The following is a 72,089-nucleotide window of genomic DNA, read 5'->3' as shown; positions in this document are numbered from 1 at the left end:
GACGGCCCCGTGCTCCCTCGCCTCGCGCCTCGCCCGCCGTCCCCATTCCCCACTGCGGCTGCTCGGGACCGCACCTGCTGCCCACCCCGTGGCCGCCCTCCCCGCCGCTCCCTGTGCCTCTGCGGCGCTTGCCGCGCCGCCCCACTCCGGCCGTCGCCACCCCGGCCTGGCCACGCCCCTTCCCGAACGGTGCCGTGGCCTCGCCGGCGCCCCTGTTGCCCCATGCCCTCGCACGGGAGCTCACCCGTTAACCCGATAGAGCCCATCGCCCGATTAACCCCCCTGGGCCACTGATGTTGGGGCCCCACGCCCCTGTTTTCAAAAAAAATGAATATATATATATATATATATTCATAAATTAATTAATTAAAGAATTAAGTAACTTAATTAATTAAACCTAATTAACCTAACCACCTAGTTTAGTTAACTAAACTGTTAGAGTAGACTAAAATAGTAAATGACAGGGGGCCACCCCTGTTGACCAGTCAAACATTGACTGGTCAACTAGGACCCCGTGGGCCCACATGTCACCCTCTGGTACACTGCTGTGTACACAGATCTGGGTGCACCTAGCATTTACTCATTATTTCTGAATTAAATTAAATTGCAGAATATCTTTAAAACTTTGGAAATTCATAGAAATTAAACCGTAGCTCGGATCGAAAAGCTTTGTACATGAAAGTTGCTCAGAACAACGACACGAATCTGAATTCGCGTTCCATTCATCTGTCACATGCCCCTATCATAGCAAACATGCAACCTTTCCCTTTCGTTCCATTTGTCCGTAAATGCCTAACTCCGGGAAAACTTCCCGGATGTTATCACACTTCGTTGGTATTGTGTAGCACCGCGATAGAACACGTCTAGCTGTGCCTATTATCCTGTTATGTTCTTGCTTGCTATGTATTTACTGTCCCCCCCTCTTCTCTTCGCTAGACCTCGTGACGGCTGCCGATGCCGATGTGATCAACTACATCGACGATGACCCCTCCTTCTTGCCTGAGCAACCAGGCAAGCCCCCCTTTGATCATCCCGATATTGCCCATTCTATTCTCTCATGCTTGCATTAGATTTTTCTACTGTTATTGTTTGCCCCTATTGTGATGCATAGCCTGCTTTTGTACCTGCTGTTGTACCTTACCTGCTTATCCTAAACCGCTTAGTATAGGTTGGTTAGTGATCCATCAGTGACCCCCCACCTTGTCCTTGTTGCCACTGCTTCATCATTGACGACTCGATCAATGTGATCGATGACCAGAGCCCGACACCTCATATCACATCACGCCCCCTTTTGTTGCTCGACTCTGCAGAGCTACTATCGAGTGCCGAGGGTGATCCCTCATAACACACTCCTGATGATAATTCTGTAGTGTAGCTATTCGGTCATGGTTATTGAGGGTGATTTCCTCTTTCACCATTCCCGATACGGCTCTATCGTTCAACACCTCAAGTGTGAACCTCAAGGGTGGTCCCTCTTACATTCACCTTGATGGTTACGTCGAGTGGAATCCTCTGGGGGTGATTCCTCGGGTTTTCCCCTTGATGTCTGGACACACAGTTACCTTGACTTTACTTGAGACCTTGGTGAAAGTTGGGCGGGCCCGGAGAGCACCCGCAAGATGGTTATGTGGCACGGCCGGGCATTCTAGGCCCTTGTCGTAAGTCCACGAGACGGGGCAACGGGGTCACTTTCGATCGCGAGTCTCTGCTCGTCTCCCCTAATAATACACTATGGTTTGGGTATTTGTTCTGAGTTGGCATTTGGCCTTTATGCACCAACCACCACGTGAGAATAGTTATGGGCCTCGGCGTCGTGGTATCAGCCGAAGCTTTGTCAGACGTCTAGTTCAGCATTGCAGCACGGCCTGGTCGGCGCCCCAGTGGAGGTGGCCTGGATCGCCCTGCGCACAACAATCCGGAGTGCAACGGGCGATGGGCCCAGACCCCGGAGTGCTTAGGATGTAGACCGGCGGGGACCTCTTTGCTGAGCCTAGGTAGGGCTATGACGTGTTGATCTTCCGAGGTCGGGCATTGACCCCAAAAAGGTGTGTCCGGCCAACGTATGGAGTGTGTTGGAAAACGTGGTGCACCCCTGCAGGGAAGATTATCTATTAATAGCCGTGTCCACGATAACGAACGTTCAGACTTATATCCTGATCTTATACAACTACAGATTGATACTTGAGGTGACTCCAGGATTTCTTTCTCGCGGGGAGTCGAGGAAGTATCTCTGGGCATTAATGTTACAACACGTTTGTTAATTAAAATGATATTCTTTACTCTTCTACATGCTGCAAGATGCTTGGAGCTGCTTCAAGATGCTAGTCTTTGATAGGCTAGGCCTTCCCTCTATCCCGACTTTCTGCAGTTGAGTCCAGAGATACAACCCTTCCATTTGATACCAATGCATACTTAGTATAGATCTGATGCTTGCGAGTAATGTGAATAAGTACTCACGGTTGCTATGCTACCTTTTCCCCCTTCCTTCTTCTTTCCAGTTGATGCAACCAGATGGTGGACCCTTGGAGCCAGATGCCTCCGCTGATGGATGCTACTACATGGAGGCCGTCGATGACCAGGAGTAGTTAGGAGGTCCCAGGCAGGAGGCCTTGCCTCTTCGATTGTTGTTGCTTTTGTGTTAGCCTTCTTAAGGCATCCTTGTTTAACTTATGTCTGTACTCAGATATTGTTGCTTCCGCTGACTCTCTTGTGTATCGAGATTGTATTCGAACCCTCGAGGCCCCTGGCTTGTAATATAAAGCTTGTATTATTTTATTTGTGTCTAGAGTTGTGTTGTGATATCTTCCCGTGAGTCCCTGATCTTGATCGTACACATTTGCGTGTATGATTTGTGTACGGTCGAATCGGGGGTGTCACAACATCGCCGGTGCCTGGAAATGGGGCTTTTCTAGAAGATAACACCCCTAGTCCTACTCTAGGGGTCTCCGCATGATCACTAGATCAACAAGAAGCTACAAGCTTGCTCCTTGAGCTATTTTGCTAGAGAAGGAAGAAGGGCTAGGCTAGCTCTACTCCTCTCTCTCTGTATGTGTGTGTTTTCTAAGAGGCTGACCCCTTTGCATGGGTGCCTTGGTGGTTTATATAGGCCTACCCCCCAGGGGTACAATGGTAATCTAGTCGGGTGTAGGCCCGGGCGTCAGTGTCAATGGTTGTCGGCTTCTCTGCCGGCTGCTGGGGCCCGTCGTCTGGTGATTCCCGCCGGCTACCGGGCTCTCGGCTGACAGGTAGGGCCCGCCGCTTGTGGGTCCAACCGACTGCTCATCATTGTAGCCCTGCCTCTGATGACGAGGGCTTGGTCGGGGAGAGAGTGTCTACAGTACCGCTGCCTGGTGGGCGCTCACTGTAGCCACACCCGTCTTATCTGGTTAATGGCGCACAAATTTCAAGGGAAGGGGAGGGTCGGCTGCCGGGAGTCGGCCTCCCCCTATGCCGACTGGTCAAGGCTCGCCGCCTTTTGGCATCTCACAGACAGGTAGGGCCCGCCTCTTGCGGTACATACTGACAAACCGTCGTTGGAGCATGGCTTCCTCTGCCATGGATGATGTCATGGGAAGCGTGACAGTAGTGCTACGCTGGGCTAGGGATGGCCACCCGGTATGCTACACTGTGGCCATGTTTGTTCCTGGATTCGGGGGTGGCAGGTCGTTCTGTAGCCACACCCCATCTCATCGTTGTTATGTGGGTGCAAACTTTGAGGGCGCGAGGGTGGGCCACCTACTAGGAGTCGGCTGCTCTGGTGGCCGCCTGCAAAGAGTCGTCCCACGCTAGAGCCGCTCTTTGGGCCTCACAACATTCTAGCAGCCGGCCGTTCGGACCAGCCAGCCACAAGAAGGCGGTCCCTTGTCTTTGATGCTTGAGGGGCGCGTCCGGCCCCGATGTCTTGAAATATCATGGGGAGCAGATAGGGCTACCCGGGGTCATTTACTTCGACAGTAGTCCCTGAAGCCGGTGGGGCATCGCGGCTGAAAGGGCGAGAACCCTCAGCAGCTTCGTATTCTGAGGAGCCGACAACTAGGAGTCGGCCGTGATCAAGCATGCCGCCTGGTGATTTCGAAATGCAGAGGCGGGAGCTAGGTGGCGCGTTTGCCGGGCGCCAGGCCAGCCACCCGCTGACCGCGCGCCACACGGCGCCAGCCAGCCGGACCAGCCTGCCAGCCCACGCGCGCGACATGACATCGCCGCAGGCTGGGGCCCGCCACTATCGTGCCATGGCACGCGCACGGATCTGTTGTGGCCGAGGCAAGTGGTTGGGATTCTGGGGCGCATTTATTGCGCGCTGTTACTGCATGGTAAACGCGGGGTCATGGGGTCGTGGGGGCAGTTAATCCCACGACCCCCACGTCCCGCCCCCTCGGCTCCGCCGCTAGGGGCTATAAGTACACTACAAGAAATATGTCAACTAGTGACCTTCTGTTAGTGACCCTGGAAGAATTGGTCATAGATCTATGACCATTTCAGACCAATTGGTCAAAATCTGTTCGGGGGGCTCCAATCCCTGAACCATTGCGACCATTTTGGTCAGAAAGGTCGTAATTTCCTTACACGAAATGGTCACAAAGCAAACAGTGCTAGTCCGCTGCCTTATTTCTAGTTGTTAATGACCAATATAGATGGTCATAGCCTTGTAGATTATGGTGGGTTGTGATGACTAGGCGCCATCTCATCACTTTTGCCGATGTGTCATGTCCATGTGGCAGTTTTTGCCCTATGTTGTGAAGCAACCTATATTTCTATTATTCCAAAAATTCCAAAAAAATTCTCATAAATGTTTTGGATCATATCTTCATCAAATATGTCAAAAACATTCCTTGCCTAGTTCAAAAATAATTCGAAAATATTCATTTTCCTATTCTGTTCAGAGCAGCACTTTGTGAAGGAAGTACCACTTTGGCATGTCCAAATGGTATCCATTTTCTATAGTGCTTTCTGTGCCCAAATAACCATCCTCCACCAAATGCCATCTCAATCCATTCATTATTTGAGCCCAGCTTCAACATTCGTATTTATGTCCAGTGTGGTACTTTGTAAAGCAAGTACCACCTAGGCTCCTCCTTTTGAGGTGAAAATTTGTGAAGACGGTCTTCTTAGTAACTGATCATCCTCAGCCAAAACTCACGCCCATTAGCCATGTGCATTTCCCGTACCGCAAATCAAACACTTGGCTGCTTATTCATGTTTGCGCATCGATCGGTCTCCTCATGAGAATCTTATGTTGTGATTTTCTTCCTAGCACCTACCTGGGGAGTGCCCAACCCACTAGATATGCATAAGCCGCCCAGAACACATGGCAACGCCATGGTCACGCGGTGACCACGCGGCGGGCATGCGAGCTTACGCGCTCTAGAGTTGGGGCCCTCGGCCACCGTCCAAACCTCGATGTCTCGCCATCAAACCATGTATTTATAATTAAATAGATACTTATTTACCTAGAAATGATTTTTGGAAAAAAAATAAAGAGAAAACTATGAGGCAGCAGCAGTTCAAATTTGACCCGCTTCCATCTGAACCGACGGGAATTTGTCTTTTTCACCAGAGGTGGATCAAAATTTTTGACACCCAACCATTTTGTCAATTGTGCATTAAATATTCCCTAGTATTTTATAAAATTGATTAGGTCCAATTTTGCAATAAATATATGGTAGATCCTTCACAAAAAAACTCATTTCAGGCACTCAAAAAATGGAAAATGGTTTTTTCGTCCAAAGAAAATGAAAACTTCCTTAGGCAACATTGTTTGCCATTCCAATATGCACCCTTGTGCACAATATGAGATCATTTGAACAAACTATGCCATGAATGTGGCCATAAGATTGATCATTTGGCTTGAAAGCCATGAATCTTCACACTTGATAGCTCATTTCTAAGAACACTTTTTTAAAATAATTACCGTATTACAAGTTTATTCTTTTTCCTGGAAACTTGGTCACATATAATGACACAATGCGAAGGTTTTCCAATTTTTTGATTTTTTTTGAATTTTTTATGCCCGTTTCAAAATGCGGTCAAAACAGCGGGCTTGACCGTTCCTAGCTAGTGGTTGAATCTTGGAAATTTTTTGGTGTTTCTATGATTAAATAGATACTTATTTACCTAGAAATGATTTTTGGAAAAAAAATAAATAGCAAACTATGAGGCAGCCGTAGTTCAAATTTGACCCGCTTCCAGCTGAAACGGCGGAAATTTGTCTTTTTCACCACAGGTGTATCAAAACTTTTGACACCCAACCATTTGGTCAATTCTACATTAAATATGGCCTAGTATTTTAGAAAATTGATTTGGTCCAATTTTACAACAAATATTTGGTAGGTTCTTCAAAAAAAACCATTTTTACCACAAGAAAATGATTAAAAATATCTAGAAAGATAAAAAATGCATGCAAATCGGTGATCATCCATAAAAAGGGGGTCTAACTTGAGTGAAAAATTTAGTTGTGCCATTTTGCAAAATATTTTGATAGTTGCTTCACAAAATTCCCCTATTTTTAGTACTTAGAAACTATTTCAAATCACTTATCTTCCGAACCAATCAGGGCTCTTCCCACGGATCGATGACATGGCGTCCATCCATCCATCCATCAATCTCTCCATCCCACATCCATCCATCCATCCATCTATCTACAGAAAAAAAGAAACAAAAAGGAAAAAGAGACACCCCATGCACCCCCAACCCTAGGTCAAACCCCTCCCCCATCACACCCCTCCTCCCTCCTCCCAATCTCCTCGCCGCTGCCGCCACCTCCTCCTTGCCATCCCCGGCCCCTCCCGATCCACCTCCTCCCCGTCCTCTCCCACCCACTGCCGACCTCGTCGTCCTCCTCACAGACGCCGACCTCGTCCCTTCCTCCCCTACCCTAGCGCCACCCCCTCTGCAATCACACCAACCCCATACGCACGGATCCGGCGTCTCCGACCTCGATTTCACTTCTCACCCCCCTTCCGCACGCTCCTCAAGAGCTCCATATCCCCGGCCGCGACGACCCCTTCCTCAGCTTCCTCCGGGAACCCTATCCCCTCAGATCCGCCCGCCGCCATGTCATGGTCGAGTTCTACGCGCCCTGGTGCGGCCACTGCCGCGCGCTCACGCCTCACTGCAGGGGATCGACGTCGCGTTGGCCAAGGTGGACGCCATCGAGGACCATGACCTGGCGCAGGCGCATGACGTGCAGGGCTACCCCACCCTCCTCTTCTTCATCGACGGCGTGCCCAGGGACTACTCCGGCGAGAGGACCAAGTGAGGATCTCTGCAGATCCCCAATTCCCTCCTTGCTCCGGCTCCACGGCTGTTAAGAATGGATTTTTGCTTTGCTGCAGGGACGACGAAGACGGCAACGGCGCCGGATCCGCACCCACCGGAGCGTCCTTCCTGATGCGGCGGCCTTCTCTCTCTCGACGACGCCGACCAATTAAGGCCGGTTCTTCCTCGACCTCCACGATGCGCATCTCCTCTCTGGCCGGCCATGGTAGGTGAGCGTGAATCCCTCCCTTGTCTTTGTCTATTTCTTCATCTGATTCCTCGTGCGTGTGATTTGTTTTGTGTCCGATCTGATCTGTAGAAGCTGCTCTGCTCAAGGTGGTGCACAAGGAAGCCCTCATGGTGGCTGCTGTAGCTGGACGTCCTCCTCCAACCCACCCCCTATCTGACGGACTTGGTGAGCTCTACCCAGCCCCCCTGATTGATTTGATTTGATTTGCACATGAACGCTAGCGATTCTTCTTCTTCCGGACACAAATTGGTTATGTTATGGTGCTGAAGGAGGACGCCGGGCCATGGAGCAGCCCTTCCTTGTGTCAACTTGTTGTTTGCATATTTCCCTTCTCTTTTTCTGAATGATTGATTCATTGATGCAGAAAATTATCCATCTTCTCACCGTGTGTGTTGATTCACACTAGTCATGTAAACGGCATAGGTTTTTAAGTCCCTGAATGAATGAGACTAGTCATTTCGTTAATTCTACCATGCTCGTGAATGGAACCCTCTCCAGTACTGTGATTGAGTGCCCGACAGAGCTGCAGTGACAATCGTTTTTCTCTTTTCTCCACTACCACTACCAGTACCAGTAGCAAACACCTGCTCTCTTGACATTGTGTGTTGTGTTGGGAATAAAATATCCCACTAATCGTTGCCATGTTTTGATAAACTCTCGGTGAATCACCTGACAAACACCTACTTGAGCAAAACTAGACAAAACTACTAGTTCAGTTAACCTTGATATAATTAAATCTGGCTGCTTGTTTACATTCAGTTAACCTGCTTGATATAATTAAACCTAGACAAAACACCTGCCATGTTTTGATAAACTCTCTGTGCTTGTTTTTATAGTTTGGTGCTACAGTTTAAACCATCATCTAATCTATGCCTTATCTAGAAATTTTGGCATGAAATTAAATCTGGCTGCTTGTTTACATTCAAAGTCCATATATATCATGCTGAAATCAATGAACACCATATATAGAGAACTAGTACTAATTTATGTTCTGAACATGCATGGTTTGAATAGGTGAAGTGCTAAATCAAAGTCATCTTGTATTGTTTCTGGTTGATTTTGCTCTGCTGACTGCTCACAAAAAATATATATCTTTCAGACTCTATATATAACTTTTTGTGAAATGTCTAAATCAAAGTCATCTTATATGTTCATTCTTGTTTTTTGCACAGGTGAAGTGTGAATCCAAGTTCGAAGATGTGAAGCATATCAACAAAGACTAGCATATTATGTGTTGTAAATGTAGGCAGTAGTAGGCTTATCTGGGCTGTAGTATACTGTGGCATTTGTAATAGACTAGTGCCGTGTTGTTTTGGACGAATTTCATTTGCTATTTGGATTGTTTGAAATAATGATTGTGTATGTGATTTGAATACCCGTCAAATGGAAACCTGACAAGGGGTCCAAGTTATAATGGTTGTTTGATAGATTTTGAAATTTTTGATGTGTGGGATCAATTTTGTGATAAGCATGACAAGTGGGACCAATCTAATTGGTGGAACCAGTGGCAAAAAAAGGACGAAAATAAAAAATTAGTAGACTGTAAAAGGCTGCATCTTAGAAAAAAAGGCCGAATTAATGGCCCAAGCCCATGTAGCTAGTGAAAATTAACAAGAAAAAATACATTAAAAAGGCCGAATTGTTGGGCTAGGCCCATGTAGAAAACTGAATTGGACCGAGCTGAATCTTGTGCCACATCAGATTGCCACACTAGATGCCTACGTGGCCCGCAGAGGTTGCTAGTGACCAAAACGCCACAATAGACATATTTTGGTCATAAACGTCTTTGACCATTCCAGAAGAAAGGTCGCTATAGTCAGTTTACGACCGCCAGCTTTTGACCTTCTCTTTTTGGTCACAAAAAGGTCGCAAATGAAAAACCATGACCTTTCAGTGACCAATAGTGGTGGTCACAAGTTGACATATTTCTTGTAGTGGTAGTAGGAGGAGGGGAGTGGCAGATGCATGCACGCCCTCCTCTCCCGTCGCCATTTCCCTCTTCTCCTCTCTGCTGCTGTCGCAGCTCACCAGCGCCGAGCCCATCCACCCTGCAGCGTTGCTGCTCCGCCGTGGGCTTGCATGTTTGTTGTCGCGCCGTGCCTCCGTCGGGCTTCAAGCTCTCATGGTGAGCGAGTGGGCAAGTGCCGACGCCTGGGATGGCTCCAACATCCACGAGGACCACCTTGATTTCCTCCACCAAACACGGCGGCTACCCGGCGAGGGCTATGCACAGGTACGCACTCCGCCTAAGAGGTAGATCTCGTCGGCGCCGGAGGACAGCGAATGCGTCGTCTTTCGGTCGCATTTCCTTCACGGCTTCGGCCTACTAGTGAGCGGCTTCCTCCGCTCTTTCCTTTCAGTTCTACCGACTCCAGCCGCACCAACTCATGCCGAACACGGTGGTGTTGCTATCCGCCTTCGTTACTCTCTGCAAGGGTCACCTTGGCATTCTCCCCACCCTCGAGCTCTGGAGAGAGTTCTTCTACACCAAGCTCGGCACTGCCACCAAGGGGAAGGCGGCTTAGTGCGGAGCCTTTGTCCCGGTGCGACGTCCAGGCGCGGAGAACTGCTTCTGGGCCATCATCTTGACACAGTTGGTCCAGCTGTGGCAAAAATCTTATTTCTACATCAAGAACACCCACCCGACGGCAGACTTCGTCAACCTGCCGGCTTATGTAGTCGGCCCGCCTGTTGAGCCCCGCACTAACTAGGCATTTCGACCGAAGACGATGTTGGCCGCCTCCTCCGCCGCCATTGCTCGACTTAAGGTGATGATGGAGGCAGAGGGCCTCAAGGGGTCGGACCTGTTGACTGCCATCGTGGTGCACCGAGTGCTCCCTCTTCAAGGTCGGCCTCGCATGATCAGCCAGATGAGCGGGCATCGAGCCTCGTGCCGGATGTGCACCAGGGAGATGCCGGGTGTGGAGGTGGCCCATCTGGTGAACTATATCTTGAACTGCAAACTCCCGGAGGCGGAGTGGCAGTTCAGCAAGTAGTTGTACTCCCGCGCACACCCGCCGCCCACGGTGAGTCCCCAACTCTTTTTCTCTTCATTTGCCGGGTTCTTCTTTGCCGCCTGATCAGTCGGTCATGATGCAGATCTTCACAACCCAGTCAGCAGCTGACGCCCTGGTGCAAGGCCACGAGTACATGCTCGACCGGTCGGTGAGTGACGCGGACGACCCCGACCTGGGGCGGCTGCCCTGCAAGAAGACGACACCACAGGTGGCGGTGGCAGAGCAGGCGGCAGCATAGGTGGAGGCGACCTCGACTATTGGCCAGGCTATGAGGAGGAGGAGGACGAGCCCCGCCGCCTGCATGTCGCCGAAAAGGCAGGCGACGGCTCATCAGCTGCACCGACTGCCCCAGGCGGCGCACCGAAGCGCCGAGCCGGCTCGTTGCTATTTGGCAGTCGGCCAAAGAAACCCAAGAGCACGACAGTAGGGACCAAGCGGGAGGAGGCCACCGCGAGGGTGTCCCAGTTTCATAAGACCGTGAAGCAGCCCCTGATGGTGTCTGTGTAAGTGTTTGATTCCTCTCGCGTTCTCTCTCCTTTTTCTTGCAACTTCTTTCTGAATTCCCTTTTTATTTTGCTTGAACAAGGCCCCACTCTCTCTTGAGCGGTCCGACTCCGCCTCTGTGATCGGGACGGTGGAGGGCTCCGCCAACATCCGCTGTGTGGACCCGCGCATCGAGCTCCAGGCGGGGACGGAGCAGAACATGCAGGAGGCGCGCGAAGATTGGGAGGAGGCGGAGCGACAGAGGGCGGAGGAGGCCGAAGCGGCGCAGGAGGAGGCGGATGCGGCCGCTAAGGCCCAGGACGATGCCGCGACCAAGGCCCAACCGGACGCCGCGGCCAAGATCCAGGCGGACGCGACCGCCGAGGCGCAAGCGGAAGAGGCTGCACGCGGCCGGTCTCCACGACTCGTCATCCCCCTGCGCACCGCGCCACCCGCACACGAGGTCCCGGCGCTGACTGGAGGAGCTGGCAACGACCATCCGGTCATGGAGATGGGAGGGGGCGATGTTGCCATCCTGGGGGCGGGGATTCCCCCGTCGGCGCCAACTGCCAAGGCCCAAAGCAACCGGCCTAACGCGCCACTGGTGCCGCCGGTTAGAGGTGAGCTGGTGGTGGGGATGACCCCCATGGTCCGCACTCTGGCACACCGATGAGCGGCAAATGCGGCTTCGGCGCCAAGGCAACAGGAGGTCGGGGCCGCAAGCTCATCGACCCTAGATGTGGAGGCCACTAGTGCTGCTTCGCCGGAGTGGACGCCCGGGGGCAGAATGGCTGTTCTGAACATGGCCGCGTAGGACGTTCGGGTCCGGCTCCAGGCTCAAGCCGCCGCTCTCCAGCATTATACGTAGGAGTTCCTGGCAACGCCGGACGGCCGTCCGGGTATGTTTCTTGTTTTGGATTCTTGTAATGTTCCGTGGGGGCGCGTCAGCGCACCTACTGGGTGTAGTCCCCGAGTTCCAGGCCGGCTGCTGAGCAGGCGGCCTGGAACTTTCAAGTAGGCTCGAGTGCTGACTTGTTTTCTCTTCTGTTGTCTTCGTTGCAGGACTATCACAACATCCGCGCGGCCGCCTTCAACTCCAGGTCCAGGAGCTGGCCCAGCGGACCGCTGATTTGACCGAGAGCCGGAGTAAGCACTCCGCCTTCTCTCTCTCGCGGGGGTGCGTCAGCGCACCCATCGGGTGTAGTCCCCGAGATTCGGGCCGACTGCTGAGCAGTCGGGACGGATCTTCCCGGCAACTTCTTGCCTTCTTTATTGATTGTTGACCGTCTTTTCTTTCTTGTCTTTGCAGAAGCCAACGAAACCTTGCAGCAGCAGTTGGGCGAAGCCCAAACTGCGCTGCACGCCAAGGAGGAGGAATGCAGCAAGGTGGTCCGGGAGCGCGACCGTCTGGTCAAGGAGCTAGCTGACCAGGCGGATCATCACAAGGCGGCCCTCCAGAAGGCGAAGGACAGTGAGCCCAGTCTTTAGGCCGAGTTCGAGACTCAGTGCTTGAACTGGGCCGATACAGAGAGGGCGCTGAACGACGGCTACCGCCGTATCGAGGACATGGTTGATGGTGAGTTGTCTTCTTCTTTCTTTCATCTGCTGATTGTTATATGATCTGGCTTCCGGCTTCATACTTATTTTTCCTTCTTGCGCAGAGTACTTCCTTGGTTACGCCATTGTCGTCAGCCAAGCCATCGAAGCTCGTGGCGAAGAGTGAAGGCAGGCTGGTACGGAGATCGTGCCCAACGCCCGTCGGTCGCTCGACGAGCAACTTCTTGCCATCCAGGCTCGTCTCCAGCCGGCTCATCGGATGCTCCGTCGGCTGCAGCGTGTTGAAGCCCAGGTGATCTCCGCCCTCTGGCTAGACGTCCAAGCTCCGCGCACCCCCAGTCGGACTACCGATTGATACGTCTCCAATGTATCTATAATTTATGAAGCATTCATGCTATAATATTATCTGTTTTAGTTGTTTATGGGCTTTATTATACACTTTTATATTATTTTTGGGACTAACCTATTAATCGGATGCCCAGCCCATATTGCTGTTTTCTTGCCTATTTCAGTGTTTCGAAGAAAAGGAATATCAAATGGAGTCCAAACAGAATGAAACCTTCGAGAAACTTATTTTTGGAACAGAAGCAATCCAGGGAAGCTTCGAGGAGGCCATGAGATAGGGGGCGCACCCAGGGGGTGGGCGCGCCCTCCACTCTCATGGGCCCCTCGTGGCTCCCCCGACCGACTTCTTTCGCATAAAAACATCGAAGAACACAATAGATCGAGAATTCCGCCGCCGCAAGCCTCTATAGCCACCAAAAACCTCTCAGGAGCCCGTTCCGGTACCCTGTCGGAGGGGGAATCCCTCACCGGTGGCCATCTTCATCATCCCGGCCCTCTCCATCACGAGGAGGGAGTAGTTCACCCTCGGGGCTGAGGGTATGTACCAGTAGCTATGTGTTTGATCTCTCTCTCGTTTTCTCTCTATGGCACGGTCTTGATGTATCGCGAGCTTTGCTATTATAGTTGGATCTTATGATGTTTCTCCCCCTCTACTCTCTTGTGATGAATTGAGTTTTCCTCTTGAAGTTATCTTATCGGATTGAGTCTTTAAGGATTTGAGAACACTTGATGTATGTCTTGCCGTGTTTATCTGTGGTGACAATGGGATATCACGTGATCCACTTGATGTATGTTTTGGTGATCAACTTGCGGGTTCCGCCCATGAACCTATGCATAAGGGTTGGCACACGTTTTCGTCTTGACTCTTCGGTAGAAACTTATGGAGCACTCTTTGAAGTACTTTTGTGTTGGTTGAATAGATGAATCTGAGATTGTGTGATGCATATCGTATAATCATGCCCACGGATACTTGAGGTGACAATGGAGTATCTAGGTGACATTGGGGTTTTGGTTGATTTGTGCCTTAAGGTGTTATTCTAGTATGAACTCTATGATAGATTGAACGGAAAGAATAGCTTCATGTTATTTTACTACGGACTCTTGAATAGATAGAACAGAAAGGATAATGTTGAGGTGGTTTCATACCCTACCATAATCTCTTCGTTTGTTCTCCGCTATTAGTGGCTTTGGAGTGACTCTTTGTTGCATGTTGAGGGATTGTTATATGATCTATCTATGTTATTATTTTTTAGAGAACTTGCACTAGTGAAAGTATGAACCCTATGCCTTGTTTCCTAGCATTGCAATACCGTTTACGCTCGCTTTTATCATTAGTTACCTTGCTGTTTTTTATATTTTCAGATTACAAAAACCTATATCTACCATCCATATTGCACTTGTATCACCATATCTTCGCCGAACTAGTGCACCTATACAATTTACCATTGTATTGGGTGTGTTGGGGACACAAGAGACTTTTTGTTATTTGGTTGCAGGGTTGCTTGAGAGAGACCATCTTCATCCTACGCCTCCCACGGATTGATAAACCTTAGGTCATCCACTTGAGGGAAATTTGCTACTATCCTACATACCTCTGCACTTGGAGGCCCAACAATGTCTACAATAAGAAGGTTGTGTAGTAGACATCAAGCTCTTTTCTGGCGCCGTTGCCGGGGAGGCTAGGTAAGTGGCACTCACACCCCGTCAATCAAGCTCTTTTCTGACGCTGTTGCTGGGGAGGTGAGTGCTTGAAGGTATATCTTTAGATCTTGCAATCGAATCTTTTTGTTTCTTGTTTTATCACTAGTTTAGTTTATAAAAGAAAAACTACAAAAAAATGGATTTGAGTTTGTCCCATACGCTTCATATTTTTAATATCTTTTGTGAGTATGATGAAAAGGAAATTTGTGCTCAAGTGCTAGAAGAAGAAGTCTATAAAATGTTTGGTATTACATTTTTGAATGATGAGCATGATTGCAATGTCATTAGTATGAATTCCTTGAATATCCACGATGCTAATGATATGAAAAGCCACAAGCTTGGGGAAGCTATGTTTGATGAAGATAATATTTTTAGTCCCCCAAGTTTTGATGTGCAAATTTATTATGATAATAGCATGCCTCCTATTTATGATGATTATATTGATGAAAGTGGGTTTGGAAGACTGTTAACTTTAGGAAGTAATGATCCCACTATTTTGGAGGTTGTTGAATCTTATTGTGATGAATATGAAAGTGGATTTGTAAGAGTGTCAACTTTATTTAGTGATGATTCCACTATCTTGGAAGAGGTTTCAATCGATTATGATGAGAGCAAAGTTGCTACTTATGATGATTATTGTGATAAAACTTATGCTATAAAAAGTAGTGATGATTATATTTATAAAACTTGTCATGATTATGATTATCCTTTTTCTGAACATTACTCTTTTAATGTGGAAACAATTTATAGTATTCAAGTCTTTTATGATACTCCCACTATTCCGAATAAGAATAATTTTGCTTATGTGGAGAGTAGTAAATTTTCTATGCTTGTAGATCATGAAAAGAATGCTTTAGGTGCTGGTTCTATTGTTGAATTCATTCATGATGCTACTGAAAATTATTATGAGGGAGGAACATATGCTTGTAGGAATTGCAATAATATCAAGTTTCCTCTCTATGTGTTGAAAATCTTGAAGCTATGCTTGTTTTACCGTCCTATGCTAGTTGATTATTGTTCCCATAAGTTGTTTGCTCACAAAATCCCTATGCATAGGAAGTGGTTTAGATTTAAATGTGCTAGTCATATGCTTCATGATGCTCCCGTTATGTTTCAATCCTTATCTTTTATGTGAGCATCATTGTCATCATCATGCCTAGCTAGAAAGGCATTAAAGAAAAGCGCTTGTTGGGAGAAAACCCAATATTTATCCTTACTGTTATTGTGTGTTTACAGGGTTATGCTACTGTAGTAATCATGTTTTATAGCTTTTGTTTCAATAAAGTGCCAATTAAGACCTTTAGGATAGCTTACGGTGATAGTTGTGTTGATCCTGCTGGAAATCAGAAACTTTTGCACCCAGTAAATTAGTTTTGATAATTCACAGAAACGTGATTTTGATCTGATTCGTTTTGCTCTAGATTGGTACACCAATTTATTAGGTCTTCCTAATTTGGTAGGATTTTTGGAGTTCCAGAAGTATACGTTTGATACAGATTACTACACACTGTTCTGTTTTTGACAGATTCTGTTTTCTATATGTTGTTTGCTTATTTTGATGAATCTATGAGTAGTATCAGAGAGTATGAACCATATAGAAGTTGGAATATAGTAGATATTACACCAATATGAATTTATAATGAGTTCACAATAGTACCTAAGTGGTTGTTTTATTTTCTTATACTAATGGAGCTTACGAGTTTTCTGTTGAGTTTTGTGTTGTGAAGTTTTCAAGTTTTGGGTAAAGATTCGATGGACTATGGAATAAGGAGTGGCAAGATCCTAAGCTTGGGGATGCCCAAGTCACCCCAAGGTAATATTCAAGGACAACCAAGCATCTAAGCTTGGGGATGCCCCGGAGGGCATCCCCTCTTTCGCCTTCAATCCGTCGGTAAATTTACTTGGAGCTATATTTTTATTCACCACATGATATGTGTTTTGCTTGGAGCGTCATTTTCTCTTGTTAGTATTTGCTTGCTGTTATTTAGAATAATGTTTTTCATCTACATTTTCAATAAAAATGTCAAGGATAGCCTTTACCATGCTTATTTTGCTTGTATACATGTTACTGTTTGAAAACAGAAAGTTTACCGCTGTTGCGAAAATTCCCTAGAAAAGTCAGAGAATGGTATAATGTTGAAACGTTTTGCGTATTGAGCTTTGATAAATCTTCTACAGTGTAATAATTTTCTAATAATTTTTGGAGTTAGGGAAGTATGATGAATCTTGCATTCTTTACAGACTGTACTGTTTTGGCATATTGCTGTTATGTTTGCATTGTTTGCATATGTTTGCTTGTTTAATGATTCTATTTGAGGATAGGAGTAATAAATATGCAGAGGCATTTAGTATGCAATGTTGAATAATAATTTTAGTGATTTGTTACAGTAGAAAATGACAAGGTTTTGCATTGGTTTATACTAACCTATCTCACGAGTTCTTGTTGAGTTTGGTGTGGATGAAGCTTTTGATAAAAAGAGAAACTATGATATGAGAGGAATTAAGGAGACACAAAAGCTCAAGCTTGGGGATGCCCAAGGCACCCCAAGATAATATTTCAAGAAGTCTCAAGCATCTAAGCTTGGGGATGCCCCGTTAGGCATCCCACCTTTCTTCTTCAACAACTATCGGTTAGTATCGGTTGAACCTAAGTTTTTTGCTTCTTCACATGAGTTGTGCTATCCTTGCAATGTCATTTTATTTTGCTTTGCTTGCTGTTTGAATAAAATACCAAGATCTGAAATTCTTAAATGAGAGAGAGAGTCTTCACTTAGTTACACAATTATTTAGCTACCCATTGATCTTCACTTATATCTTTTTGGAGTAGTTTGTCATTTACTCGTGTGCTTCACTTATATCCTATGAGTAAATGGTTGAATGAGTTGAATGTCATAAATCTGAAATTATATATGTCTCATTTGCTTATCCCATGGGGAGTAATGACTTCACATCTAAGAAGTAGAGGTTGTAAATTTATTGAAGGTTAGCAAACATTGTATTGGTCATTTGAAGAGTTCATGAAAGAATATTGAAGGAAGAGAGATTTCACATATAAATATACTATCCTAGACCTCTTTTATAATTGTGAGCACTCATTAAGTATGACATGATAAAGAGTTGATGTTGGATAAGGAAGACAATGTAATGGGTTATGTTTTCTCACATCTCAGTTAAAGTATATTGTCATGGATCATTCAAACATGTTGAGCTTGCCTTTCCCCCTCATGCTAGCAAAATTCCTTGCACCAAGTAGAGATACTACTTGTGCTTCCAAATATCCTTAAACCCAGTTTTGCCATGAGAGTCCACCATACCTACCTATGGATTGAGTAAGATCCTTCAAGTAAGTTGTCATCGGTGCAAGCAATAAAAATTGCTCTCTAAATATGTATGATCTATTAGTGTGAAGAAAATAAGCTTTATACGATCTTGTTATGGAAACAATAAAAGCGACGGACTGCATAATAAAGGACCATATACAAGTGGCAATATAAAGTGACGTTCTTTTGCATTAAGATTTTGTGCATCCAACCATAAAAGCGCATGACAACCTCTGCTTCCCTCTGCGAAGGGCCTATCTTTTACATTATGTATTTTCCTTTATGCAAGAGTCAAGGTGATCTTCACCTTTCCCTTTTTCATTTTATCCTTTGCCAAGCACCTCATGTTGGAAAGATCCTGATATATATATATCCAATTGGATGTAAGTTAGCATGAACTATTATTGTTGACATCACCCAAAGGTGAATACGTTGGGAGGCAACACTATAGGCCCCTATCTTTCTTAGTGTCCGTTTGAAACTCCATAACAATTAGTATTGCATGAGTGTTAGCAACTGTAGAAGACTATATGATAGTTGAGTATGTGGAGTTTGCTAAATCAAAGCTCTGACATAGACCCTTCCTAAAAATAAGATGAATTGCAATTGTTTGATGACTCAGAATGAAGTTTGCTAGTTTTCAAGAAAGTTTATGGTCTATGCTTTAACATGTGAATAGCTTGTTACTTGATCGTGAGAAGTTTTATGAGATGAACTACTGTTATGACATATAATCATGCTAGAAAAGGTGATTGAAATTATCATTGATCAAACTTGTGCATCTGCTACCTTTCACACTTCATAAATTATTTCTTTTATCATTTACCTACTCGAGGACGAGCAGGAATTAAGCTTGGGGATGCTGATACATCTCTAACGTATCTATAATTTATGAAGCATTCATGCTACTATATTATCTGTTTTGGGTGTTTATGGGCTTTATTATATACTTTTATATTATTTTTGGGACTAAGCTATTAACCGGAGGCCCAACCCATATTGTTTTTTTCTTACCTATTTCAGTGTTTAGAAGAAAAGGAATATCAAACGGAGTCCAAATGGAATGAAACCTTCGGGAAACTTATTTTTGGAACATAAGCAATCCAGGGAACTTGGAGTGCAAGCCAGGGAAGCTTCAAGGAGGCCACGAGATAGGGGGCCCGGCCACCCCCCTGGGCGCGCCCTCCACTCTCGTGGGCCTCTCGTGGCTCCCCCGACCGACTTCTTTCGCCTATATATTCCCATATACCCTAAAAACATCAAAGAACACAATAGATCGGGAGTTCCGCCGCCGCAAGCCTCTGTAGGCACCAAAAACCTCTCAGGAGCCCGTTCCGGCACCCTGCCGGAGGGGGGATCCCTCACCGGTGGCCATCTTCATCATCCCGGCGCTCTCCATGACAAGGAGGGAGTAGTTCACCTTCGGGGCTGAGGGTATGTACCAGTAGCTATGTGTTTGAACTCTCTCTCTCTCTCTCTCTCGTGTTCTCTCTATGGCATGATCTGGATGTATCGCGAGCTTTGCTATTATAGTTGGATCTTATGATGTTTCTCCCCCTCTACTCTCTTGTGATGAATTGAGTTTTCCTGTTGAAGTTATCATATCGGATTGAGTCTTTAAAGATTTGAGAACACTTGATGTATGTCTTGCCGTGTTTATCTGTGGTGACAATGGGATATCACGTGATCCACTTGATGTATGTTTTGGTGATCAACTTGCGGGTTCCGCCCATGAACCTGTGCATAAGGGTTGGCACACGTTTTCGTCTTGACTCTCCGGTAGAAACTTTGGGGCACTCTTTGAAGTACTTTTGTGTTGGTTGAATAGATGAATCTGAGATTGTGTGATGCATATCGTATAATCATGCCCACGGATACTTGAGGTGACAATGGAGTATCTAGGTGACATTGGGGTTTTGGTTGATTTGTGCCTTAAGGTGTTATTCTAGTATGAACTCTATGATAGATTGAACGGAAAGAATAGCTTCATGTTATTTTACTACGGACTCTTGAATAGATAGAACAGAAAGGATAACTTTGAGGTGGTTTCGTACCCTACCATAATCTTTTTGTTTGTTCTCTGCTATTAGTGGCTTTGGAGTGACTCCTTGTTGCATGTTGAGGGATTGTTATATGATCTATCTATGTTATTATTGTTGAGAGAACTTGCACTAGTGAAAGTATGAACCCTATGCCTTGTTTCCTAGCATTGCAATACCGTTTATGCTCGCTTTTATCATTAGTTACCTTGCTATTTTTACATTTTCAAATTACAAAAACCTATATCTACCATCCATATTGCACTTGTATCACCATCTCTTCGCCGAACTAGCGCACCTATACAATTTACCATTGTATTGGGTGTGTTGGGGACACAAGAGACTTTTTGTTATTTGGTTGCAGGGTTGCTTGAGAGAGACCATCTTCATCCTACGCCTCCCACAGATTGATAAACCTTAGGTCATCCACTTGAGGGAAATTTGCTACTGTCCTGCAAACCTCTGCACTTGGAGGCCCAACAACGTCTACAAGAAAAAGGTTGTGTAGTAGACATCACCGACTGGTTGGATGTGGCTGTCGGCCGCTTCGAGGCGTGGAAAAGCTCCTCGTCCCGGGCAGGCGCACGACAGGCCTTGGAGTTCGTCAAGGCGTGGTATCCTGGGCTAGATCTAGCCCAGTTGACCACGTTCCGGCAGGAAGCCAACACAGAGTTGGTGGCAGTTAGGCGTGATCTCATTCTACGCGCCATGGCGATTGCCGAGTACACTTAGACTGGCTTCTTCATCCCCGAGTTGGATGAGGAGGGTGCTGAGGCGCCACCGAATTGGTTCGGGCTGAACCCGTATGACGGCGAGGACTCGGCGGAGGAGATCGCCTCCAGCGATAAACGCGAGGAAGAGGAGGGCGAGGATTGTGAAGACAACGCGCCGGAGGACGGAGCGGACGGCTAGCCTCAGCTCGACTGTGCCTCGAGCAACGAGCCGTGTGCGAGCACATCGACTGCTGCTGGAGACGACCAAGCCGAGACTTGCCAGCCGGCGCCGCCGACTCCACCAGCCTGCTGGACCCGCCTGCTACTCCGTTGGCCTAGGCGGCCAATTTTTATCTTAACTTTTTCTGCTTTGTAGTCTTTTGAACAAGATCGTTAAATTCACGCAGTTCCACCCACTGGGGGTGTATTCAAACTTGTTGAATTTCGGCTTGAAAGCTTTGCTATGTAAATATTATCTCGCACGTGTTGTGCTTGCGCCAAATTCCAACTTGTCTTGCTTTCTGTTCTTTTGGCCTTTTCTTTTTCCGCCCTCCCTTGGCTACCGCCTTGCCAGCCAGGCAGCCGCTCTGCGGACTGTGGTTGGGTCAAGTAGTTATCCATTTGGGAGGACAAGTACTTCGGCCGTTTAGAATGTAGCAAGGTAAGTAAGAAACCGGCAGGGCGGTTGCTCAGCAGTCGGTCGGTGAGGCGGGAAGCCGGCCTATCTTATGTCAATGCTTTTGTCCTTAGCCATTTTCATGTGGGCATTGTTTCCTGCCTTTAACTCTTGCCAGCCGGACAGTCGCTCTGCAAGCTGCGGCTTGTGGCAAGAGAGGGCTTAGATGCCGGCACATTACTTGTCCGACTGCAGGTAGCACTGACATAATACAAGGCGGCAAGCCCCCGGGCCGACTGGTCGAACTTGGTGCCAGGCAAAAGAATGAAATAACACATTCATAGGCATAAAACTTATCATATAGATAAAAAGGGTAGTCCCCGAGTGCTCCTCGGGGGACCTGATGTCTTTTTCTTAATACAAAAGGTAGCATGGTACATACTGCATCAGCTGTAAAATCTTCGAAGGAGGTTTGCATTCCATGGGCGCTCTGATTCCTTGCCGGAGTTGTCCCTCTTGCGTGCCCTAGGCTTCTGTGCATCGATCAGGTAGTAGGATTCGTTGCCCAAGGCTTTGCTGATGATGTAGGGGCCTTCCCAAGGGGCCGAGAGCTTGGGCTGGCCGGCTGTTCGCTGGATCAGCTGGAGCACAAGGTCGCCCTCTTGGAAGGACCTTGGCTAGACCTTCCGACTGTGGTAGAGGCGCAGGTTCTGCTGGTAGATGGCGGGCCGGTTGAGTGCCAACAGCCGGCCCTCTTCTAGCAGATCGACACCGTCTTCTCGTGCTTCCTTCGCCTTCGCTTTCCGTACATGGTGACACGAGCTGAGTCGAACTCGATGTCGGTTGGGATGACAGCCTCGGCCCCGTACACAAGGAAGAAAGGAGTGAAGCCGGTTGACTTGTTTGGAGTGGTGCGCAGGCTCCAGAGGATGGTCGGCAGCTCATCGATCCAGCAGCCGGCCGAGCGCTCCAGTGGCTCGACCAGTCGAGGCTTGATGCCAGAGAGGATGAGGCCATTTGCTCGCTCGACTTGGCTGTTTGACTACGGATGGGCAACGGACGCTAAGTCCAGTCAGATGCCCTGCATCGCGCAAAAACGGGCCAAGGCTCCTTCCGAAAAATTTGTGCCCTTGTCGGTGATGATGCTGTGTGGTATGCCGTATCGGACGGTGATGTCTGCGATGAAGGTCACAACAGTCGGCCCATTCAACTTCTTGATTGGCTTTGCTTCAATCCACTTGGTGAATTTGTCATGCCGCCGCGTGCTGTCTTGAATGGGCTCACCATGTCCAGCCCCAGACGGCAAAGGGCCAAGTGAGAGGGATGGTCTTGAGTGCAGAAGCCGGCAGATGTTGCTTGGAGCTGATTTTTTGGCACCCCTTGCAATGCTTGACCAAGTCCTTGGCGTCTTCCGAAGCAGTCAGCTAGAAGAAACCGTGGCAGAAAGCCTTGGCAACAAGTGATCTTGAGGCCGCGTTGTGGCTGCATTCGCCTTGGTGGATATCTTTGAGGATTGCTTTGCCTTTTGCTGGTTCTACGCATCGCTGGAAGACTCCAGTCACGCTGCGCCTGACAAGCTCTCTGTTTACTATTGTGCAGGCTCCTGCCCGGCGCTACACTTGCTGGGCCGAGATCTCATCAGTCGGCAGCTCTCTGTTCACCGGGAAGTTGAGAATGGGATGCGCCCATGATGCAGTTGCGACTTCTTCTACTGTCAGTACGACCACTACAACTAGGGCGGTTGGGTTGGGAGGTGGCGGGTTGGAGTCGGCCACCACTTGTTGTGTTGTTGAAGTCCCCAGGCCAACTGCAGCAGTCCCTGGTCCGGGTTCTGAAGTCCCCGGGCCAGGTGCGGCCGCAGCATTCCTTGAGCCGCCTGCCGAAGTCCCCGAACCGACTGTTGAGGTCCCCAAGTCGGACCCGACTGTTCTGGGGGCAGCCGAAGATAGAATCTGGTTCCGGTGAAGGCTTGATAGATGGCTTGAGGAGGCGCTGAAGGGAGACGCCGGCTGGTATGGCTTGCCGGGTGGAGCCAATTCGTGTCAGGGCATCTGCTTGCTCGTTGTCGGCCCGTGGCACGTGAAGGAACTCACACCCTTTGAAATATCCGTTGAGTTGCTGGACGAGGAAGCGGTAGCTTGCCATGTTTGCATCCTTGGCGTCCCAGTCGCCAGACAACTGTTGGACCATAAAGTCTGAGTCGCCGTAGCACAGGATCCGGCGGATGTCAAGTTCTTTGGCCAGCCGGAGCCCGTGTACAAGCGCCTCATACTCAACCACATTATTGGAGGCGGCAAAATGGATTTACAATGTGTATCTGAGCTTGTCGCCTTTGGGAGAGGTAAGGACGATGCCGGCTCCCAGACCGGTGTGCATCTTGGAGCCATCAAAGTGCATCCACCAATGGGTGGAATCCGGTGCTGGTGGCAGGTACTCGGTCTCGGCCCAGTCGACGAGGAAGTCAGCCAGCGCTTGGGACTTGATGGCGATGTGAGGCTGGTATAAGATGGTGTATGGAGCTAGCTCGATGGCCCATTTGGCCACCCGGCCCAATGCATCTCTGTTGCCCATGATCTCAGCAAGTGGGGCAGTGTAAACAACCGTGATGGGGTGCTCATGAAAGTATGGCTTGAGCTTCTTGGCGGCAAAGTACACGCCATAGCACATCTTCTAGTAGTGGGGATAATTCTGCTTTGAGGCTGACAGCACCTCACTCAAATAGTACATGGGCCTCTGGACCGGGTGTGCCTTGCCGTCTTCTGGGTGTTGTACCACAATGACTGTGTTGACCACCCGGCTGGTTGCGGCAATGTAAAGGAGCATGGGCTCTTTGACAGTCGGAGCCGCTAGGACAGGAGGCATGGTCAACATCTTCTTCAGCTGGAGAAAGGCCCCGTCCGCCTGGTCGTTCCACTCAAAGTGAGTGGTTTTCTTCATGAGCTGGTACAGGGGAAGATCCTTCTCTCCCAGCCGACTGATGAAACGGCTGAGGGATGCCAAGCACCCGGTGAACTTCTGTACATCTCGCAGTCGATGGGTATCTCCATCCTCTCGATGGCTTTGATCTTCACAGGGTTGCACTCATTGCCGCGTTCTAAGACTAGGAAGCCAAGGAGCTGGCCGGCTGGTACTCCAAAGACACATTTCTCGGGGTTGAGCTTGATTTGAAAACGGCACAGATTGTCAAATGTTTCCTTAAGATCTTCCAAAAGGGTACCGCACTTCTCCGTCTTCACCACAATATCGTCTACGTAGACGTGGGCTTTTCTGCCGAGCTGTTTGAGGCGGCACTTCTGCATGCAACGCTCAAAAGTGGCACCGTCATTTCTCAAGCCGAATGTCATGGTCAGGTAGCAGTAGGCTCTGAATGGTGTGATGAAGGCGGCCTTCAAGTGGTCGGTCAGGTTCAACTTGATCTGGTGGTACCCTGAGTAGGCATCCAAGAAACTCAGCAGCTCGCATCCGGCTGTAGAATCTATTACTTGATCAATCTAAGGCAAGGCAAACGGATCTTTGGGGCAAGCTTTGTTGGGGCTGGTATAATCAATGCACATGCGCCATTTGTTCTTCTTCTTCAGTACAAGGACTGGATTGGCTAACCACTCTAGAAAGAACACTTCCATAATGAAGCCAGCTGCTAGGAGCCAGGCTATCTCTTCCCCAACAATTCTTTTCTTTTCTTCTGACAGTCGGCGGCGGGGTTGCTTGACTGGTTTGCATTTGCTCTGATATGTAGCTTGTGCTCAGCGAAATCCGTCGGAACACCTGGCATGTCCTTGGGGGACCATGCAAAGATATCCCGATTCTCGCGGAGGAAATCGACGAGCTCGCTTTCCTATTTGCTGTCAAGGGTGGTTCCTATAAGAGCGAACCTCTCCGAGTGGTTCGGGTCCAAGGGTGTCTTCTTGGTTTCTTTGGCCGGCTGAAAGGAGCCCTGAGTCTCCGACTCCTTGGGGCCTGGTGACATGCCCGGCTACTTGCTGGCCATGGCCACAACCCGGTCAAGGAGCTTCTTCTCTGCGGCAATCACGAGGGACTCTTCTAGCCGAATGCTAGTAGCAGCATAGGAAGTCGACTTCTTGTTATCTCCAGCTATGGTGATGATGCCCTTGGTTCCCGGCATCTTCATCTTGAGGTAGGCGTAGTGAGGTACTGCCATGAACTTGGCCAGAGTAGGTCGGCCAAGTAGTGCATGATAAGGGCTCTCCAGGTCCACCACCTCAAACCAAATTGCTTCACGGCGGAAGTGATCTTTGTCTCCGAAGAGGACATCTATCTTGATCTTCCCAATTGGTGAGCAGGAAAGGCCGGGCACAATGCCATGGAAAACAGTCCAGCTGGGCTGGAGCTGCTTTGCTTTGATGCTCAACTTTTCCATGGTATCGCGGTAAAGGATGTTGATGTTGCTACCGCCGTCTATCAGGACTCGGGAGAAACGAGCAGCTAGCCTCTCTGTTGCAAAGGTGGCATCCAACACCAGGGCATAAGAACCCAGAGAAGGCATCACTTCCGGGTGGTCGGCCCGGCTCCAACTGATGGGCTTCTCGGACCATTGCATGAACTCTGGGACTTGAGAGGCGACAACGTTGACTTCTTGGTGCTGCTGGCATTGGCTACGCCTATCATCAGCCTGGCTGGTGAAGACAACGTAGGCTCCGTGCTCTTCAAGGAATTCATCTTGGATGGCACCGACTGTTGGACGTCCGCCGGTTGCTGGGGAGGCGGAGGCAGCTGGCCAGCAGGCGGAGGGGGCAGCAGCCCTTCGCCCTTGGAGATTTGGGTGAGCCAGTGGCACTTCCGGGTGATGTGATTGGATGGCTTTGTGCCGCTGTGGAACTTGCAGGGTGCATCAAGGGTTTGCTCATAAGAGATGGCGGGCTGCCGAGCCGGCTTGACGCCTTTCTGACGCTTGGGTAAGGGTTGCCCCTCTAGCTGCTGATCTTCGACTGTTGCCACCTGCCAGCTGGTGGAAGCTGGCATCGGGGCTTTGCGCTTGTTGTCATTCTGCTGCTGGCGCCGGCTGGTGTCACCAGCCGGCGTTCTTGGAGCCAAAGGGAGCACCTTCCGAGACGTGTCCACCTGAAGCTCCGACTTCATAGAGGAGTCGGCAGTGGAGTACTTGTCTCCTATGATTAGCAGCTCATCGAATGTAGCCGGTTCGTCACAGAGGAGTCGGTGGTTGAGTAGGGTGCCTTCTCTGCACCCGGCGGTGAAGTACTCTATGGTTTGCACCTCGTGCACCCATTTGCAGGAGTTGCGTAGGTCGGCTCACCGCGTCACGTAATCGCGAGTGGATTCGGTAGGGCCTTGGACGCACAGAGAGAGCTGGCAAGACTTGGGCGGCCACTTGTAAGTGCTGGTGAAGTTGTGGATGAAGACTTCGGTGAAATCTACCCAGTTGTTGATGCTGTAGGGCTTGAGGCTGTTTAGCCAAGTGCGTGCCATGCCCTGAAGCATGAGGAGGACGTACTTCATGGCAACGCGCTTGTTGCCGTTTGCTATGTTGACTACGACGGAGTAGTCGACCAGCCAATCTTCCGGCTTCATGGAGCCATTGTACCTGGGCGTATCTCTTGGGAGCGAGAACTCTTTAGGGAAGGGCTCGTCGCGAATGCGGGGGCCAAAACAAGGCGGACCAATCACATCTTCTTCTTATTCTAGCGCATGGGATCGAGCCAGGCGGGCATCATTTTCTCCAATTCCTTCACGGCGGCCTAGCCGGCTGCTGAGCGTCGGGTGCTCAATAGGCAGCAGAGAGGCATACCTCTCCCTGCGAGGTGGAGGAGGAGGCGGACGGTCGTCCCGCCGCTCCACAGCTCGAGGGCGGCCATCTTGGTTGCGCTCAATGGTGAGGCGCGTCCGACTGCGGCTAGCAGCCGACTCTTTGTCTCTTCGGCCGCGGGCGCCACCGGCTGTCGGCGTCTGGGAGGTCGTGCCTTGCTCTCGGCAGGGGGAGGGGGAGGAGGATTCTCGGCACGCGTGCCGGCTTCTTGTTGTGCGGCAGCTATGTCGATGAGCTGTTGAATGCGCTCCGTCATGCAGCATTGCTCGTTACCCTCCAGGTGGTCTAGCTCATCTGCTGCCGCCTGGGCAGCCCGTATGTTCTTGATGGGCGTGGCGTAGACCGGATGGTCGGCCCCCAGCATGCTGCCAATGGCCGCGCCGCGTTATCGGACGGTGCCCATGCGGCTAGGCTCGCCAGCAGCCGGCATTCTGCAGACAACGCGATCAACCTCGCACTGATAGGCCTCGGTTAGGCGTTTCATAGCGGCCAGCTTCTTGCCGCTCTCGACGAGTGCGACACGGCAGGCTTCCAGCGTCTCGGCGTTGGCGTCGCCCACGACGGGTACAGACAGGTCCTGCATTGCCGCCTGCAGCGGGTCTTGGGCGTCCCCACCGGAGGCTCCATCGTGGCTGATGACGAACACCTCGGTGACGGTGCTGCCACCGCTATCTGCACAATGGAGCAAGTCATCGATGACCACCATGTTTGTGGGGAAGGCATCGAGGGATGTCGTGTTAGAGTCGACAAGCATCAGGTCAGTGGAACCGATCGACTCCAGGTCGGAGGCGGGCTCGTTGGCGATGTTGAGCTTGCCAGGAGGTCGATGAGGCAACTCTCGGAGCTGGTTGCGCCCGCGCCTGGCACGGGCTCGTCGGAGAGGCGAATCTCGCCGATGAGATCAGCGAGGCAGCTCGCCGCGCAGGCGACTTCCGCGCCATGTAGCACGTCGGTGCAAACCCATCAGGCGTGCTGGGCTGGCTGCGCTTGCCAGGAAGGAACAAGGTTCCCATCCAGAAGAGATCTCCGGACGACGGTGCACCTAGCCCCACAGTGGGCGCCAAATATCGGGGGTTTGGTGCGACATATGCCAAAGGATGGCTTATCATGGTGGGAGCTAGTAAGACATCGCCGGTGCCTGGAAACGGGATAAGGCGTAAATATGTACGCCGACGCATCTTACCCAAGTTTGGGGCTCTCCTAAGAGATAACACTCCTAGTCCTGCTCTGTGGGGTCTCCGCATGATCACTAGATCAACAAGAAGCTACAAGCTTGCTCCTTGAGCTGTTTTACTAGAGAAGGAAGAAGGGCTAGGCTAGCTCTACTCCTCTCTCTCTATGTGTGTGTTTTCTAAGAGTCTGAACCCTTTGCATGGGTGCCCTGGGGGTTTATATAGGCCTACCCCCCAGGGGTACAATGGTAATCCGGCCGGGTGTAGGCCCAGTCCATCAGTGTCTCTGGTCGTTGGCTTCTCTGTCGGCTGTCGGGCTCTAGGCCGACAGGTAGGGCCTGCTGCTTGTGGGTCCTGTCGACTGCTCTTCATTGTAGCCTTGCCTCTGATGATGAGGGCTTGATCGGGGAGAGCGTGGCTATAGTACCGCCACCTGGTGGGCGCTCACTTTAGCCACACCCCGTCTTATCTGGTTAATGGCGCACAAACTTCAATGGAAGGGGAGGATCGGCTGCCGGGAGTCGGCCTCCCGCCATGCCGACCGGTCAAGGCTCGCCGCCTTCTAGCATCTCACGGACAGGTAGGGCCCGCAGCCTGCGGGCCGTATCGACAGCCTGTCGTGGGAGCATGGCTTCCTCTGCCATGGATGATGTCATGGGCAGCGTGGCAACAGTGTTGCGTCGGGCTAGGGATGGCCACCCGGTACGCTACACTGTGGCCACGTTCGTTCCTGGATTTGGGGGTGGCAGGCCATTCTGTAGCCACGCCCCGTCTCGTCGTTGTTATGTGGGTGCAAACTTTGAGGGCGCGAGGGTGGGCCGCCTGCTAGGAGTCGGTCGCTCTAGTGGCCGTCGCTGCTAAGAGTCGGTCCACGCCAGGGCCGCTCTTTGGGCCTCGCTGCCTTCTAGCAGCCGGCCACAAGAAGGCGATCCGTTGTCTTTGATGCTTGAGGGGTGCGGCCAACCTCGATGTCTTGAAATATCATGTGGAGCAGATAGGGCTACCCGTGGTCATTTACTCCGACAATATCTCAAAACAATCATAAAGAATCAAACTTCTCATAGTATTCAATGCACTTTATATGAAAGTTTATATTATATCCCTCTTGGATGTCCATCGTATTAGGACTAAATCCATAACCAAAGCAAATTACAATGCTGTTTAAGAATCTCAGAATAATATAAGTGAAGCATGAGAGTTCATCAATTTCTTCAAAATGAAACCACCGCTGTGCTCTAAAAAGATATAATTGAAGCACTAGAGCAAACAACAAACTACTCCAAAAGATATAAGTGAAGATCAATGAGCAGTTGAATAATTATGCAACTATGGGAAGACCCTATGGCATTTAAGAATTTAAGATCTTGCTATTTTATTCAAACAGCAAGCAAAACAAAAGAAAAGAAAATGACGCTCCAAGCAAAACGCATATCATGTGGTGAATAAAACAAGTAAAGTTACCGATGAACGAAGACGAAAGAGGGGATGCCATCCGGGGCACCCCCAAGCTTAGATGCTTGGGTGCCCTTGAATATTATGTTGGGGTGCCTTGGGCATCCCCAAGCTTAGGCTCTTGCCACTCCTTATTCCATAGTCCCTCGAATCTTTACCCAAAACTTGAGAACTTCACAACACAAAACTTAACAGAAAACTCGTAAGCTCTGTTAGTATAAGAAAATAAATAACCACTTTTGGTACTGTTGTGAACTAATTACAAATTCATATTGGTGTAATATATACTGTATTCCAACTTCTCTATGGTTCATACCCTCCAATACTACTCATAGATTCATCAAAATAAGCAAACAACACATAGAAAACAGAATCTGTCAAAAACAGAACAGTCTGTAGTAATCTATAACTCTCGAATACTTGTGTAACTCCACAAATCAAGACAAATTAGGAAAACCTGATAAATTTTTGAACTAATCCATAGCAAAAAGAATCAGTTCAAAAGCACGTTTCTGTGAATTTTCAAAACCAATTGACTAAGCGCAAAAGTTTCTGATTTTCAGCAGGATCAACACAACTATCACCGTAAGCTATCCCAAAGGTCTTACTTGACACTTTATTGAAACAAAAGCAATAAAACATGATTACTACAGTAGCATAATCATGTGAACACACAAAAACAGTAGGTAGAAACATTGGGTTCTCTCCCAACAAGCGCTTTTCTTTAATGCCTTTCTAGCTAGGCATGATGATTTCAATGTTGCTCACATAAAAGATAAGAATTGAAACACAAAGAGAGCATCATGAAGAATATGACTAGCACATTTAATTCTATCCCACTTCCTATGCATAGGGATTTTGTGAGCAAACAACTTATGGGAACAAGAATCAACTAGCATAGGAAGGCAAAACAAGCATAACTTTAAGATTTTCAACACATAAAGAGGAAACTTGATATTATTGCAATTCCTACAAGCATATATTCCTCCCTCATAATAATTTTCAGTAGCATCAGGAATGAATTCAAAAATATAACCATCACATAAAGTATTCATGATCTACATGCATAGATATTTTACTGCTCTCCACATAAGCAAATTTCTTCTCATGAATAGTAGTGGGAGAAAACTCAACAAAATAACTATCATGTGAGGCATAATCCAATTGAAAATTAAAATCACGATGACAAGTTTCATGGTTATCATTATTCTTTATAGTATACATGTCATCACAATAATCATCATAGATAGCAACTTTATTCTCATAATCTGTTGGAACCTCTTCTAAAATAGTGGATTCATCACTAAATAAAGTCATGACATCTCCAAATCCACTTTCATAATTATCACAATAAGATTCAACACCCTCCAAAATAGTGGGATTGTTACTTCCTAAAGTTGACACTCTTCCAAACCCACTTTCATCAGTATAATCATCATAGATTGGAGGCATCCTTTCATCATAATAAATTTGCTCATCAAAATTTGGAGGACAAAAAATATCATCCTCATCAAACATAGAATCCCCAAGCTTGTGCCTTTGCATATCATTAGCATCATGGATATTCAAAGAATTCATACTAACAACATTGCAATCATGCTCATCATTCAAAGATTTAGTGCCAAACATTTTAGTGCATTCTTCTTCTAACACTTTGGCACAATTATCGGAATCCTTATTTTCATGAAAGACATTAAAAAGATGAAGCATATGAGGCAACCTCAATTCCTATTTTTTTGTAGTTTTCTTTTATAGACTAAACTAGTGATAAAATAAGAAACTAAAAGATTTAATTGCAAGATCTAAAGATATACCTTCAAGCACTAACCTCCCTGGCACGGCGCCAGAAAAGAGCTTGATGTCTACTACACAACCTTCTTCTTGTAGACGTTGTTGGGCCTCCAAGTGCAGAGGTTTGTAGGACAGTAGCAAATTTCCCTCAAGTGGATGACCTAAGTTTATCAATCCGTGGGAGGCGTAGGATGAAGATGGTCTCTCTCAAACAACCCTACAACCAAATAACAAAGAGTCTCTCGTGCCCCCAACACACCCAATACAATGGTAAATTGTGTAGGTGCACTAGTTCGGCGAAGAGGTGGTGATACAAGCGTAATATGGATGGTAGATATAAGTTTTTGTAATCTGAAAATATAAAAACAGCAAGGTAGAAAGTGGTAAAAGTGAGCTTAAACGGTATTGCAATGCTAGGAAACAAGGCTATGGTTCATACTTTCACTAGTGCAAGTTCTCTCAACAATGATAACATAGTTAGATCATATAACAATCCCTCAATGTGCAACAAAGAGTCACTCTAAAGTCACTAGTAGCGGAGAACAAATGAGGAGATTATTGTAGGGTACAAAACCACCTCAAAGTTATTCTTTCTGATCAATCCAATGGGCTATTCCTATAAATGTCACAAACATCCCTAGAGTTCGTAGTAAAATAACACCTTCAGACACACATCAACCAAAACCTTAATGTCACCTAGATACTCCAATATCACCACAAGTATCCACGGGTATGATTATACGCTATGCATCACACAATCTCAGATTCCTCTATTCAACCAACACAAAGAACTTCAAAGAGTGCCCCAAAGTTTCTACCGGAGAGTCAAGACGAAAATGTGTGCCAACCCCTATGCATAAGTTCACAAGGTCACTAAATCCGCAAGTTGATCACAAAAACATACAACAAGTGGATCACGTGGATATCCCATTGTCACCACAGATAAGCACATGCAAGACATACATCAAGTGTTCTCAAATCCTTAAAGACTCAATCTGATAAGATAACTTCAAACGGAAAACTCAATCCATTACAAGAAGGTAGAGGGGGGAGAAACATCATATGATCCAACTATAATAGCAAAGCTCGCGATACATCAAGATCGTGCTGAATCAAGAACACGAGAGAGAGAGAGAGAGAGAGAGAGAGAGATCAAACACATAGCTACTGGTACATACCCTCAGCCCCGAGGGTGAACTACTCCCTCTCGTCATGGAGAGTGTCGGGATGATGAAGATGGCCACTAGCGATGGATCTGCCCTCCGGCAGGGTGCCGGAACAGGGGTCCCAATTGGTTTTTCATGGCTACAGGGGCTTGCGGTGGCAGAACTCCCGGTCTAGGTTTCTTTTTGGCAGTTTCTGTATTTATAGGAATTTTTTGCGTTAGTTTCATGTCAGGGGTATCTCCGAGTCAGCCACGAGGTAGGGGCACGCTCGTGGATGACTCGGGACTCTTCTGGCCCAACTCTTTTGCTTCGGGGCTTCTTCTGGTCCATAAAAAATCTCCGTAAATTGGCAGGTCAATTGGGCTCTGTTTAGTATTCCCTTTATGTAAAACTCAAAAACAAGGAAAAAAACAGAAACTGGCACTGGGCTCTAGGTTAATAGGTTAGTCCCAAAAGTCATATAAAATAGCATATAAATGCATATAAAACATCCAAGATGGATAACATAATTGCATGGAACAATCAAAAATTATAGATATGTTGGAGATGTATCAATGGCCGATGGCATCGTCGAAGATGCAGATGTCGACGAAGGTGATGTGATGCTCACGTCTTCAGGTTCGCACAAGCGATCCCCCTACCTGGCGCGCCAAAGATGTCGCGAGAAACCACAACCACCTATGGGACCTAGAGGCCCATTGCTGGTTCGGCGGGGGGGGGGGGGGGGGGTCGCGTTGCACAAAGAGCAGACGAGCGTGAGGTAGCACGACAGAGATCACACGGGTAGTTTTACCCAGGCATGGGCCACCGCGAGGCATAAAACCGTACTCCTACTTTTGGTGGATTGATGGTGGAAATGTGGTGGTGAAGCGTAGTACACTTGCCCGCCAAGGGTTGCCTCATGCAGCAGCGACTACGTGCGTATGGGGGTGTGAGTTATCCAACCTTATAACCCCGTTTATGGTTGCCAAGGGCCTCATTTTATAGATCAAGGGGTGACCACAATGGCAAAGTAGTCATTATGCATTTATATGACATCAAATAGTGTTATCATACCTAACTCTATGGGCTGACAGTGCACACTTAATGCACCGCTCAACGTCACATCGTTTGTTGCGCGACAAGGCTTGCCGGACTATCTTGCCAGCTCCACGCCTGCTTGTTTGAGACGTCGCAAGACGGGTGTCCTCTGTGGTTTTCCTGTAGGGAGAGGCTGTCATGTGGCGAATGGCTGCCACTTAATCACTTTGCAGCTTGACACTGCACTGATCGATGACGTGAGTCGTGGTGGAGTGGGTGGTGAGGTGATTTAGCTTCCGCAAGTCCCGGCAGGCCCTGTCGGGACGCCTTGGTCGTCTTCTTCTGGGGGTGGCCTCATCCCTTGCCGGGCTCGCCTGCCTGGCAAAGGAGGCCTTTCTCTTGACGATATCTTGCTTCTCTGGATTGGTCTTGGTCCCTCTGATCTGCTTGTTGGTCCTTCCAATCTCTTGGTTTCTTGTACTCTGTCTTGGGTTGGTGCTTCAATCTTGATCCCGTGCATGTGCACAGTCAGGGTAACAGACCCAGGGTTTGTTGCACCGACACCTTGGGAAACTTTTGGAGTCGGTTTACTTACCGTATCACATACCTATTTCTTTTCAGGGTTCTAGCGTGTTCTGGTAGGTTTCCTTTATGTACTCCTCCGGTGTTATGGTATGAATAATATTAGTCTTAACATGTAAGGAAGAATCAAACGTGTACCTGAGATATAATGTTTGATTCTTTTCCCATTCTCCATCTTCGGGTTATTGCCTTCGGCATTATTCATCTTGATGGCACCGGAACGATACACTTCTTCGACGATGTAAGGACCTTCCCATTTGGAGAGAAGTTTTCCTGCAAAAAACCTTAAAAGGGAATTGTATAGCAAGACTTGGTCACCTACGTTGAATTCACGCTTTTGTATACTTTTGTCATGCCATCTTTTAACCTTTTATTTAAACAACTTGGCATTTTCATAGGTCTGGGATCTCCATTCATCCAGTGAGCTAATGCCGAACAACCTCTTTTCACAGGTAAGGTTGAAATCATAATTAAGTTCTTTAATTGCCTAGTAAGCTTTATGTTCTAATTCCGGAGGTAAGTGACATGCTTTTCCATAAACCATTTTACATGGAGACATACCCATAGGATTTTTGTAAGTAGTTCTATAAGCCCAGAATGTATCATCAAGTTTCTTACCAATTCTTTCTAGACTTATTAACAGTCTTTCGCAATATCAATTTTATTTCCCTATTGCTCTACTTGATCACTAGACCAAGGATGAAAAGGAGATGCAATTCTATGGTTACCATCACACTTAACAAGCAACTTACGGAAAGCACCATGAATAAAATGTGAACCACCATCGTCATTAAATATCTAGGGACTCCAAACTTTGGAAAATAACTTCTTTAAGCATTTTAATAGAAGGGTTGTGATCATCACTACTAGTTGGGATGGCTTCTACCCACTTAGTAACGTAATCAACAACAACCAGAATGTGAGTATACCCATTGGAGGAAGGAAACGGTGCCATATAATCAAAACCCCAAACATCAAATAGTTCAATAACAAGTGAATAACGCATAGGAATTTCCTGACGTCTACTAATGTTACCAATTCTCTGACATTCATCACAAGACAATACAAACTTATGAGCATCTTTGAAAAGAATGGGCCAATAAAAACCGGATTGTAATACCTTATGTGTTGTTCAGTCTCCCACATGGTGTCCTCCGTATGACTCGGAGTGACAGTTCCATAGGATTTGTTCCTATTCATTCTCAGGTATACAACGTCTAATAACACTGTCTACTCCTTCTTTATAAAGGTGTGAGTCATCCCAGAAGTAATGTCTTAAATCATAGAATTTTTCTTTTGTTGGTATGTAAAACTAGGTGGTATAAATTTAGAAACAATATAATTAGCATAGTCCGCATACCATGGGGTACTACAAGAAGCATTTATGACATCTAATTGTTCATGAGGACAACTATCATCAATAGGTAGTGGGTCATCAAGAGTATTTTCTAACCTAGACAAGTTGTGTGCTATGGGGTTCTCAGCTCCCTTCCTATCAATAATATGCAAATCAAATTCTTGTAGCAAGAGAACCCACCTAATGAGTCTAGGCTTAGCATCTTTCTTTTCCATAAGGTATTTAATAGTAGCATGATCAGTGTGAATAATCACTTTGGAATCAACAGTGTAAGAACTGAATTTATCACAAGCAAACACAACTGCTAGAAATTCCTTTTCAGTAGTAGCATAATTTCTTTGAGCATTGTCCAGAGTTTTCCTAGCATAATGTATTCCATTTAATTTCTTATCAACTCTTTGTCCTAGAACAACACCAACAACATAATCACTAGCATCACACATAATTTCAAAGGGTAGGTTCCAATCAGGGACAATAGGTGATGAGATTAAGGCTTTCTTAAGTATTTCAAAGGCTTATGAACAGTCATCATCAAAAACAAGTGGAACATCTTTTTGCAATAGGTTAGTGAGAGGCCTTGAAATTTTAGAGGAGTCTTTAATAAATCTCTTATAGAAACTGACATGACCTTATACCTTTGATATTTGTAGGACACATCATTTTTTCAATTGCACCCACTTTAGCTTTATCGACTTCAATACTTCTTTTGGTGATTTTATGCCCCAAGAAAATACCTTCATTAACCATAAAGTGGCACTTCTCCCAATTCAAGACAAGATTAGTTTCTTCACATCTCTGTAAAACTCGATCAAGGTTGCTTAAGCAATCATTAAAAGAAGTCTAGTAAACGAAGAAATCATCCATGAAAACCTCAACAATCTTTTCAAATAAGTCAGAGAATGTAGCGGTCATACATCTTTGAAAGATAGCAGGTGCATTGCATAAACCAAAAGGCATATGTCTATAAGCATAAGTACCAAAAGGGCAAGCAAAGGTAGTTTTTTCTTGATCCTCTTGTGACACAGGTATTTGAGAGAAACCAGAGTATCCATCTAGAAAGCAGAAATGTGTATGTTTTGATAGTATTTCTAGCATTTGATCAATAAATGGCAAAGGGTAATGATCTTTCCAAGTAGCTTTGTTTAATTTTCTAAATCAATTACCATTCTATAACTTATGATAATTCTTTGTGGGATAAGTTCATTTTTATCATTAGGAACTACCGTAATACCTCCCTTCTTAGGGACACAATGAACAGGACTTACCCATCTACTATCAGCTATGGGATAAATTATACCTTCTTCCAGAAACTTTAATAGTTCATTTTTACCACTTGTTTCATCTTAGGATTTAACCATAGCTGATGATCAACAACTAGTTTAGCGTCCGGTTCCATATTAATTTAATGCTGACATAAAGTGAGACTAATGCCCTTAAGATCATCAAGACTATATCCAATAGCGGCATGATGCTTCCTCATAGTTTTCAATAATCTCTTTTCTTCATGCTATGAAAGGTTAGCGCTAATAATAATAGGATATAACTTCTTTTAATCAAGATAAGCATATTTCAAAGTATCAGGCAATTGTTTAAGCTCAAACATAGGATCACTCTTGGGTGGTAGAGGATCTCCAAGAATCTCAACAGGCAAGTTGTTTTTCAAAACAGGTATTTGTTTAAAGAATATCTCACCTATTTCATTTCTTTCATCCATATGCATATCATTTTCATGGTCTAGAAAATATTGTTCTAAAGGATTAGTAGGAGGCATGACAATAGAAGCAAGACCAATAATCTCATCTTTACTAGGTGACTCTTTATCACTAGGTTGTCTATGGAATTTGGAGAAATTAAACTCATGAGTCACGTCACCGAAGCTTACACTAATAGTTTCTTTCTCACAGTCTATCTTAGCATTAACCGTGTTAAAGAAAGGTTTACCAAATATTATGGGACAAAAATCATCTTCTAGGGAACCAAGAACGAGAAAATCAGTAGGATATTTTATTTTCCCACACAAGACTTCAACATCTCTAACAAACCCAAGTGGTGTGATAGTATCTCTATTTGCGAGTTTAATAGTAACGTCAATATCTTCTATCTCAGCAGGTGCAATATCATTCATAATTTCTTGATATAAAGTAAATGGGATAGCACTAACACTAGCACCCAAACCACACAAGCTATGATAACAATGATCTCCTATTTTAACATAGACAACATGCATGCCAACAACATGTCTATGTTTATCTTTCTCATCAGGTTTGGCAATTCTAGTACCTTCATTACAGAAATAAATAACATGCACATCAACATTTTCTATCAAGAGATCTTTAACCATAGCAACATTAGGTTCAACTTTAATTTGTTCAAAGGGTGTAGGTGGTCTTGTATAACTCTTGTGAACCACAATTGAAGCTTTAGAATGTTATTTTATCCTAACAGAAAAGGTGGTTTCTAGGAATAACTGGATCAACATTATAAGTAGTGGTTTCTTCTCTAGCTTCAATGGGTTCTATTACTTTTACTTTAATGGGTGGGTGGTATTTAAACCACTTATCCTTAGGGAGATCAACATGAGTAGCAATTGATTCACAGAAAGAAGCTAATATCTTAGAGTCAAGTCCATATTTTGTGCTAAATTCATGAAAAGCATCGGTGTCCATAATAGTTTTAAGACAATCAAATTCAGGCTTTATACCTGACTCCTTACCTTCATCGAGCTCCCAATCTTCAAAGTTGCATTTAGTTATTTCCAAGAGATCCCATTTGAATTCAATAGTCTTCTTTATCAAAGAGCCAGTACAAGAGGTATCGAGCATGGATTGATCATTACGAGAAAGCCGAGCATAAAAATTTTGAATAATAATTTCCCTTGAGAGCTCATGATTGGGGCATAAATATAACATTGACTTAATCCTCCCCCAAGCTTGAGCGATATTTTCTCCTTCACGAGGCCTATATATATATATATATATATATATATATATATATATATATATATATATATATATATATATATATATCTGGGCTATTCTGTTACGCGTAACAAAATATTATTCTGTTACCCTTTTTGAACTGACGAATTCGAGGGGTTGAACTGATGCTCTCATTTTTGTCGAACTGATCATCCTTTATGGGATGATGCTCTGTTTGGACCTATGTTACTGGACTCATGGCGTTTTCATCCCCGCAGCGCAGTCGCCACAGTCGTCGCCGCCGTTGAGGAGCTCTAGCTGCTCGCCCTGAGGGCCTTCGCGGGCACCAACTCCATGTCTGACGCGGCGGCCTCACGGGCGGCGGAGCGCGTGCCACCATGGTGCGAGCAGGTAACGGTCCGCGGGGTGGTGGCGGACTAGACCGACCTCTCCCTCTCCCTCTCCCTGGTTCCCATCGCCACGCCGGTGCTCAACAAGGACGACTACCTCACCGCGCTCGCCGCCACCGGCAAGGAGCAGTAGGCGAGCGCGTGGAACCCGTCCCCCGCGCCGTCTCAGGAGCTGCAGTTCAGCTGGACGGTCTGCGGGAAGGCGTTTGCGTCGTACCAGGCGCTCGGCGGGCACAAGTCCAACCACCGCCCACCGGAGAGCGTTGCATCACTGCACAGGCGTCCGCGGGCGCTGGGTCAGAGGCGAGCGCGGCGGCGTCCTCGGGCAGGAGCAGCGGCGGCCCGCATCAGTGCACCGTCTGCGGGCGGGACTTCACGACCCGACAGGCGCTCGGAGGGCACAAGCACTGCCACTACTGGGACGGCACCTCCGTGTCCATGTCCATGTCCGTCTCCGTGTCGGCGTCCTCCACCGTGCTGAGGAACTTCGACCTAAACCTGCTGCCGATGCCGGAGAACGCAGGGGTGAAGATGTTGGGGAACGTTGCAGAAAATTAAAAATTTTCCTACGGTTTCACCAAGATCCATCTATGAGTTCATCTAAGCAACGAGTCAAGGGAGTGAGTTTGCATATACATACCACTTGTAGATCGAGTGTGGAAGCGTTCAAGGGGATGGTGATGATGGAGTCATACTCGCCGTGATTCAGATCACCGATGACCAAGTGCTGAACGGACAGCACCTCCGCGTTCAACACACGTACGGTACGGACGACGTCTCCTCCGTCTTGATCCAGCAAGGAGGAAGGAGAGGTTGACGAAGATAGCTCCAACGGCAGCACGACGGCGTGGTGTTGTTGGTGCAGCAGTACTCCGACAGGGCTTCGCCAAGCACGTACGGAGGAGGAGAGGTGTTGGGGAGGGGAGGGGCTGCGCCTTGGCTTGGGTGTTCAGCCATCTACTCACCCCTCTATTTATAGGGGAAGGGGCAAGGGGGGCCGGCCCCTCTAGATGGGATCTAGAGGGGGGGCGGCGGCCAGGGAGGGGGGACTTGCCCCCCAAGCAAGGGGGGCGCCCCCTCTAGGGTTCCCCCCAACCCTAGGCGCATGGCCCAAGGGGTGGCGCGCCCAGCCCTCCAGGGGCTGGCTCCTGCCCCACGCAGCCCATGTGGCCCCCCGGGAGGGGTGGCCCCTCCCGGTGGACCCTCGGAACCCTTCCGGTGGCCCCGGTACAATACCGATATGCCCCCGAAACCTTCCAGTGTCCATATGACAGCTTCCCATATATAAATCTTTACATCCGGACCATTCCGGAACTCCTCGTGACGTCCGGGATCTCATCCGGGACTCCGAACAACATTCTTCAATCACATACAAGTCTTCCTAATAACCCTAGCGTCACCGAACCTTAAGTGTGTAGACCCTACGGGTTCGGGAGACACGCAGACATGACCGAGACGGCTCTCAGGTCAATAACCAACAGCGGGATCTGGATACCCATGTTGGCTCCCACATGCTCCTCGATGATGTCATCAGATGAACCACGATGTCGAGGATTCAAGCAACCCCGTATACTATTCCCTTTGTCAATCGGTACGTTACAAGCCCGAGACTCGATCGTCGGTATCCCAATACCTCGTTCAGTCTCGTTACCGGCAAGTCACTTTACTCGTACCGTAATGCATGATCCCGTGACCAAACACTTGGTCACTTTGAGCTCATTATGATGATGCATTACCGAGTGGGCCCAGAGATACCTCTCCGTCATACGGAGTGACAAATCCCAGTCTCGATCCGTGTCAACCCAACAGACACTTTCGAAGATACCTGTAGTGCACCTTTATAGTCACCCAGTTACGTTGTGACGTTTGGTACACCCAAAGCACTCCTACGGTATCCGGGAGTTACACGATCTCATGGTCTAAGGAAGAGATACTTGACATTGAAAAAGCTCTAGCAAAACGAACTACACGATCTTGTGCTATGCTTAGGATTGAGTCTTGTCCATCACGTCATTCTCCTAATGACGTGATCCCGTTGTCAATGACATCTGATGTCCATAGTCAGGAAACCATAACTATCTGTTGACCAACGAGCTAGTCAACTAGAGGCTTACTAGGGACGTATTGTGGTCTATGTATTCACACGTGTATTACGATTTCCGGATAATACAATTATAGCATGAATAAAAGACAATTATCATGAACAAGGAAATATAATAATAATGCTTTTATTATTGCCTCTAGGGCATATTTCCAACAGTCTCCCACTTGCACTAGAGTCAATAATCTAGTTACATTGTGATGAATCGAACACCCATAGAGTTCTGGTGTTGATCATGCTTTGCTCGCGAGAGAGGTTTAGTCAACGGATCTGCGACATTCAGATCCATATGTACTTTGCAAATATCTATGTCTCCATCTTGAACATTTTCACGGATGGAGTTGAAACGACGCTTGATGTGCCTGGTCTTCTTGTGAAACCTGGGCTCCTTGGCAAGGGCAATAGCTCCAGTGTTGTCACAGAAGAGTTTGATCGGCCCCGACGCATTGGGTATGACTCCTAGGTCGGTGATGAACTCCTTCACCCAAATTGCTTCATGCGCTGCCACCGAGGCTGCCATGTACTCTGCTTCACATGTAGATCCCGCCACGACGCTCTGCTTGCAGCTGCACCAGCTTACTGCTCCACCATTCAACATATACACGTATCCGGTTTGTGACTTAGAGTCATCCAGATCTGTGTCGAAGCTAGCATCGACGTAACCCTTTACGACGAGCTCTTCGTCACCTCCATAAACGAGAAACATGTCCTTCGTCCTTTTCAGGTACTTTAGGATATTCTTGACCGCTGTCCAGTGTTCCTTGCCGGAATTACTTTGGTACCTTCCTACCAAACTTACGGCAAGGTTTACATCAGGTCTGGTACACAGCATGGCATACACAATAGATCCTATGGCTGAAGCATAGGGAATGACACTCATCTCTTCTTTATCTTTTGCCGTGGTCGGGCATTGAGCCGAGCTCAATCTCACACCTTGCAATACAGGCAAGAACCCCTTCTTGGACTGATCCATTTTGAACTTCTTCAAAATCTTATCAAGGTATGTGCTTTGTGAAAGACCTATGAGGCGTCTCGATCTATCTCTATAGATCTTGATGCCTAATATATAAGCAAATTCTCCAAGGTCCTTCATTGAAAAACACTTATTCAAGTAGGCCTTAATGCTGTCCAAGAATTCTATATCATTTCCCATCAAAAGTATGTCATCTACATATAATATGAGAAATGCTACAGAGCTCCCACTCACTTTCTTGTAAACGCAGGCTTCTCCACAAGTCTGCATAAACCCAAACGCTTTGATCATTTCATCAAAGCGAATGTTCCAACTCCGAGATGCTTGCACCAGCCCATAAATGGATCGCTGGAGCTTGCATACTTTGTTAGCATTCTTAGGATCGACAAAACCCTCCGGCTGCATCATATACAGTTCTTCCTTAAGATGCCCGTTAAGGAATGCCGTTTTGACGTCCATCTGCCATATCTCATAATCATAGTATGCGGCAATTGCTAACATGATTCGGACGGACTTAAGCTTCACTACGGGAGAGAAAGTCTCATCGTAGTCAATCCCTTGAACTTGCCGATAACCCTTAGCGACAAGTCGAGCTTTATAGATGGTGACATTACCATCCACGTCCGTCTTCTTCTTAAAGATCCATTTGTTTTCTATCGCTCGCCGATCATCGGGCAAGTCAGTCAAAGTCCATACTTTGTTTTCATACATGGATTCTATCTCGGATTTCATGGCTTCTAGCCATTTGTTGGAATCTGGGCCCGCCATCGCTTCTTCATAGTTTGAAGGTTCACCGTTGTCTAACAACATGATTTCCAGGACAGGGTTGCCGTACCACTCTGGTGCGGAACGTGTCCTTGTGGACCTACGAAGTTCAGTAGCAACTTGATCCGAAGTACCTTGATCATCATTATTATTTTCCTCTTCAGTTGGTGTAGGCATCACAGGAACATTTTCCTGAGCTGCACTACTTTCCCGTTCAAGAGGTAGTACTTCATCGAGTTCTACTCTCCTCCCACTTACTTCTTTCGAGAGAAACTCTTTTTCCAGAAAGGATCCATTCTTGGCAACAAAGATCTTGCCCTCGGATCTTAAGTAGAAGGTATACCCAATGGTTTCTTTAGGGTATCTTATGAAGACGCATTTTTCCGACTTGGGTTCGAGCTTTTCAGGTTGAAGTTTCTTGACATAAGCATCGCATCCCCAAACTTTTAGAAACGACAGCTTAGGTTTCTTCCCAAACCATAATTCATACGGTGTCGTCTCAACGGATTTAGACGGTGCCCTATTTAAAGTGAATGTAGCTGTCTCTAGAGCGTATCCCCAAAATGATAGCGATAAATCGGTAAGAGACATCATGGATCGCACCATGTCCAATAGAGTGCGATTACGACGTTCGGACACACTGTTACGCTGAGGTGTTCCAGGCGGCGTGAGTTGTGAAACGATTCCACATTTTATTAAGTGTGTACCAAATTCGTGATTTAAATATTCTCCTCCACGATCCGATCGTAAGAATTTTATCTTTTGGTCATGTTGATTCTCTACTTCATTCTGAAATTCCTTGAACTTTTCAAAGGTCTCAGACTTGTGTTTCATCAAGTAGACATACCCATATCTACTCAAGTCATTTGTGAGAGTGAGAACATAACGATATCCTCCGCGAGCCTCAACACTCATTGGACCGCACACATCGGTATGTATGATTTCCAACTAGTTGGTTGCTCGCTCCATTGTTCCGGAGAACGAAGTCTTGGTCATTTTGCCCATGAGGCATGGTTCGCATGTGTCAAATGATTCATAATCGAGAGACTCTAAAAGTCCATCAGCATGGAGCTTCTTCATGCGCTTGACACCAATGTGACCAAGGCGGCAATGCCACAAGTATATGGGACTATCGTTATCAACTTTACATCTGTTGGTATTCCCGCTATGAATATGTGTAACATTACGTTCGAGATTCATTAAGAATAAACCATTGACCATCGGAGCATGACCATAAAACATATCTCTCATATAAATAGAACAACCATTATTCTCGGATTTAAATGAGTAGCCATCTCATATCAAACGAGATCCGAATACAATGTTCATGCTCAAACTTGGCACCAAATAACAATTATTAAGGTTCAAAACTAATCCCGTAGGTAAATGTAGAGGTAGCGTGCCGACGGCGATCACATCGACTCTGGAACCATTCCCGACGTGCATCGTCACCCCGTCCTTCGCCAGTCTCCGCTTATTCCGCAGCTCCTGTTGTGAGTTACAAATATGAGCAACGACACCGGTATCAAATATCCAGGAGTTACTACGAGTACTGGTAAGGTACACATCAATTACATGTATATCAAATATACCTTTGGTGTTGCAGGCCTTCTTATCCGCTAAGTATTTGGGGCAGTTCCGCTTCCAGTGACCCTTCCCCTTGCAATAAAAGCACCCAGTCTCAGGCTTGGGTCCATTCTTTGACTTCTTCCCGGCAACTGGCTTACCGGGCGCGGCAACATCTTTGCCGTCCTTCTTGAAGTTCTTCTTACCCTTGCCCTTCTTGAACTTAGTGGTCTTATTGACCATCAACACTTGATGTTCTTTCTTGATTTCAACCTCTGCTGACTTCAGCATTGAAAATACTTCAGGAATGGTCTTCACCATCCCCTGCATATTGTAGTTCATCACAAAGCTCTTGTAGCTTGGTGGGAGCGACTGAAGGATTCTGTCAATGACCGCCTCATCCGGGAGGTTAATGTCTAGCTGGGACAGGCGGTTGTGCAACCCTGACATTTTGAGTATGTGCTCACTGACAGAACTATTTTCCTCCATCTTACAACTATAGAACTTGTCGGAGACTTCATATCTCTCGACCCGGGCATGAGCTTGGAAAACTAGTTTCAGCTCCTCGAACATCTCATATGCTCTGTGTTGCTCAAAACGCTTTTGGAGCCCCGGTTCTAAGCTGTAAAGCATGCCGCACTGAACGAGGGAGTAATCATCAGCACGTGACTGCCAAGCGTTCATAACGTCTTGGTTCTCTGGGACGAGAGCGTCACCTAGCGGTCCTTCTAGGACATATTGTTTCCTGGCAGCTATGAGGATGATCCTCAGGTTCCGGACCCAGTCCGTATAGTTGCTGCCATCATCTTTCAGCTTGGTTTTCTCTAGGAACGCGTTGAAGTTCATGTTGACATGAGCGTTGGCCATTTGATCTACAAGACATATTATGCAAAAAGTTTTAGACTAAGTTCATGATAATTAAGTTCATCTAATCAAATTATTTTAATGAACTCCCACTCAGATTAGACATCCCTCTAGTCATCTAAGTGTTACACGATCCGAGTCGACTAGGCCGTGTCCGATCATCACGTGAGACGGACTAGTCATCGTCGGTGAACATTCTCATGTTGATCGTATCTTCCATACGACTCGTGTTCGACCTTTCGGTCTCCGTGTTCCGAGGCCATGTCTGTACATGCTAGGCTCGTCAAGTTAACCCTAAGTGTTTTGCATGTGTAAAACTGTCTTACACCCGTTGTATGTGAACGTAAGGATCTATCACACCCGATCATCACGTGGTGCTTCGAAACGATGAACTTTAGCAACGGTGCACAGTTAGGGGAGAACACTTCTTGAAATTTTTGTAAGGGATCATCTTATTTACTACCGTCGTTCTAAGTAAACAAGATTCATAAACATAATAAACATCACATGCAATTATATAATAGTGACATGATATGGCCAATATCATATAGCTCCTTTGATCTCCATCTTCGGGGCTCCATGATCATCTTCGTCACCGGCATGACACCATGATCTCCATCATCATGATCTCCATCATCGTGTCTTCATGAAGTTGTCATGCCAACGACTACTTCTACTTCTATGGCTAACACGTTTAGCAATAAAGTAAAGTAATTTACATGGCGTTCTTCAATGACACGCAGGTCAACAAAAATAAAGACAACTCATATGGCTCCTGCCGGTTGTCATACTCATCGACATGCAAGTCGTGATTCCTATTAGAAGAACATGATCTCATACATCACAATATATCATTCATCATTCATCACAACTTCTGGCCATATCACATCACATGACAATTGCTGCAAAAACAAGTTAGACGTCCTCTAATTGTTGTTGCATCTTTTACGTGGCTGCAATTGGGTTCTAGCAAGAACGTTTTCTTACCTACAAATAACCACAACGTGATCTTGTCAACTTCTATTTACCCTTCATAAGGACCCTTTTCATCGAATCCGCTTCAACTAAAGTGGGAGAGACAGACACCCGCCAGCCACCTTATGCAACTAGTGCATGTCAGTCGGTGGAACCGGTCTCACGTAAGCGTACGTGTAAGGTTGGTCCGGGCCGCTTCATCCCACAATACCGCTGAAGCAAGATTAGACTAGTAGCGGCAAGCAAGTTGACAAGATCTACGCCCACAACAAAATTGTGTTCTACTCGTGCAATAGAGAACTACGCATAGACCTAGCTCATGATGCCACTATTGGGGAACGTTGCAGAAAATTAAAATTTTTCCTACGGTTTCACCAAGATCCATCTATGAGTTCATCTAAGCAACGAGTCAAGGGAGTGAGTTTGCATCTACATACCACTTGTAGATCGAGTGCGGAAGCGTTCAAGGGGATGGTGATGATGGAGTCGTACTCGCCGTGATTCAGATCACCGATGACCAAGTCCTGAACGGACATCACCTCTGTGTTCAACACACGTACGGTACGGACGACGTCTCCTCCGTCTTGATCCAGCAAGGAGGAAGGAGAGGTTGAGGAAGACAGCTCCAACGGCAGCATGACGGCGTGGTGTTGTTGGTGCAGCAGTACTCCGACAGGGCTTCGCCAAGCACGTACGGAGGAGGAGAGGTGCTGGGGAGGGGAGGGGTTGCGCCTTGGCTTGGGTGTTCAGCCCTCCCCTCACCCCTCTATTTATAGGGGAAGGGGCAAGGGGGGCCGGCCCCTCTAGATGGGATCTAGAGGGGGGGCGGCGGCCAGGGAGGGGGGACTTGCCCCCCAAGCAAGGGGGGCGCCCCCTCTAGGGTTCCCCCTCCCCAACCCTAGGCGCATGGGCCCAAGGAGGGGGGGGGGCGCCCAGCCCTCCAGGGGCTGGCTCCTGCCCCACGCAGCCCATGTGGCCCCCCGAGAGGGTTGGCCCCTCCCGGTGGACCCCCGGAACCCTTCTGGTGGCCCCGGTACAATACCGATATGCCCCCGAAACCTTCCGGTGTCCATATGACAGCTTCCCATATATAAATCTTTACCTCCGGACCATTCCGGAACTCCTCGTGACGTCCGGGATCTCATCCAGGACTCCGAACAACATTTGGCAATCACATACAAGTCTTCCTAATAACCCTAGCGTCACCGAACCTTAAGTGTGTAGACCCTACGGGTTCGGGAGACACGCAGACATGACCGAGACGGCTCTTAGGTCAATAACCAACAGCGGGATCTGGATACCCATGTTGGCTCCCACATGCTCCTCGATGATGTCATCGGATGAACCACGATGTCGAGGATTCAAGCAACCCCGTATACTATTCCCTTTGTCAATTGGTACGTTACAAGCCCGAGACTCGATCGTCGGTATCCCAATACCTCGTTCAGTCTCGTTACCGGCAAGTCACTTTACTCGTACCGTAATGCATGATCCCGTGACCAAACACTTGGTCACTTTGAGCTCATTATGATGATGCATTACCGAGTGGGCCCAGAGATACCTCTCCGTCATACGGAGTGAAAAATCCCAGTCTCGATCCGTGTCAACCCAACAGACACTTTCGGAGATACCTGTAGTGCACCTTTATAGTCACCCAGTTACGTTGTGACGTTTGGTACACCCAAAGCACTCCTACGGTATCCGGGAGTTACACGATCTCATGGTCTAAGGAAGAGATACTTGACATTGAAAAAGCTCTAGCAAAACGAACTACATGATCTTGTGCTATGCTTAGGATTGGGTCTTGTCCATCACGTCATTCTCCTAATGACATGATCCCGTTGTCAGTGACATCTAATGTCCATAGTCAGGAAACCATAACTATCTGTTGACCAACGAGCTAGTCAACTAGAGGCTTACTAGGGACGTATTGTGGTCTATGTATTCACACGTGTATTACGATTTCCGGATAATACAATTATAGCATGAATAAAAGACAATTATCATGAACAAGGAAATATAATAATAATGCTTTTATTATTGCCTCTAGGGCATATTTCCAACAGAAGAGGCGGCCCGAGGAGGAGGAGGTGCAGAGCCCTCTCCCCACCAAGAAGCTGGGGATTTTGCTGTAAAAGGAGAGATGGCCAATGGTCAACCGCCCCTTGATTGATTTGTTCATTTGTTGAATTCGATTAGGTATCACCATGATTTGTTGATTTGTTGTATTTATATATAAGGACACAAAGATATTAAAACTATGGGCTTAATTCCATTTCCATGCTCCAGCGCCCTTCTCTGATCTCTACGTGTCCATGGTGAGTCGCACTTCCCGATTTTCCTGGGTCGCTGCTGTACTATCAGAAGAACTGAAACTTTGGCATTGCTCGCAAGACCGTAGCACCAAGGTTGCGGTCACTGACTGAACCTAGCTAGTCTGCATTTTATTTTTGTTCTTGATGAGAAAGATATTTACAATTGATTTTGTAGTCACAATCAGTCTTCAATTTAACTGAGGATTTGGTGGTAAAACTAAACACTTTCAGGTACTGATGATCGACTACAAGCTAATCTACCCAAGTGGGACTGCCACTGCCATCCTCATAAACGGGTTCCACACACCTCAAGGAGATAAGAATGCAAGGTCTGACCCTTTTTATTGTTCCTTTCCTTTGCGTGAAAAGGACATCTTCTTATTCCCAGCTACGATGAATCAAATCGTGTTTTTACTGTTTAAAAAATGCTTTAGAAACGGATGGCCTGGACTGATTCAGAATTTCTTTCAACCTTTACCGCAATAGGCAGCAGGTCCGTGGGACTCCTCAAGTACTTTGGGATCAGCTTCTTCCAGTGGTTCTACACCGATGATGACGTCTGCGGCTTCCTCCAGTTTCCCACCTTCGGGCTAAAAGCCTGTAAGTTAACGCAACGCCTATATGACTTCTTTTTTTTTCTCGCTGAACAATTTTTAAGTTTCGGTGGTTGAAAAATGAAAATGCATGAGAGAGTTCACCATTTTAAATCCTCGATGATTCCGTGGCCAGATTTTTCTTCGACTTCAGCCTGACGTATGTTGGCGCCGGGATGATCTGCTCGCACCTCGTCAACCTCTCCCTCCTCTTTGGTGCTGTCCTCTCTTGGGGTGTAATGTGGCCGCTCATGAGCAAGTAGGAGGGGAAGTGGTACTCAGCCAAGGCGTCTGCCAGCAGCATGACAGGCCTTTCAATGGTTTACGATATCATCATCCCCGAACTTGCATCGTTTGTACCGTTGAACTGAATGACATTGTTTATAAAAGAAAAATGTTTTGTTTCTTTCTTAACTCACATTTCTTGCAATGATGTTCTGGACTTCTTTTGTTTTGCGACTTGAACTTTTACCAACTTGAATTACCGTGTATGGATGAGCACTTGAACTTATAGAAGTGAAAGTTTTTGGTTTTAAATTCATATTTGATTCCTTGTCCGAACTTATGGTATCATCATTATTGAACCTGCATGGTTTGTGTAGCTGAACTAAAATAATCTTTTACCCGAATAAATTTATTGTGTTTTTTGTTTGAGCATAATTTCCTCGGGTCCATTGACGGACTTCCTCAAATTTCATAGACAAACTGACTGTGTTTTATTTTTTGAACTTACATGCTAGTAATAATTAAACATTCCCATACAATTTTTTCACTATTCGTGGCATCAATCAAAATAGGCAGGAGAGAGCACTATCGAACTGATCATTATTTTTGATTCATACTGATCAATATTTTTAATTCAAACAAATTTTCCTTTCTTGCAGAAACATCTAACTGTTATGTACACTTTCTTTAACAAGTAGCAACCAAATCATCAGACAGAAAATTTGAATTTGCAGTTGGTGCTATGTGTACGGATTCCATGTTTCGGTTGTCCTCATTGTCTGCGTCATGTACTTCATCCTCAACCTGTTGGTGTCCTTCGTGCTAGTGATCGGTGGCGTCATAGTGGGCTAGTGATCAGCATCCGTCGAAACCTCTCTTGTGCTGCAGTACAGAGAGAAACAAAATAGTGAGAGAAAAGAGCAGTAGAGAGAAACAAATTAGAGGTGAGCTACAAAAACATTAAATTATTCTAATAATTTCCTATGGTCAGTAATATCCATAGTGAAGCTTGGCTCTATATAGTACTGATCAGTACTAGTATTTCTGTATGTCGTAATGATCAGTACTGGTACTTTTGTCTTACTAATGAGCACCCATACTGATCTAGCTAATACATCGAATTTTTCATCTAGTGGACATTTTAAAATTATATTAGAAAACATGAGCTACAAAATAAACAACTAGATTATAATAGAAGCATTGGCTTGTGTTAGAAATGATGAGCTACAAAATAAATAACCAGATGCGAATTTGCTTCAAGTCAGGTTTACTGTTTGTGAATTTGATGCATGTTGCACTATAGGACTGCTACGGGTTTGCAAGTTGGACTTGAGTACTTTTAAATTATTTGCATAGTTAGTGCCGAAATCCTCACCACAAAAGAACACATCTGCATTATCAATCACATATAGCAAAACTGAACTTTCTGCGTCTACTGTTGTTTACAGAGTGGACTTATGTTTTGTTATGTACTTGAACTATTAAAGTTATTGAAAATTGCCACTATCACACTTGTTATACTTGAAAACTCTAGCCAGACTAGGCACCCCCCAAATCCCACACAACAAGGCAGGTTATATGTATTTTTCACGAGCTGATGATTGTTCACGTACTGAACTGAGAGCACCTAGTTTGTGTTTCAGGAATTAAAATAGACGTCCTGAGCACCCCGTTTCAGCAAATGTTTGTGCTATAATTCAACAATAGAGAATATAGATAAGCAAACACCTATTTTTATGGAGAATATACCATTTTTGGCAACCTTCATGTGACCAGCGGTGCCGGAGGTGATCTCGTGTCTCCTGCTGCTGCAGGTCGACGAGGAATAGGCATGACAATGAAAACAAAACTAGTGAACAGAGTGGGAGTAAGCGGTGGTTGAGCGGCAGATGGAGCCCCACAACTCATGCACCCGCGTCCACCGCCGACCGCCACCATCCCAGCCAAACTCCATGAGGCCCACCTGCGCCACATCACCATCATCTTACTCCATCAGGATCTCCATGTAAATTGCATTCCACACCTCAACGTGGAAGCCCACCTTCAGCCAGGAACCCACTTGGGAACCAACTGCTCGATCGTAGACCACACTCGTCCTTGTGGGACTGCCACAAGCGTCGAGGTCGAACTGTTGCACAAAAGAAATAAATCAGGAACTCATGGGATGCAGGGTCGAAATGTTGCACAAAAATAGATGGTTTCTCTTTTTGCTCAGACATTCCCACAAACATGCCAAGTGCACAGGTTGAACTAATCTCGTGCACGGCACAAACTTGCTCGAGGGTAGGCTGGGAGCTACGAGTGGAGCAGCACACGGAGGTGAACTTCGACTCGGAGGCTTCATAAAAAGAGGAAGGGGAAAGGCCAGACCTCACCATTGCATCGTTGAACGGCCTTAGTGTCACCGTGAACGGACTGTGGCGCCGGTGGTGAACGGACAGTGGTGCCGGCGGCGAACGACCTGGGCGCCGCGGTGGAGCGAGAGTGGTTCTTTTTCAAACTGGTCGTGGTTTGTTTTTCGAACTTATCTGGATTTAAGATATGAACTTCCTGGTAGAATTCTTTTTTGTCCATACAAGTTTATACTAACCAAAATGACTACAATATAAGGAGGAATGCAATTGTATACCAGGAAAAGTACACGCTCACGGAGCTCCTTTAAATCGGTGGCACTGACAGGGTGTTAGAGGATGGTCGTGAGCCTGCAAATCCAGTGAGGGAACTGAAACCAGCAGCAGAGTACTTTGTCAAACCAGGATTGAATATACAAGTTTGTTGAAATGGGGCAGTGAAGTCTCACTAGCAGTACTTCTCATGTAGTAATACATGGACTTGCTATTAAATACACATCGACATGCTGTCTTTGCCAATTCTCTTGCGCTTCCTAACCGTCTTCCGCTTCGCCTCTCCACCGGCCATCAGATCCTGAAGGGAACATGTGATCATGCTTGTCAGATATATGTGCTTCAGGTGTAGAGCCATCCATGTCTCAATACAACTGATGTCCGGAGCTACAAAAAATCAGAATGCGCAATGGACTTCACTGCCCTATCTAAGATTTTTGTTGCATTATCTCTTCTCCATCTTACTATCAGTTCTACACCTAAAGATAAGTCAGGCAACTCCAGGCTTGCTTTCGCAACATTGGATTAGACACCTATGTTTTAGTGCTGATTAATTACCTGATGATTGAGCAGCTGTTGGTTGAGGCTTTGCTTTCTTTTTCTTGCATGATAGTGGGTTTGGGCCCTGCAGAAGGACTACCAAAATGTTAATGCTGCCCACTAGATCATAACAAGCAAATATAGTCGTGCTCGTGCATATGACTAATATCTAAAAAAACAGTAGATGAAGATACAACCTTTGCCTTGTTCGTCAAGCAATTTCAGCTAGTGGTCCGCAAGCAATTTCAGAACACCATGCATTTTCAGCTGGTGAAACATGTGACGAAGAACTGAACTCAAAAAACAAGATTTTTCGAGATGGAAGAAGGCGTCAGATGTCGGGTGAACCTGCTACCCCTACTGCAAACTGACGGCTCCGGTGAAGTGAAGCTGATGGATGCGGGGTTCACGAGCAGCGGCTGGGCGCATCGGGATTTGGCCGCTATAGGGGATCCGCTACCCCTATTCCTGTGGACCGACGGCTCTAGTGAAGTGGAGCTGATGGAGGCGGGGTTCACGAGCAGCGGCTGGGCGCACCGGGATTTGGCTCTGTAAAGATGAAGTGCAACGTATATACTTTTTAGTTGAAGAACTAGCAGTCTTGCAGCACAAGAGGCACGGCATGGTGCTATTAACTAACTTACAAAGATCCTTTCTGCTTTGTAGTAGTAATCACAAGAGGTGCTGCCACACGATTCGGACTTGTCCCAGCTTCATCTTGCCTAACTTCACAACAAATCACTTGTGGGCATGAACATAAACACCTATAGGACTGCACAAACCACACAGAAATAAGTTAGTTGTTAACTCGTGTGGCAGCCAGAATCAGCTCGGATGCAATGTTTCAAGAAGCCTGGCTCCCACAATTTTTCTCCTCTACATGCTCTCTCTTCACCCGTCCCTTTTATTCTCTATCTTGTTTATTAAATCCAAACGCATTAGCAACAACAGCTTGGCTCCAAGAAGAAAAATGCAGAACATGGGGGCAGCAGCGTGCAACTGGGGGTATGCTCACCATTTTTTTGTAGGGACGCATGTACATGCTGCAGCCGAAGAAATACCATGGAGTTTTTCTGAAAACAAACTATGAACTTTTCTGGAGCTTTTTGTTGGACTGAAGCATTTAAGCAAACTCCTGATGGCATCAAGGAAACAAGTGACTACAACATCTAGCAATAAAAGCGATGGTATAGAAAAATTGAACTGATGTTTTCTGTCATTCCAACAAACCTCCAGCATATATATTTTTGAACTGATTTTTATTCTATCATTGTACTGTCGTCGTGTAGGAGGGAATTAGAAAAAGGCTCTATCATCGATGTCAGGGTAGTTCAGTTAATATGTGTGTGTGTGTGCACGCGCGCATGTGATTTAATCAATCAATGATGATGGACAACATCCCTATGTACTGTGCCTCCCATTTTGAACATACACATTTTTTCAGAAACACATGCCCCTTCACTCATTTTTCTGCTAGATTGCCGCGGAAAATTCATAAACCAACAAAATTAAACCTGCATTTTAGCAATGACACTAAATTTACATGTGCTTCAGACAAACAACAAACACATAGATGAACTGACCCTTGTATGCACACAGCAAGCATCAGATTCCATATACCTGAACTTCTAATTATTAATATACTTGAACTTATTCACTGTCAATGTACATGAAATTTTGAACTTACCTGAGAGTAATACATGAGCTCCAGCCCCCAATACAAGTATCATGATGGCAATCTGTACCAATGACCAGCACATGATGAGTAGGCGGCCAAGGTGGAGGATGAGTAGGCGGCCAAGGCGGCTCGGGTGCTTACCATGAGCCGATAACAATACACAACACTATTTCACTATACATAGAGCAAATGCCAAATCATGGCATCAGTCAACTTTTAAGTCGTTGTCCCAAGTGCCCAAATCGAACTGATGTGGAGACGACCGCCGGCATGATGCGTGGCTAGCAGGCGGCGGGTTGCATGGGCAAGAGCGGCGTGCAGCTTATGCTCGACGCCGCTGTGCCACCACCGTGGCCAGGTACGTCGCAGGTGGACACGCCCATGTAGTACTACCTGCTCTAGTACAGGGGTGTCGTTCGACCCCTTGGCAGCAGCAAGCCCCCGCGCTTCAGCACCGCCTGCCTCTGCGTGCCCGACAGCTTCAACACCATGTCCTTGGGCTGCGTAGTCTAGTAAAATTTAAAGGGTTAGAATCAAACATATGAACAATTGGTACGAATTATACATAACTCAATCGGTATGGCACTTGATGTTCCTGCTTCAAATGAAACATAACTTACCACAAACCTCTACAGGTTTTCTTTAACTTCTCTAGAACAAAAACCCAAGGAGTGTGGACTAAAGAATTAAACCAACGAGCAAAACCACAAGTGTAAACTTATCTGGAGGCTTTTGCTGAACGGACGAGACGAGATGATGCCCAAGCAAAACCTGACTCTGCCTGACTTAACAAAAAACAAAGGAGCATGAACTTTGAACTTTCTCTGCAACCAAAACCGAAGGAGTCAGAACTGAACAAATAGACAAAAGGAGAAAAACCTAAAGTGTGAATTAATCTTTACTTTGAACTTCTCTGGATAAATGAAGCTTTGTGGCAAAGATAATTAAAATGTTATGTAACAGAGTGTGAGACACACATACTGGTTTTCTCTCTCTCTCTCTCTCTCTCTCTTTTGAGGCATAAACATAAACATTTCAAGAGCATATAATGACTTAAAAAAGAAACACAAAAAAGGTATTTAATTTCTCTGTACACGAATCATCGAACAATTTTGAGAGGGGTGAGATAGCAAGCAACAATAGTTCAGAAATAGAGATATTGAAGGGCAGCAACAACCGGCTCCCATGCGATGGAAAGAGCAGCAATGACCATCACCATGGCTGGTGGTGAATAATGACCGAGATTCCTAAGACCGACAAATGTTGCTGCACCCAAAATTCCTTGGATTAATTGTTCAATGGAAGCTGCAAGAAGACAATGATTGCTGCTGTGTAGGGTGGTACTGACACACTCGGCACCAGGGAATTTCCAGCTTGCGCAAGATCGAACTGCACCAGTTCGTGATGCAAAGGATGTCTACCTGACTTGTCGGCGTGGTACTGACCCACACTCCCCTGTTGAACTGCTGCATGTTGTTGTGCAGGGCCACTTGCCTGCTGGAGCTGACAGAAACAATTCAGTACTAATATTCCTAGAGTCTTTGTAAAGAAGCAAAACAAGGTTAGCAGCAGTACATACACCACACGCAAGTTCTGAGATGAAGCTCTTTTTCTTGTTCAAACTTCTGAAGTGAACCTCTTCTTGAAGTTGAGAGAAACAAAGTCAGCTAGGGGATTGATGCACAGGATTTATCGGGGCAACGTTGAACTGGCAGTGGTGGTGGCGTTGAACGGCACGCGTTGCTGGAAGAAGGCAGGAGGACTGGGCTCGTCGCCAGCAGGAGGCGCAGGGCGGCGACCAAATCCATGGGAGGAGGCGCGTCGCTCGTGGCGGCGGTGAAGGTGACTGGGTGTCCCTTGAAGGTGGCTGATGGCGGGTGGAAGCAGGGGCTGGTGGCGGTGAGTCTTGCGGGAGGCCGGTGGCGGCTTGTGTGATGGTAGCATGGCGGCGGCGCGTGTGGTGGGAGGCCGGCGGCGACGTGCTAAAAGCAGGGGAGGAGGCCATTCGCTGGTGGGAACTGGGCGGTGAGTGGGATTTTACCCAGCTCGTATCGGTTCGGGTCGGTGTGCATAGCCGGTCGGCCGAGGAGCGGACGGCCAGCCGGCGTCAGCGCGTGGGTCGAAGGAGCGACCTGTCACGGCGCCGCGGGCTCCCTTGCTCCGGCTGCCGCCGCCGCTTGCTCGCCCGCGACGACTGCCTCCGGCGGAAGGAGGTGGGTAGGTTGGGGGCGGGTCGGGCGTCGCGCCTTTATAGGGACTGATGGTAACAGAATAATATTCTGTTATGGTTAACAGAATAGTCTAGCCCTATATATATATATATATATATATATATATATATATATATATATTATGATAACACCCCTTAAGACCTTATTCTGCACACCCGAGGCTTATTCTGCTAACACCCCCACCTCCCCACCTTATCCTCTGGTCACCGCCCACCTCTCTCTCCCATCCCCGTGCTCCTCCCTCCACTACCCACGAGCTCCCCTTCCCAGCCCCGCCACTCCACCATGACCTCCTCCCACCACGCGGCGGCGCGCCCACCCCCGACCACCTCCCACCACTAGGCAGCGCGCCCACCCCCGACCACCTCCCACCACGCGGCGGCGGGGCCACCCCCGACCACCTTCCACCACGCGGCAGCGCGCCTGCCCCCATCGTGGCCTGCGACCCACCCTCGACTAACCGCTGCCGGCGCACCTCGCCATGACCTCCGCGGCTCCCTGGCGTTGGATCCGGCCAGGCCGTGCCAGAATCGAGCACCCCGTTCTTCCTCCTTTCTCTAACCTATATTCATCCCTGAGATCTCGTCTCTCCCTCACAGCAGGATGTCGTCGGTTGCCGCTCCTCACGCCCAGGCGCCGATGCCCTCGTCTGATCCGGTGCCTCTGACCGGGTCCATCCCTTCCACAGCCTCGCCGACACCTCCTCATGCAGGATCCCGACGGTCACGCCATCGATGATGCGAGGAGGACGGGCAAGGCCCCGGGTATGGCCACAGCTCCCCCCTTCACAGCTCCACTCCTCCGCCTGAAGCACACTGCCAGTAGCACGCCCGCAGTCCTCCAGTGCGAGGGCTTGCAGTCCGGCCGCCCACCGGCCATGGACTCCGGTAGGGATGGTGAGGACATGGCCATCCCAAGGAGGCAGCGGTGACGCCTTACAGCCAAAGGAAGGGCAGGGCAGCAGCCCAGCCGCCCACCCCCAGCCCCCGTGCAGTTGGCGCGGTGCGTCCGGTGCAGTGCGGAACGTGTGTGCGTGGGTGCGCAGTTCTGGCGAGGTCAAAGACCTCCCTCTTCCTCGTCCCATGGCCGATCCAAGGTGCTCCACGCCGACATACAGGAAAACAATGGGAGCGACGACGAGGATGGTCTTTTGGTTCACTGATTTGGTTTTTTGCGATTGAAAAATCGTCAGGGCCTTATCATACTACAGTTTACTTTTCCTCAAGTGCTTGCCACCGACGTACTGTAGTTTACTATGAGTAGTTCTTCCGGTTGAATTTGCAGTTTTTTCTAGTTAATTTTTAAAAGGAAATCAGTTCCTTTTCCTGAGGTGTGTAGTTTACTTGTGCATATTTCCATGTAATTTTGCACTTAGTCCTGCAGTGAGGTCCGCTCTGATCGTGCTCGCAGTTTAGATCGAAGCTAAATGAGGTTCACATTAATGTACTGCTCGATAGCGGTTTAGCAGCTCATCCTGTGCAGCTCGGTTTGCACAAGCATGCGGTTTGGTGTGTCACCCCGTGCAGCTCGGGGTGTGCAGGCGTACAGTTTGTGCATGGTTTTTTAAAAGTTAAATGATACTGCAAGTTGTGCATCCTGTGGTTTGGCAAATGTGCGAGAGCAGTTCGGCATGTAATTTCTATGGGGGTTGGTTGCATTTTTCTTTTGATTTTGTTGTGCCATGCGAGGTGTGGTTGCTGGATGTACTTGTTTTTGAAGTACTATTGTTTGTGTCTAGAGGTTCGTTTCATCATTCTCAAGCGGTTCATTTTGAAGAAAAGAAAAGGATAGTTAGCAAAGAAACTAATGCAGTACACTAGCCTCTACTCTGGAGTTCCAACGCGTTAACACAATAAAGAAAAAAAATGACAAAAAAAGAAGAATGCAGTGCACTTGGCTCGCTACTACTGTCCCAAAACATGTTAATGAAAAACACTCACCCAAAAAAATGTGTAACATGAAAAAGTCGACAGTAACTCATGCGGTTCACATAGCGCAAAAAAAGTTTGTGAAAATGAAAAGAAAAAGGCGATGCGGTTCACTTATGGTCTCCGCGATTCACTTACACTCTGATGTGAAGCGCACTTCACTTCTTCATCTGAGAAAATTGACATCCGGCAAAAACATGCAGTGCACTTGTCCGTCTGATGCAATGCGGTTTTCAGTCTGAATCAGTGCGGTTTCCTGTCTGATGCAATTTCTTCGTCGATTTTGGTGTCATGAAAAACAGTGTCGCAAAAATGTTTTCGTGTGTCTCAGAATTCAGTCGACCACATCAACACTTGCAGTGCGCTCGGTCTTCGAATGTCGTTCACTTTTGAGAGTGATGTTGTTCACTTGCGCCCAACATGAGAAGTGTGAAAAATTTAGCGAAACACAAGATAGTAATGTGATTCACTTCGATATATGTCACGGTTCACTTGCCTCATCTCTACGGTCCACTCTCGTTCATAAAAAAAAGTTTGAAAAAAGACAACAAAAACTCGTCTGAGAAAAATTTATGTTTGACAAAAGAAATCATGAAGTTCATTTGCCTGTCTGATGCAGTGCGGTTTTCAGTCCGAAGCAGTGCGGTTTTCTGTCGGATGAAATTTACTCGTCGATTTGGGTGTCGTGAAAAACAGAGTGTCCGCGTTTCGCTAATTTTAAAACTGCTCTTAGGAATTAGAGAGAGTGTTCTACATGAAAAAGTTGCGACTCGTCGATATCTTTCCAACGCCGTATAATTCGAATCATTTCGACCAGTGGTTTGCAAAAATTTCACGAAAAACGGCCGCTGCCTCCCATCGTCAGCCGCACAATTTTCGAAATTAACTAAAAACCGTAAGAAATCTCACAAATATTCCAACTTACGAAAGTTGCGCCTTATCTGTAGCTTTCCAACAGCGTATCATACGCCTCGTTTCGACAAACGGTTCAAAAAATGGAGTGAAAACAATACCGAAAATTTTAAAAAACTTGAAAAACAGAATTCCGCGATTTAGTAAATTTGAAACTGCTCTTAAACCGTAATGAATTAGAGAAAGATTTATATATCAAAAAGATGCACCGCGATGATATCTATCCAACGGCGTATCATTTGCTTCATTCCGACAAGCGGTTCAGTAAAAAAACGCGAAAAAATGCTCGCTGCCACTCGTCATCCGCCGCACTATTTTCAAAACTGCTCTTAAACCGTGTGGAATCTCGAAAAGTGTTCAACATGTCAAAGTTGCGCCTAATCCATAGCTTTCCAATGGTATATTACACGCCTCATTCCGATAAACGGTTAAAAAATTAGAGCGAAAACAGTACCGAAAAAATAACGCGTGCAGTTGTTTCCGACGAGAAGTTCACTAGTCTCTATTGCAGTGCTCGTCGTCAAAATGATGCAGTGCGCTTCTGTTGAGCGTGCAGTGCCGAAGTGCTGTGCAGAATAGTTATTCTGCTAATATTAGCAGAATAGGCTCTCTCTCTCTCTATATATATATATATATATATATATATATATATATATATATATATATAGGTCTATTATGATAACACCCTTAAGAGCGTATTCTAATAACAACAGGCTTATTCTGCTAACAATTCAACACTGCAAAAACCACCGAAGCGAACCGCAGCAAAAACAATAAAAGGACAGCCCCACCTACTGCCTTCATCCCCTGCCCTGCGCACCCACCCACCTCTGACCTGCTTCTTCATCCCCTGCCCCGCGCCGCCCGACCACATCCTCCCTCGCGCCGCCGCACCACCCTCCTGCCCGACGCCCATGGAGATGGTGCGAACCACCGCGGCGACCTACCCCACCACCACCAGCGCCCCCACCCCCCGCACCCGACAGCCCTCTTCCCCTACACTGCCATCCTCTCCCATCCGCCGCCGCCGTGGCACAGGGCCGTGTCCCCGCAGCCACCTACCTCCACCGGCCAAGCACCACCCAGCAACCACCAGATCCAGCGGGATCCGGCTCCACCTCCCCTTATCTCCCCCTCCTAAGAAACTTCGTTGTCGCACGGGTCCCGGCCGCCTGCCCTCCTCACGGCACCGTGCCGGACTGCCTGAGTAGCACCGGAGGCCAGCCCGCCCGCCCGTCCATGTTGCCTGCCCCTCCTCTCCCTCATTTCCTTCTTCCTCCTCCTCACATCTCCCTCACACACTTGTCCCGCAGGAGCCTCCGTGCCATCTCAAGCTTGCCTCGACACCGCCGCTCTGGATCTGGCCGTCGTCGTGCTACATACTTGCATGGGATCCAACCGTTGTCAGGTAGATCCGCCCCAACAAAGAGGAGCGCGGCGCTGCATCTCCACCCCATGGGCTCCTCCCGCGACGGGAAGTTAGGGGTCTGCCCCGGCATCCAGGGGTTGGCGGTGGTCCGACGGCCTCCTCTCCTCGCCCACCCCCTGCTCACCCTGCCGTGCCCGCGGGATCATGGGCTCACGACGGAGCCCTCTGCAGTTTGTGGTGTGTGTCGGTGCAGTGCAGAAGGCACATGCTTGCAGCCCGCCAAGACTATTTGTTTGTGTATGTGAAAAAAAATGCATGGAGAGATTCTTGTTTGTGTATGTGAAAAATGCATGCGGAGCGGATGTGCCGCGTTCATTTTTTGTTGTTTTTTAATGGCAGATAACATCAGAAAAACTGATCTCTGTATGTTCCCAATGCAGTACATTTGACCCTTCATTTTCGCTGTGGTGTGGCTGGGTGTGCAGTCCACTAGCGAGGGTGCTTGCCATCTGGTGGCTGTTAGAAGAGAGACAAACAATGTAGTTCACTCCGTTTGTGTAGCAGCTTATTACTCCTCTGTATGAAGTGTAATTTGTTTGGTGTGTCTTAAAATTCAGTCGACTACATTAACATTTGTAGTGCAATTTGTTTTGTCTGTCTTAAAATTCAATCGACTACATCAACACCTGCAATGCTTTTGGTCCTTGAATGTGGTTCAGTTTTGAGAGTGATGCTATTCACTTGCGCCCAACATGAAAAGTGTTAAAATTTAGTGAAACAATAAAATATTAATGCGGTTCACTTTGATATATGTCGCGGTTCACTTGGCCTAGGCTCTGCGGTCCACTCTCGTTCGTAAAAAAAGTTGAAAAAAAACATAACAAAAACTCATATGAGAAAAATTACGTCCGATAAAAGAAATTATGCAGATCGCTTGCCCGTCCGATGCAGTGCGGTTTTCATTCTGCAGCAGTGCGGTCGGCCGTATGATGTTGTTCATCCCGTAAGTGCAAAAAATTTGTTACGGAAGCAAAAAAAGTAATGCGGTTCATTTCTTAATAGTGTTGTGGTTCATTTACACTCGATGTGAAGTGCACTCTACTTTCCCGTCCTTGAAAAAATTACATTTGAATAAAATAAACAATGTAGTTCTCTAACACGTCTCATGCAGTGCGGCTTTTCGTCCAATGAAGGGCAGTTTTCAGTTGGATGAAGTACCCACGTCGATTTGTGTGTCGCGAAAAACAGTGTCTGCATTTCAGTAAATTTAAAACTGCTCTTAAACCATAAGGAATTAGAGAGAGTGTTCTACATGAAAAAGTTGCGTCTCGTTGATATCTTTCCAACGGCATATCATTTGAATCATTTCGACCAGTTGTTTGTGAAAATTTCACGAAAAACTACCACTACCACTCGTCGTCCGCCGCACGATTTTCAAAATTAACTCAAAACTGTAAGGAATCTGTAAACCATTTCTACATATGAAAGTTGCGCCTTGTCCATAGCTTTCCAACGAAATATTACACGCCTCGTTTTGACAAACGCTTCAAAAACTAGAGCAAAAACAATATCGAAAATTGCAAAAATTTCAAAAAAACGTAATTCCGCAATTTAGTAAATTTGAAACTGCTCTTAAACCGTAACGAATTAGAAAAAACATAATAGATATGAAAAAGATGCGCCTCGATGATATCTTTCCAACAACGTATCATTTGCTTTATTCTGATGAGCGGTTTAGAAAAAATCACGAAAATACGCTCGCTGCCACTCATCATCCGCCGCGCCGTTTTTGAAACTGCTCTTAAACCGCGAGGAATCTCAAAAATTGTTCAACATAGCGAAGTTGCACCTAATCTATAGCTTTCCAACGGTATATTATATGCCTTGTACCGATAAACAATCAAAAAATTAGAGCGAAAACAGTACCGGAAAAACACTGCGTGCAGTTTTTCCCGACATGAAGTTCACTAGTCTATATTGCACTGCTCATCGTCAAAATGATGCAGTGCGCTTCTATTGAGCGTGCAGTGCCGAAGTGTTATCAAAATAACTATTCTGCTAATATTAGCAAAATAGGTCGGCTGTATATATATATATATATATATATATATATATATATATAATTTCGATCACGGTGAACTAGATGGATAGGATAAAACATCTGATGAAATTCCAATTTCAATCGGTTGTAATTCCATAATCCAATATCATCACATAGGCTATACCATGTCAATGCCTTCCCCTTCAAAGATAAAGAGAAGACCTTCCTCTTGACTTCATTTCCGGGTAAACCTGCAAGCTTAAATAATCCACAAACTTCATCCACAAAGATTATGTGCATATTAGGATGTAGTGTTCCATCTCCTGCATAAGGATTAGCTAGCAGTTTCTCTAGCATACCTGAAGGAATTTCATAATAAATATTTTCAGTAGGTGCAGTAGGTTGAGGAGCAACTCTTTGTTCTTCAGGTCTAGGTGAATATACCCCGAACAAACCCCTCAAAGGATTATTTTCCATAGTGACATGTGACAATAAATTTCAGCACGTAATATAAATTTTTCCTAACCAAATTCCACTCACCAAAGGCGCTTCACTCCCTGGCAACGGCGCCAGAGAAGAGTCTTCATGACCCACAAGTATAGTGGATATATTGTAGTCCTTTTGATAAGTAAGAGTGTCAAACCCAACGAGGAGCAGCAGGAAATGAAAAGCGGTTTTCAGCATGGAATTTTTTGTAAGCATTGAAATTAACGGTAACAGATAGTTTTGTGATAAGATAATTCATAACGGGTAACAAGTAAAAAGTGTAACAAAGGTGCAGCTAGGTGGCCCAACCATTTTTATAGCAAACGATAAGCCTAGGTGAACTCTTATATAAAGCAAAGCGCTCCCGAGGACACATGGGAATTATTGTCAAGTTAGTTTTCGTCATGCTCATATGATTCACGTTCGCTACTTTGATAATTTGATATGTGGGTGGACCGGTGCTTGGGTGTTGTCCTTACTTGGACAACCCTCCCACTTATGATTACCCCCTCTCACAAGCATCCGCAACTACGAAGAATTGAGAGAAATCTAACCATAGCATGAAACATGTGGATCCAAATCAGCCCCTTACGAAGCAATGCATAAACCAGGGTTTAAGCTTCTGTCACTCTAGCGACCCATCATCTACTTAATACTTCCCAATGCCTTCCTCTAGGCCCAAATCATGGTGAAGTGTCATGTAGTTGATGTTCACATAACACCACTAGAGGAAACAACATGCATCTCATCAAAATATCGAGCGAATACCAAATTCACATGATTACTTATAACAAGACTTCTCCCATGTCCTCAGGAACAAACATAACTACTCACAAAGCATGTTCAAGTTCAAGATCATAGGGTTAATAAATATCATTAAGGATCTAAACATATGATCTTCCACCAAGTAAACCAACTAGCATCAAGTACGAGGAGTAATCAACACTACTAGCAACCTACAGGTACCAATCTGAGGTTCTGTGGCACAGATTGAATACAAGAGATGAACTAGGGTTTGAGAGAAGATGGTGCTGGTGAAGATGTTGAAGAATATTGACCCTCCCATGATGAGAGGATTGTTGGTGATGGCGATGGCTTTGATTTCCCCCTCCCGGAGGGAAGTTTCCCCATCAGAATCACTCTGCCGGAGCCCTAGATTACTCCTGCTCAGGTTCCGCCTCGAGACGACGGAGCTTCATCCTGAAATCTTGCTTATGTTTTTTTTCTAGGTCAAAACCCTCCATATAGGAGAAGATGGGTACCAGATGATGGCCAGCGGGCCCACAAGCCCCGGGGGCACGCCCTGGGGGGTAGGGCGCGCCCCCCAGGCTTGTGGCTACCTGGTGGGTCTCCTATGGTAGTTCTTCGCCCAATATTTTTTATATATTCCAAAATAATTCTCTGTAAAGTTTCAGGACATTTCGAGTTGTGCAGAATAGGTATCTCAGGTTTGCTCCTTCCCGGTCCAGAATTCCAGCTACCGGCATTCTGCCTCTTCATGTAAATGTTGTAAAATAAGAGAGAAAAGGCATAAGTATTGTACCATAATGTGAAATAACAGTCCATAATGCAATAAATATGAACATAAAAACATGATGCAAAATGTACGTATCAGACCCCATGGCTGAATTTGAAAAGCACACCACTTCAGAAGAAGAGGAGGAGGAAGAGCAAGCTGAAGCACCTCCAGCTAAAACACAAAAAATGGTGGCACACGCCATGAAAACAACCGTTGCTCCCTCCAAGCCCAAGACAAAGCCTAAAGTTTCTGCACCCAAGAGTTCAACTGGAAACATTTCAGCTGCTGAGAAGAATAAGGCCCCAGTGCCAGAAGTTCAAGATGATGATGAGCCACTAGTGCTGAGAAAGTTGAAACCCAAGATTCCAGATCATGACAATGCACACCTGATGAACCACAAGTATATGGGATCAATTGTAGCCTTTTCAATAAGTAAGAGTGTCGAACCCAATGAGGAGCAGAAGGAAATGACAAGTGGTTTTCAGCAAGGTAATGTCTGCAAGTGCTGAAATTGTAAGTAACAGAGTAGTTTGATAGCAAGATATTTTGTAACGAGCAAGTAGCAGTAGTAGTAACAAAAGTGCAGCAAGGTAGCCCAATCCTTCTGAGGCAAAGGACAGGCCAAAACGGTCTCTTATGATAAGCAAAGTGTTCTTGAGGATACACGGGAATTTCATCTAGTCACTTTCATCATGTTTGTTCGATTCGTGTTTGCTACTTTGATAATTTGGTATGTGGGTGGACCGGTGCTAGGTGTTGTTCTTACTTGAACAAACCTCCTACTTATGATTAACCCCCTTGCAATCATCCGTAACTACAATAAAAGTATTAAGAATAAATTCTAACCATACCATTAAACTTTTGGATCCAATCGGTCCCTTACGGAATAGCGCATAAACTAGGGTTTAAGCTTCTGTCACTCTCGCAACCCATCATCTAATAACTATTACACAATGCATTCCCTTAGGCCCAAATATGGTGAAGTGTCATGTAGTCGACGTTCACATGACACCACTAAGGGAATCACAACATACATATCATCAAAATATCGAACACATATCATGTTCACATGATTACTTGCACATGATTTCTCCCGTGACCTCAAAAACAAAAGTAAATACTCACAAATTATAATCATGCTCAAGATCAGAGGGGTATTAAATATCATAATGGATCTGAACATATAATCTTCCACCAAATAAACCATATAGTAATCAACTACAAGATGTAATCAACACTACTAGTCACCCACAAGCACCAATCTATAGTTCCGGTACAAAGATTGAACACAAGAGATGAACTAGGGTTTGAGAGGAGATGGTGTTGTTGAAGATGTTGATGGAGATTGCCCTCCCCAAGATGGGAGAGTTGTTGGTGATGATGATGACGACGATTTCCCCCTCTGGGAGGGAAGTTCCCCCGACGGAATCGCTCCGCCAAAGGGCAAAAGTGCTCCTGCCCAAGTTCTACCTCGAGACGGTGGTGCTTCGTCCCGAAAGTCCTCCCCTTATTTTTCTAGGTTAAAATTACTTATATACCAGAAGAGGGGCACCGGAGGTGGGCCAAGGGGAGCACAACTCACCAGGGCGCGCCTAGGCTCCCTGGCGTGCCCAGGTGGGTTGTGCCCACCTGGTGGAGCCCCTATGGTACTTATTTGCTCCAATAATTCTCATTTATTTCACAAAAATTTCTCGTGAAGTTTCAGCTCATTTGGAGTTGTGCAGAATAGGTAGCCTTATGTAGCTTTTTCAGGTCCATATTTCTAACTGCCGAAATTCTCCCTTTTTGTGTGAACCTTGCAAATTATGAGAGAAAATGCATTAGAATTACTCCAAAAAGCATTATTATGAAATAAAACAAAATAAATAACAGTAGGTAAACATGATGCAAAATGGACGTATCACATGCCTTGAGTAAGAAAAATGCACCATTTGTTTGGGGACCCTTTGTTTGGTGCCAGTATCAAGAGTCTTATTAGCATACTGGATAACATTCAATTTCTTATCGACTCTTTGCCCTAGAACAACACCTACATCATAATCACTAGCATCACACATAATTTCAAAAGGTAAATTCTAATCAGGTGGCCGCACAACAGGTGCAGTGATCAAAGCTTTCTTAAGTATTTCAAATGCTTCTACACAATCATCATCAAAGACAAAAGGAATATCTTTTTGCAATAAATTAGTCAGAGGCCTAGAGATCTTAGAAAAGTCCTTAATGAACCTCCTGTAAAAACTGGCATGACCGAGGAAACTTCTTATACCTTTTACGTCCTTGGGACATGGCATCTTTTCAATAGCATCAACTTTAGCTTTATCAACTTCAATACCTCTCTCGGAGATCTTGTGCCCCAAGACAATGCCTTCATTAACCATAAAGTGACACTTTTCCCAATTCAAAACGAGACTAGTGTCTTCGCATCTCTGCAAAACTCGATCAAGGTTGCTCAAACAATTATCAAAGGAGGATCCATAAACAGAGAAGTCATCCATGAATACCTCAAAAATCTTTTCACAAAAATCATAGAATATAGCCATCATGCATCTTTGAAAGGTAGCAGGTGCATTACATAAACCAAAAGGCATACATCTATAAGTGAAAGTACTGAAAGGGCAAGTAAAAGTAGGTTTTGCTTGATCCCCCGCTGACACAAGTATTTGAGAGAAACGAGAATAACCATCTAGAAAGCAAAAGTGTGTGTGTTTGGATAGTCTTTCTAGCATTTGATCAATAAAAGGTAAAGGGTAATGATCTTTCTTAGTAGCTTTATTTAATTTATGAAAATCAATTACCATCCTATAACCTGTAATAATTCTCTGCGGGATCAATTCATCTTTATCATTAGGGACAATAGTAATACCTCCCTTTTTAGGGACACAATGGACAGGGCTTACCCAATCACTATCAGCAACGGGATAAATTATACCTGCCTCAAGGAGCTTTAGTATCTCTTTTCTTACCACTTCTTTCATCTTAGGGTTTAGTCGTCATTGAGGATCTCTAACTGGTTTGGCATCGTCCTACAATTTAATTTTATGTTGACATAACATGGGACTAACGCCCTTAAGATCATCCAGAGTATATCCACTTCTTTCTTCTTCTTGCTCTGAAAGGTTAGCACTAATAATAACAGGATATATTTTCTTTTCATCAAGATAAGCATACTTAAGATTATCAGGTAAAGGTTTAAGTTCGAACACGGGATCACCCTTGGGTGGAGGGGGATCCCCAAGAATTTCAACGGGAAGGTTGTGTTTCAAAACAGGTTCCTGTTTAAGGAATACTTCATCTATTTCCCTTCTTTCTTTCATAAACATATCATTTTCATGGTCTAGCAAATATTGTTCTAATGGATCAGTAGGAGGCACGGCAACAGAAGCAAGACCAATTATTTCATCTTTACTAGATAATTCTCTATCACGGGGTTGTCTACGAAATTTAGCAAAATTAAACTCATGAGTCATATCATCTAAGCCAATCGTAACAACATCCTTTTCGCAATCAATCTTAGCTTTAACAGTGTTCAAGAAGGGTCTACCAAATATAATGGGACAAAAGTTATCTTGTGGGGAAGTAAGAAAATCAGCAGGGTATTTAACCTTCCCACACAAGACTTCAACATCTCTAACAATCCCAATTGGTGAAATAGTATCTCTATTAGCAAGCTTGATAGTAACATCAATATCTTCTAACTCAGCAGGTGCAATGTCATGCATAATTTCTTTATACAAATCATAGGGTATTGCACTAGTGCTAGCACCCATATCACATAAACCATGGTAACAATGATCTCCTATTTTAAAAGAAATAACAGGCATGCCTACAACGGGTCTATGTATCTTAGCATCTGGTTTTGCAATATTAGCAGCTTCATCACAGAAATAAATAACATGCCCATCTATATCATCATCCAAGAGATCTTTAACCATAGCAATACTAGGTTCAACATTGATTTGCTCAGGAGGTGTATAAGTCCTAGTATTACTTTTACGAACAACAGTCGAAGTTTTAGCATGATCCTTTATCCTAACAGGAAAAGGTGGTTTCTCAACATAAGTAGTAGGAACAATAGGATCACTATAAGTGATAGTCTTTTCTTCAACTTTAATAGGTGCAACTACTTTCAATTCAACAGGAGGATTATATTTAAACCACTTCTCTTTAGGGAGATCAACGTGAGTAGCAAAAGATTCACAGAAAGAAGCTACTATCTCAGAGTCAAGTCCATACTTAGCGCTAAATCCACGAAAAGCATCGGTATCCATAAAGGATTTAACACAATCAAACTTAGGTGTCATACCTGACTCCTTACCATCGTCAGAACCCCAATCTTCAGAGTTGCGTTTAATTCTTTCCAATAAGTCCCATTTCAAATCAATAGTCTTCAGCATATAAAAATCAGCACAGTAAGTATCGAGCAGGTTGCGATTATCAAGAGAAAGCCGAGCATAATTTTTTTGAATAATCATTTCCTGAGAGAGCTCATGATTGGGGCATGAATATAACATTGACTTAAGTCTCCCCCAAGCTTGAGCAATGCTTTCTCCTTCGCGAGGCCAGAAATTATATATGTAATTACGATCACGATGAACAAGATGCATAGGGTAGAACTTCTGGTGAAATTCCAACTTCAATCGCTTATAATTCCAAGATCCCGTATCATCACATCGCCTAAACCATGTCAATGCATCTCCCTTCAAAGATAAAGGGAAGACCTTCCTTTTGACAACATCATCGGGGATACCTGCAAGCTTAAATAATCCACAAACTTCATCCACAAAGATAAGGTGTAAATCGGGATGCAACGTTCCATCTCCTGCAAATGGATTAGCTAGCATTTTCTCTATCATACCCAAAGGAATCTCAAAATAAACATTTTCATAAAGTTCAGTAGGTTGAGGAGCAACTCTTTGCTCTACTGGTCGGGGCGAGCCCCTCAAAGGATTAGTTTCCATAGTAACAAGTAACAAAAAAATTCAGCACACTATATAAATGTTTCCTTACCAAGTTCCACTCACAAAAAGCGCTACACTCCCCGACAACGGCGCCAGAAAAGAGTCTTGATGACCCACAAGTGTAGGGGATCTATCATAGTCCTTTCAATAAGTAAGAGTGTCGAATCCAATGAGGAGCAGAAGGAAATGATAAGCGGTTTTCAGTAAGGTTTTCTGCAAGCACTGAAATTGTAGGTGATAGATAGTTTTGTGATAAGATAAATAGTAACGACTAACAAGTAAACAAAGTAAATAAAGTGCAGCAAGGTGGTCCAATCCTTTATGTAGCAAAGGATAAGCCTGGACAATTTCTAATAATGAGAAAGGAGCTCCCGAGGACACATGGGAATTATCGTCAAGCTAGTTTTCATCACGTTCATATGATTCGCGTTCGGTACTTTGATAATTTGATATGTGGGTGGACCGGTGCTTGGGTACTGCCCTTACTTGGACAAGCATCCCACTTATGATTAACCCCTATGGCAAGCATCCGCAACTACAACAAAAGTATTAAGGTAAACCTAGCCATAGCACGAAACATGTGGATCCAAATCAGCCCCTAACGAAGCAACGCATAAACTAGGGTTTAAGCTTCTGTCACTCTAGCAACCCATCATCTACTTATTACTTCCCTATGCCTTCCTCTAGGCCCAAACAATGGTGAAGTGTCATGTAGTCGATGTTCACATGACACCACTAGAGGAGAAGACAACATACATCTCATCAAAATATCGAACGAATACCAAATTCACATGACTACTAATAGCAAGACTTCACCCATGTCCTCAGGAACAAACGTAACTACTCACAAAGCATATTCATGTTCATAATCAGAGGTGTAATAATATGCATTAAGGATCTGAACATATGATCTTCCACCAAGTAAACCAATAAGTATCAACTACAAGGAGTAATCAACACTACTAGCAACCCACAAGTACCAATTTGTGGTTTTGGATACAAGATTGGATACAAGAGATGAACTGGGGTTTGGGAGGATTTGGTGCTGGTGAAGATGTTGATGGAGATTGACCCCCTCCAGATGAGAGGATCGTTGGCGATGACGTTGGTGATGATTTCCCCCTCCCGGAGGGAAGTGTCCCCGACAGAACAGCCCTGCCAGAGCCCTAGATTGGTTCCGCAGAGGTTCCGCCTCGTGGCGGCGGAGTTTCGTCTCGTAAGCTTGCCCACAATTTTTTCTAGGGTAAAAGCCTTCATATAGAGGAAGATGGACATCGGAGGGCCACCAGGGAGCCTAGGAGACAGGGGCGCGCCCAGTAGGGGGGGGGGGCGCCCCCCACCCTCCTGGATAGGGTGTGGGCCCCCTGATGTATTCCTTTTGCTCAATAATTATTAATAAATCCAAAAACATGTTTCGTGGAGTTTCAGGACTTTTGGAGCAGTGTAGAATAGGTTTCCAATGTTTGCTCCTTTTCCAGCCAGAATTCCATCTGCCGGCATTCCCCCTCTTCATGGTAAACCTTGTAAAATTAGAGAGAATGGCCATTAGTATTGAGATATAATGTGTAATAACAGCCCATAATGCAATAAATATTGACATAAAAGCATGATTCAAAATGGACGTATCAACTCCCCCAAGCTTAGACCTCGCTTGTCCTCCAGCGAAAACCGAAATCGAAAAACATGTCCACATGCTTAGAGAGAGAGAGAAGTGTCGATAAAAACAAAATACAGACATAGAAACATCATGTAACTTATTTTGACGGCAACAAACTTTAACATAAAACTTTTATCATAGACTTCTCATAGCAAGTAACAATTTATCACAACATCTAAGTATAAGAATAAACTCTATTGGAAACCAACAAACTATGTTCTTAGTCAACTTTGCAACTACAATTCATCATATTTTCAGGAAGGGTCACGCATCGGAGCCTTTAGGCAAGTCCACATACTCAACCATCATATAGTCTTCTATGATTGCTAACACTTACCGCGTACACATGAGCAAAACGTTTCAACCGGACACATAGAAAGATAGGGGCTTATAGTATCACCTCCCAACGTATTCACCTTAAGGGTGATGTCAACAATAATAACTCATGCCACCCATATTCAACTGGATATATGTGCCTAGATCTTTCCTCACCACATGATGTTTGTCAAAAGAGAAAATAAAAAGGAATATAGAGAATTTTTTTGACTCTTGCATGAAAGTAAATGCATAAAAGTAAAAGATAGGCCCTTCACAGAGAGAAGCAGAGGTTGCCATGCGCCTTTTGTTTGTATGCTCAATCCCTTAGTGCAAGAGAATGTCACATTATATTTCCCCTTATGATGGCAACCTTTATTATCCAGTCTGTCGCTTTTATTCTTCGCCAACACAAGTTCGTACAATGCTCAATTTTCTCTTACACTAAATGATCTAACACTTTTAGAAGCAATTTTTATTGCCTTATTGCACCGATGACAACTTACTTG

General features: G+C 46.0%; 1 pseudogene; it reads left to right on the top strand.

The window, feature by feature from the left end:
* The first annotated feature begins 33,219 nt into the window (after positions 1 to 33,219).
* Positions 33,220 to 48,324, top strand: LOC123114757 (zinc finger protein 36-like; annotated as a pseudogene).
* The last annotated feature ends 23,765 nt before the right edge of the window (positions 48,325 to 72,089 follow it).

The sequence above is a fragment of the Triticum aestivum genome, chromosome 5B, assembly GCF_018294505.1.
Source record: "Triticum aestivum cultivar Chinese Spring chromosome 5B, IWGSC CS RefSeq v2.1, whole genome shotgun sequence".
Lineage (NCBI taxonomy): Eukaryota > Viridiplantae > Streptophyta > Magnoliopsida > Poales > Poaceae > Triticum > Triticum aestivum.
This window is presented reverse-complemented; position numbering and strand designations above follow the sequence as displayed.